Here is a 72,089-nt window from a genome sequence, read left to right as displayed (position 1 = left end):
CAGGAATGAGGCACTGAATGAACTGTACCAGCACATCAGCGAGCAGCAGACAGCCCATCCTGATGCTTTTCTCATCCTGGCTGGGGATTTCAATCATGCAGACTTAAAGTGCGTGTTTCCAAAAATACAACAACACATAGACTTTCCAACAAGGGGAAATAACACACTGGACTTTGTTTACACCACCCAGAGAGGAGCTTACAAAGCTTTTCCCCTCCCCTACCTCGGCGCCTCAGACCATATCACTGTCATGCTAATGCCTGCTTACAGACCGCTCGTTAAAGTCACCAAACCGGTTTGTAAGCGGATACAAAATGTGGCCAGAAGGGTCTTCAGAGGCTTTACAGGACTGTTTTAACACCACAGACTGGAACATGTTTAAGCAGGCTGCCACCTATAACAACACCACTGACCTCCAGGAGTACGCAGAGACTGTCACTGCCTACATCAACAAGTGTATTGAGGATGTAACAGTCACGAAAACCATAACTGTCCGGGCCAATCAAAACCATGGATGACAGGAGAGGTCTACAGGCTGCTGATAGCTCGAAATGTTGCCTTCAGAGATGGAGACGAGGCGAGCCTGAGGACAGCTAGGGCCAACCTTTCCCGTGGCATCAGAGAGGCTAAGAGACAGTACTCCAGGAAAATATCTCATCACTTCAAAGACAGCAGAGACTCACGGAGCCTGTGGCGGGCATTCAGACCATCACAGATTACAAGCCCCCACCACAGACCTGTGATAGCACTATCCCCTGCTGAACGAGCTGAACACTTTCTTTGCTCGCTTTGAAGTCCAAAACAGCACCACTGCACAGAAGACCCCCCCTGGTGACCAGGTGATGACTCTGTCCCCGGACAGCGTGAGGAGATCCCTCAGCAGGATCAATGCACGTAAAGCTCCGGGTCCTGACAACATTCCTGGTCATGTACTGAGAGACTGTGCAGTGGAACTCACTGATGTCTTCACAGACATCTTCAATATATCACTTATCCAGGCTGTCGTCCCCACATGTTTTAAAGCCACCACAATCATTCCGGTTCCAAAAAGTCATCTCCTCCTGCTTTAATGACTACCGTCCTGTTGCACTTACTCCCATCCTGATGAAGTGCTTGAACGACTAGTCATGCAACACATCAAGACTGTCCTGCCCCCTCCCTGGATCCCTTCCAGTTTGCGTGTCGGCCCAACCGCTCAACCGATGATGCCATCTCCACTGCACTCCACTCAGCACTCACACACCTGGAAAAAAAAAGACTCATATGTTCGAATGCTGTTCATAGATTTCAGTTCAGCATTCAACACTATAATCCCCAACAGCTCACTCAAAAACTGGTCCAGTTGGGGCTCAACACCTCTCTGTGCAACTGGCTGTTGGATTTCCTCACCGGAAGACCTCAAGCAGTACGGGTCGGCAGTAATACATCCAGCACCATCATTTTAAACACGGGGCCCCGCAGGGATGTGTGCTGAGCCCCTCCTCTTCACTCTGCTGACCCATGACTGCACTCCATCATACAGCTCCAACCTCTTCATCAAGTTTGCGGACGACACAACGGTGGTGGATCTCATTAGCAACAGGGATGAGACCGACTACAGAAGTGAGGTGAGTCGCCTGGCCACGTGGTGTGTTGACAACAATCTCTCTCTGAATGTGGAGAAGGCGAAGGAGATTGTTGTGGACTTCAGGAGAATGCACACCCAACATGCTCCTCTGACCATTGACGGAGCGTCTGTGGAGAGAGTGAGCAGCACCAAGTTCTTGGGTGTGCACATCACAGAGGATCTCTCCTGGACGTACAACACCACAGCACTGGCCAAGAAATCACAGCAGCGTCTCTTCTTTCTCCGCAAAACTAAGAAGAGCAGGAGCACCAGCCCCATCATGTACACTTTCTACAGAGGCACCATCGAGAGCATCCTGTCAAGCTGCATCACTGTGTGGTTTGGAGCCTGCAATGCGTCCTGTCATAGAACCCTCCAACGCATAGTGAGAGCTGCAGAGAGGATCATTGGTGTCTCTCCCCTCCCTCCAGGACATTTACAGCACCCGTCTCACTAAAAAGCCCTTTGCATAGCGGCTGATCCCACGCACCCAATGCAAAGCTTCTTCAAGCTGCTGCCGTCAGGGAGGAGACTGCGGAGTCTCCAGGCCAGGACCAGCAGACTGAAGGACAGCTTCATCCATCAGGCTGTCAGGAAGCTTAACTCCCTCCCGATTCTGCCCCCTCTCCCCTCCACGGTCTCACTGAACTCTGTCACACACACACACACACACACACACGCTCTCTGACTCACTCACTGGCCTGCACCAGTTATTAGTCACTTTGTGGAGCATTGGACTGCCATTACCTCATAAGACTTTGTTGTTACACTATTTCCTACCGTACATTACTAAATCTCCATTTGCACTATTTGCCTATTTGCACTACTTTGCCTGGTTTACACTCAATGTCATTTACCCTTACTTGAATATTGTATATTGTATAGCTTTTTTTGTTATACGTAAAATTGTATTGTATTTATTTAAATTTTTACTTTTTAATTACTTTACTTGCATTTTTTAATCACTCTCTTATATTTAAATGTTCATTTGTTATTTCATCTAGGGTTTGAGAGTAACGGAATTTCTATTCTCTGTATGTCCTGTACATGTGGCAGAATTGACAAATAAAGCTGACTTTGACTTTTTTGACTTTGACTTTAGGTTCGCAGCTGTTGAAAGGATAAAGTTGTGGTATATCAGTGGTTAGAAATACCATTATTACTTTAGGATTAGTTTAACACAAAGTCAGGGCTGACCCGGGACCATTGCTGTGAGTCACAGTGCGCAGCATAAAGGTCCTTTCACATCGGACGCAGGATGTGCTGCTAATGCTAACTGCTAACTAAAAGCAAAGGATCCAGAATTTGTTGCGCTGGCTGCTGAGCTCTGTGGGTTTTTGCAGCAGCTCTACCTGTACTAGATGCACCTGCTCCTTGTCGTTTCTATCTCTGACTTTATGTCCTCTACAAGAGTTTCTGGTTTTTTGCTAGTTCTTCAAATGTTCAATAAAACATGCATGCTAATTCATAATGAAGACTGTCATTTCCAAAACACTGCCCCCGCTGGTCCATGGCGCTGTATGAAACACGTAGACCTGTGACACAAAAATCACCAAACTCGGGCGACCACAGACTGTTTTCCTTCGTGGTGATGAAGGAAAACGCTGGGTTGGCATGTAAAGGGCATTTATTCCTTCAAAGACCTGCAGTTCAAAAAGCGCCCTCCGACAGCCAAACCCATCTGTTCTCTGATTGGATTGTTCCATTTGTGATTGACATGACATTGACCAATCAGATGACAGGAAGAAAAATAGGGTCAAAATTCGTACTTGTGACTTGCAGGGGTTTTTTTTGGCTAAGTCCACACACAAATCTTTTTTACGCACATACAAATCTTTTTTACGCACACACAAATCTTTTTTTACACACACAAATCTTTTTTACACACACACACACACACACACACACACACACACACACAAATTCTTTTTACACATACAAATCCTGATTTACAAGTACAAAACTGATTTACAAGTACAAAATATTTATGACCACATTTTGAGCCCATAAAGTAGCCCTGCAACCTTTTATTCTGTGACACACAGTTTCACAAACACCCATTGTAAACCCCCCCATGGTGCATCATTAGACAAAGGCATTCAGTGTGTGTTTATGCATGTGCGAGCACATGTGTGTATATGTGTGTGTGTGAGTGGGTGCACGTGAGTGAGTTTGTTTGGATGTGGGTGCGTTTGTGTGACTTCCTGCTGATCACAAAAGGCTCATCTCCCCTCACCCTTGTATATAGCTCGATTCCTGTAACGGTTAATTATACACAAACACAGGTGAGGTCATAAATGCCAAGAAGTAAACATCATTACAAGGCCCAGTCCAAAAGACCAGCCAATTGAAAATGGGAATTCCTGAGCCTGGCAATGCCTGGAAGCAGCAGGTATGCTACCTGTGGCAGCTGAGGTCACGTGATCTAAATGTTTGAACCACGTGTTGGAGCAGCGTTTCCAAACATCTGCACTTCAGAAGCTCCAAAGTGTGGAAACGTCACTGTGGAGCGTCTCATCCCTATTTAACCCTTGTATGGTGTTCGGGTCTGTGAGACCCGTTTTCAGTTTTTTTCAAAAGAAAAATGAAACAATTAATTATTTTTTCAACCTGAAATTCATTGGCTTTGGCTTATTTTCTGTGAAGAACATAAATCTGAACAAATTTTCAATGACCTCATACTGTACCTCCCCCCACACATTTACATTACATACAAGGTGTTCGGGTCCACTGGACCCAGGTCTAATAAAAGTGTTGAAAGTGTAGGTCCTGTGTTCCCATACTCTGTCTTCCTCCTTTCTGGTGCTGCTGATAGTGTTTTCTTCCCCTCCTGGTCAGGCACAAAGTTGCAACATTGTTGAAAATTGAACTATCAACACCGTCTGCTCTTATATTGCCGCACATTTTACCCTGTTTCTTGAGGGATCCAAATTTTATTTTCTCATACCCTGTCCCACATGCAAATTAGGGGGATAATAATATAAATAAGACTTTACCAGTATGGTTCTTTATCACAACTGATCAAGATGGCAAAAGATTGTCTGCTTCAAGGGCGTTCCAATTGATTTTGGAAGAGAGAGGAGCTTCGGATGATAATGTCGACAAAGAGGTTTCAGAATATTTCACATTTCTGAAAATTCAGAGTCTGACAGTGACTTTGAAGAAGAGGATGAGGTTGAGCACCATTTAGTAACAAAACGAAGACGAGTACCCCATCTGCAGCCAGCTCCAGGACCAGAACAAGCCCACCAGACAGCAAGTGAAGAAATATGGATGTCAATAACTGGTGAAATTGAATGGTCTTCTTGCCCAAGAAAATGAGCCACCCTGCAGAGCTGCTAATGTGATAAGCCAGGGCCAACACGGCTGACAGTTACTCATGTGCAGGACATCAAGTCTTCATTTGAGCTTTTCATCCCAGATTCCATCCAGAAAATTATTCTGGATTGCAGTAATCTAGAAGGAAGGTGTGTTTTTGGAGAGAGGTGGAAGGAGATGGACCAAATTGATCTAAGAACCCCAAAGGCCTACTTTGGGGTTCTTATCCTTGCTGGAGTTTTCAGGTCCAAAGGGGAATCCACAGAATCCCTGTGGGATACAGAAACCGGCAAGAACCTTTCCGTGCATCAATGTCTCTGGAAAACTTCCACAAAATTTCCAGGATTATTCGTTTTGATAACCGAGACAGACCAGCTCGACGGCAGAGAGACAAGCTAGCTGCCATCAGGACAGTGTGGGCTAAGTGGGTGCACCGCCTCCCCCTGTTTTACAACCCTGGGCCTAATGTCACCATTGATGAGCAGCTGATGCCATTTAGTTGTGAAACATATTGCTTCACGTGTAAATGTGTTGTGTCTTTCCACTCACTCCACTTGATTATAACTGATTTAATGTTTTTTTTATAACATTTTATAAAAAAAACGAGAAGCACATTAATTCATAAATGTGATCTAACAAAGGTAAAGGGAAAAAATTAACCATGTTTGCTGTTCATATGGCTTGTAATTGGGATGAAGTAAACATCTGTTGAGTAATTTAACATAAAATTGTTTGATAGTGTTAATTTGGAAAGCCAAAACTCTAGCGGGTCCACCAGACCCATGAACACTGGCTGAGTAACAAAAATACGAACACCACACAAGGGTTAAGAGATTTTCTTGGCACTGCAAAGCTAAGCTTGCAAACAGCACCATAGTCAATCCCAACCAATCAGAGCGCTCCTTATGTCACGTCACATGACTCGTGTGTTTTCCTCTTTGATTAGCACCCAAAGAACTAAAGAGAGGCTAAAAGGATGTTGAGCCAATCAAATCCCTCCTAGGAACAGAAAGTCTAGAGAGGAAATGGAGCAGAGAAGGAGAATCACCAGTTTAAATGTCTGAGTTTTAAACTGGTGACCCTCTAAAGAGGCTTTTATTGACTCTTTCGGTTTTCTTTACAGCTTTTTACACCATTTAAACTGTTTAATATCAGATTTAGAAATAACTTTTGGATAGTTATAAATTTGCACTAAAATATGACAAATAATTACTTTCTGACTTTACTTTGGACTAATCCAACAACTCAGCCTGGCTATGTTGGACTGGGTGTGGAAGCAGCTCCCAGTTTGAGTTCAGGAGACAGACACCCTCTCTACTTTGAAGATCAGCTTCAAACTTTCCTTTTTGAAAAAGCTTATAGTTAGAGCTGGATCAGGTGACCCTGAACTATCCCTTAGTTATGCTGCTATAGGCTCAGGCTGTTGGTGGACTTCCCATGATGCTCTGCTGTCTTCTCCACTCCCCTCTTTTCACTCCTGATGCTTTTATATGTCACTACTGCATGTCCTTAACTTTTGTCTTCTCTCTCCTTAGTTTGTGTTTTGTTCTTGTCTCTCTGAGCTCATCTCTTCTCTTTCCCCTCACCCTGCAACCAGTCATGGTAGATGCTCCTCCTGGAGCCTGTTTTCACTGGGAGGATCTTTGTGTCAAAGGGAGTTCTTCCTTCCCACCATCACCAAGTGCTGCTCACAGTTGATTGTCTGATGGTTGGGGTTGGAGGCTGTTACCTTACTCTTTTAAACAGCTTGAGATGTTTTGTGTGTCTGCAGTCTGTCAGGCTGTCTGATCAAAGAGGAAGGCTGTACTTCTCTGGCCTCAGCTCTGAGCTCCAACCCCTCCCATCTGAGAGAGCTGGACCTGCGCTACAATCATCCAGGAAACTCAGGAATGAAGCTGCTGTCGGCTGGACTGAAGGATCCAGACTGGAGACTGGACACTCTCAGGTATGGAGAGAATGTCTGATAGAGGAGGAAGAGCTGGAAACATTTCCTGTGTCCTTCACTCCCTGTTTGTTTCCTGCAGATGAGACCTGAACAATCACACATGCAGGAATATTTTCAGGGACAGACACACTAGTCTAACTGGATAGTACATGGATATTTATGTAGGGGTCTCCAAGGAGTCTGTTTGCAGGAACATTTAGGTCACAGGTGTACCTGAGATAGATGCCACTGTGTACCTAATAAAGTGTCAGCCATGTGTATGTTTCCCATGCTGTATGTCCACAGTGATAGTGACAGAAGGATGAAACAAGGCTGTGAATCATTTCAGTCTGTGTGTGTGACAAAGAGGCAGATAGGAGCAGCTAACATTTGGAAATAGAACTCTATATTCACAGCTGAATTTACAATAAATTTGTTCTCAAGTGCACATTTAGCAGCTAATGCTAATACTGTTTTCCCTTGCTTTCTACAACTTGAGCAGCTATTTCTAAGTAGGCCACTTTGCTCTGCTAAGGATTTGTGTGACCATGATAGAAACTCTGATAAGCTAATGCTGCTAAGCTAATGCTGTTTATGGGCCCTGTTAGAATCAATATTTCATTCTCATTCTGTTGTTTGAGAACAATATTAACGTCTCACATCATTATAACACAAGAGAAAAGGGTATTAGCATTAGCTACTGTTAAGGTTCAAAAATTGGAGAAAAGGAGTACGGAGGGCTCACAAGCAAATAACAACTCTGGTCCAGAGGATGTGATCAAAGCGAAGATTTATTGATTTACACGCGCGGAGTTCAAAGCTGGGCAACGTCAGCAATCGAACTGAACTTACAACAATTAGACAAAGGTTTTATAGGGGCAGGACAACAAAGCCCCCTCTTTTGCAAAGCAGAGACAAAGTACAGCTTACGTCAACCCAAACCACAAAATGTTCCGTTAACTTTTACATAGTTTAAAATACATCACGTCTCATCTCCATCCCGGTGTCGCACCATGCACGCTTTCTTATCTCCCAGAACATCAGGTGCACTTCCTGTAACCATCTGACAATATGCCGGCACTGTCATGCGCCACGGCGCGTATGCACAAAAGGATCCAAATGCAGGCTCAGCGTAACAGAAAAGGCACTTTATTACAATAACGAAAGGCGACCCGGGAAACCTAGAGAGCAAACGAGGAACTGAAATAACCCGGGGAGGAAACGACACGAGGAAGCCGGAATCGGGACCGTGGGAGGCTGCAAGAAAAAGGGGAGAAGGTTACTGGGAAGCCGGGAAGCAGGAAAACACATAGAACTTAGCGGGGAGTCGCGGGCTTACGATAGAGCGGGACCGTGGGAGCTCGGGGGGGAGTAGAGTGGCAGGCCGTGTGCAGGAAGTCCTGTGGAGCTAGTGGAAGAGCCAGGTGATGCACTGAGAGTTCCAGTCGAGCAGGAGGACAGGCAGGTGTCAGACGCTGAACGCCGAATCGAAACCTGGACATAAGTAGGCAGATTAGACACAGTTCCCACCAGATATGTTACACGCTTTCATGGGAGCCTAGTTACCACTTGTGATGTGATTACGGACTGGCACGGAGCGTCCGTCAGCGCTGGGCGAAGAAGCTTCTCCTGTAATCACAGCGATGGAGAGCAGGTGTGCCAAGAATGGCCTAGCCCGGAGGGTGTGGCTATCCGCACACTCCACAGACACAGGACCACGGCCCGTGACAGGCACAACTTGCACTTGCAGCAAAAATACATCTTAACTTCTTACCTACTCAAGTGAATCTACTATGGTGTGTACGTGTGTGTGAGTGTCTGCTGTGCATGCTGTGTATGTGTCCTGACCTCTCCTGCACCCCGGCTCACCTCACACCTCTCGCCCTAGCCAGACATAAGGCCTGCACTCGTACACAGCTGAACTCTGTGTGACTTCTAGACTAAATGTCACACTCAAATGATGCTACTCAAACCATGAAGGAAACTTACTTAAAATGAACATAAATGAACCTTAAAACTTACTTAAAAGGATATAAGTGATAAATGATAAAACTTAAATCTTAGCTCTAAAGGATATAAGTAATAAAAGATAAAAATAACTCCAGGCGTATGTCATGTAAGCAGGTGTGTTGCAATTCCTTTCAGAGCTCCTGTCCACCTCACCGTGTATTGGCTGATCACAACGCCTGCCAAGAGTTTCTGACCCTCACCTGACCAGGAGCCACAGCTCTTTAATAAGCTCAAATGCAATCATGTATAAAAGATTAAAATCATTTTCATAACAAAGGTTTTTTTCTTCTCAGATCTGCCAATATTTTTGCTCGTCTCCATTACAGTTTAATCATTGAAAATTACAGTGATCAGCATACTATGTGGAAGTTACAGATTACATAATGGCAAAAGCATTTCGTCAGACCCCTCATTCCCCCTTTTGACCTCTGGCTGACCAGAGGTCACCATACTTTCAGGTGCATCACTCCTCGTCCCACACAGCGACTCCCATGTCCCTCAAGGGCATCATGGGCATGTGGGCTTCCGCTCCCGAGTCCACCGCCTTCGTGATCACCTTTTCTAACAGAGCTCGGGCACAAGGAATGAGACAACAGCCACAGGTCACCAAAATACCCACCAGCACAGCCAATGAAAGCATAATTGAAAGTACAAACCCTTTCCACTGTCCGAAGACCGAAGTCATCCAGCCCTCCAGCGGATTATCAATTCCCGAGTGTTCGTGCATGGTCTTAGAGAGCGTTTTCAGTCCCTGTAAAGCTCGGGTCACTGACCCATCTGGCGCCGTGTTATTTGGAATAAAAGTACAGCACTGATCACCGAACATAGCGCATACACCCCCTCGTTCTGCTAACACCATGTCTAGGGCCATTCTATTCTGCACCCCCATCAACGAGGTCGGACCCAGTTGCTCCACTAACCCTTCCATCCCATCTCGGGTAAGGTTAGAGAGTCTCAGCAGATTATAGTGAACATAATTAATTCTATCCACATTCTTGTTTGGGGTCACAGGAAAGAGAGCAGCGATTATTGGAATATTTTCAAACCCGGCTGCTATTTGATCCGCCAGCTTATACTCATTTGGAACTCCCCGGGGCACTCCTATTGAGTCTATCCAGGTCGGCGAGTCCATCCTAGGATCATAAGCATGTGTTCCCTCAGTCCCTTTCTTTCCCACAACGTGTCTCTTGCGCCTAGCTGTCAGTGTGCGTGTGTTGTGCTGTGGGATTGCCTTTACCCGGTTTCCAATTAGCATAAGTGGCGCCCCTAGCCTTACCATTGCGCACGTCCCCACGCTTCCCAGAGGAACACGAGCCAAAAGAGTTTTGTGTCCACAGTAATAATAAAGCCCACTTCTAGCCCAGGTCCCAACTAACGTGTTTGCATCACTTACATTGTTTGTAGTCCTCCCCGTTTTGGTAACCGAACACCAACTTGGGTCAATTTCTCCCACCTTATATTTCATGTGATTTGTGGAGAACTTGAAACACGTATAATTATCTTTTTTCGGCATGAATGGCCCTGCCTTCGTCTGTTAATCGGTCGGGGGAAATAAACTGGACAAAATCGTGCAGTTACCAGTGCTCACCGCTTCTCTAGTCAGTCGCAGCATACAGCCGTAGCCCCACTGATCCTCTGGATGTAGTGGTGCAGGTTCTGTAAATAAACGTGGTCTAGCAGACGCACAAGCCACACAATTCGACACTTCCTGTTCCTTGACATTTTGTGCCATCCAGTCCAGCCACAGATTACTGTCACTGAACCCGGTGGCGCGTTCTATCAAATTTAACCTCGTATAGTCTACCGTGAGGACTCGCCTGGCTTTTGGTTCCCGTTCCTCTGGTGCCGCGGTAGACGACTCGTTTCCTATTGGCTTGGGTTTTGGGTCGACAAGGTTTATTCTAATTACCCCTGTAGGATCTGTTCCTAACATATCTACCCCGATTACCAGGTAGAACACACCTCCCGGACTATCTGACCTAGGGAGAGCATTCCAGGGACCCAAGGAAAGGGTGATGGGGTTCTGAGAAGTGGAAAAATCCCTCTGAATTGCTATCCCTTTTAACCCCTCAGGCACTTGCGGCTGCCACCCTATTCCGGTCCATCCTACCACATTCCCCCAACCAGGAATGCACCACTGCCCTGCAGTATAAGACCCCAGCACAGCGTGACTTCCCTGGCTGGAGTGAGGGCTCCCTCCCCGTGTACATATGTCAGGGTGGCTACAAATCCACACATCATATCCCCTCCAGCTGCTGTTTGCCCCTTCGCAATCAATCACTTCACATAAGTCAAACGTATATGCACTTGTGGACCCTTTAACGTAGTCCAACTCTAGCCCCTTATATCTGCTGAGACACCCATCCTTTGTGACCGAGATCTCACGCTTTGTTCTCACCCTCGGCCCCGTTGCGGTGAACGATCCCTCTTGTGGTGCTGGAGTGGGCTGGCCTCCTGGTCCGGACAGTTCACTTGGGTTTTTCTGCAAAGTATAAACGAGCAAACATACGGCCATAATTAATATCATCACAGACATCAAACTCACAATAACAAGTAATATTTTAATTTGTGTCCTCTCTTCATGAGGTTCTGATTCATAGCGTGGCATTTTCAGCGTGTATTTAATGATTAAAAATAAAAGAATGCTAAGCGTTATTTTTCTTTGTCTCTTTGTTGCTTGCTTTTTCTCTTCTTTCAGCCCCCCTTTTCTGGCCACTCAGTCTGTGGTCCCTCCTTTCTGCAAGCGCGGCGATCTCCTCCTCAGCGGTTCTTCTTTCTTCGGCCTTCTGGGTAGACTACCAGTCGGCCCGTTGCACAGGGGAGAGGATTTATTCTGCCTCTTAGATTCGTTGCCCCCGTGTCCGGGCGGAGTCGGATCCTCGTCCACTAGGCTCGCTCGCTGCCGCACACTGCGTCCAATGGAACCAGGTGTCGCCTTTTCCTTTCAGCTGGACCGCTGTAGCCGTCCGGGCTGTCACCTCGTATGGACCGGTCCAACGGGGTTCCTTCCACTGCTTTTGATGACCTTTAGCCACACCGCCTTGGCGCCAGGGACCTCTCCTTTCTCCTGGGGTTCTCACACGTCACCTGTTTTGTGAAACTGGACACAAGGGCTTTCAACTCGTTAAAATATTCGGCATGAGACCTGTTCCTTTTCTGGGGCTGCTCACCGAGACCCCTGTCCAAGGCGCTGGAAACTGTCTCCGGTCAGCAGCTCGTGACGGGTAAAGCCTGTTGACTGATTCACAGAACATCGTATGGTCATCAAAGCAATGGGGAGTGCAGCTACCCAATTTAACCCTGTTTGTGCGCATATTTTAGCTATCTTATTTTTTAAATTCAGATTCATTCTTTCTACTTTTCCTTGAGACTGGGGATGATACACTGTCCCAAATTTGTGCTGCACTCCCAACATTCTCTCTACCTCTTGCAGATTCTGGTTTTTAAAGTGAGTACCATTATCTGATCTAATCCTTTGAGGAAACCCGTGTCGCGGAATGTAATGGTTGATCAAACACTTTATTACACTTTTCGCGTCTTCCTTCCGGGTTGGCCAAGCCTCTGGCCAGCCGGTCAAGGCATCAACACACACCAACAAATACCTCACACCACCTGGACCTGTCTCAATCATGTCAGTGAAATCAATAACAATCTCCTCCCCCGGTCTCTCAGGCATCAAAAACTTACCCGGCTCTGGTTTCACTGCTGGTTTGGGATTGTGTGCTCCACAGATTAAACATGTTCTGGCCTTTTCCTGTACCATATTCCTTAACTCCGGGTGCCACCACCGACACAAGTTTTTCTCCATTTGTTTTATACCCACGTGGCCCAGTCCGTGAGCTTCACTTACCTTTTGCTTTGCCATTTTGGTCGTTAGGACTGGACGCCCATCCGGGCTCCTCCACAGTCCTTCCTCCTGCCAGGCTCCTTTAGCCTGCCACACCCCCTTTTCCTCTGGGGCTGCTTCCTTCTGGGCCTGTCTGACCTCCTCCAAAGTGTTGGTAGTCACCTCCTCTTCTGCCGTCACCTGCACCATTTGTCTCTGTCCTTTGTAGCCTGCGGCCTTTTTTGCAGCTTCATCAGCTGTCCGGTTTCCTCTTGCCACCGGGTTGTCTCCCAGTGAATGTCCTTTGCATTTTACAATACTTACCTCATCTGGATCCTCTAGGGCCTTCTCCAGTTCCTCCATCTCCTTTTTGTGGCAGATAGGTGCATTGGTCGCGGTTCTGTACCCGGCTCTCTTCCACTGAGCCAGTTCCACATGTGCGGCTCCAAACGCATATGCTGAGTCCGTGTAAATGTTCACTTTCAGATTCTTGGCCAACCGCAGAGCTCGGATCAGGGCTATCACTTCAGCTCTCTGGGCTAACTGCTGTCCCTCAATCCTTCCTGCTTCTATTACCTGGTACTCCTGTCCTACTCTGCGAACTACAACATACCCTGCTTTAAGTCCCTCTTCATCTCTGTGGCAGCATCCATCTGTGAACCACTCCTCTGCTCCTGCTATGGGTTCTGCTTTTAGATCCTCTCTCACTTTTTCTTCAACCTGGGCTCTTTTCACACAGTCATGTGGTTCCCCTGACCCCATTAAATCTGCCATGTTAATCCCTTCATGTGTGAATGTCAGATTAGGTGCATCTAGAATTTTGCTCAACCTCTGTTGTTTCAGTGGGGTCATTGTGAACGCCTGTGAGTTCACATAAGCCACTACACTGTGTGTGGTGAGCACTTTCAGTGGGTGTTCCCTCACTATGTGTGCTGTTTTCTGGATGATTTTTGCGACCCCTGCTGCGTGCCGTGTGCATGTTGGATGTCTTGCCTCTATTGGGCCCAGTTTTATGCTGACATACATGAGCACCTCTCTACTCCCCCCTTTTTTCTGAAACAATACACCATTTACAATGTCATTTGTTTCAGAAACATCCAGATAGAATGGTTCATCGTACTTTGGTGTGGCCAAATCAGTGGCTCTCGACAAATCCTGCTTCAACGAAATGAACGCGGACTCTGTGTCCGGCGTCCAAGACAACTCATCCTTCAGGTTTCGAGCGCCGACGTCCTTAATCAGGTCCCTTAAAGGGGCGGTTTTACCTGCGTAGTTCGGAATGAACTGTCTGCTGTAACCTGTCAAACCTAGAAAAGAAAGCAATTCTTTCACAGTTCGCGGTTTGGGATGTGTGAGAATTTGGTCTCTGTGTGTGTTCATTAACCCCACGGATCTGTGTGCAATCACCCGGCCCAGAAAAGTTACCTCCGGTCGGACCAGCTGCAGTTTTTCCTTACTGACCTTAAAGCCGCATTCTTCCAGTCGGTTCAACACTGCGAGCGAGGCTGCCGTACACGCCGCCACGGACGGAGCTGCTATTAGGAGGTCATCAACATACTGGATTAGTGTGCAGCCCTCAGGCAGTTGACATGGCGACAGGGCTTCTTTCAGCACCTGGTTAAAAATGCCTGGTGACAGTGCAAAGCCCTGTGGCAACCGTGTGTATCTGAACTGTCTGCCTCTGTATGTGAATGAAAAAATGTCTCTGAGTGACTCGTGCAGTGGAAGACAAAAGAATGCATTAGCCAAATCAATGCACGTGAACCATTTCTGGTCCCATGTAATTGCAGTGAGAGCTGTGTATGGATTAGGCACAGGAACAGTTTCAGTGCGTAGTATGGCATTAATAGCTCTCAAGTCATGTGCCATTCTGTATTTCCCCGTGCCCTGCTTCTCAACTGGTAAAATAGGTGTGTTCCAGTATGAGTGTGATGGTTCTAACACCCCTACCTGCCACAGCCCTTCAATGGTTTCCGCAATACCTGCGTCAGCCTCCGGTTTGTGCCTGTACTGTGGTTAATTGATGGGTGCATTCGACTTCAGCTCGAAAAGAACAGGCGAACAGGAAGCTAACCCCACATCCGTTGGCCCTCTGGACCACAATGTGTCCGGCAGTTTGGGGAGTTCAGCCACCGCGTCTGGATGGTCTGTTTTCTCCCTGCCATGTGTTCTGGAAATTTCTTTATGCTCTAAAATCACAGCATCATTAGACCAACAAAGTATACGATAGATTTTACATTTAGGAGCATACCAAACATTTGGAATTTGTGTACCTTGCCACCAAGAGTTGTCCAGCGCCCGCTTGACCATTGGCCCTAGATCTCGTGCCTCATGACCAACATGGACCGCCAAGGTAATGTGAGGGGCTGAATCCTTTCCCACATTGTACCAGGGTAATTGTTCATCCGTTAATTTGACAGCCGCGGCGACACCTTCTGGTCCAATGTAAATATTGTGTGTTTTTACATTCCATGTTTCTCCCTCGAGATCACTCTCAAATTGTTCCCTATAGGTGTCGTCTTCTTCCTTATCATAAAAAAGGGTGACGTGGTAAGGATCTCTAGGCTCAGAGTAGACGGCCAAGCTCATTATCCAGGGTCTCCATTGCTGGTATGTTCTCAGAATGCCTTCCTCCACCAGCCTTCCCAAGTATATGTCTGCTGTGGCCTGCTCAGAGTCTGTGACCAGATATTGAGTCATTGAGGGCGATCCCAGGCACGGGAATTCTTTTCCTCCTGGGAGAGTGACCGTCAGGCCGTCCGCTGAACACATAATAGTTGCTCCCAGTTTCACAAGCAGATCCCTGCCCATGAGATTTACAGGCACCTGTGGTGACACCACATATTGGTGTTTCAAAGTCTGTTTTCCCAGCTGCGTCAAGGCTGGATCAGTCAGCGGCAGAGTCATTGGTATCCCGGAAAAACCCACAACATTAACTGTGCTACTTGAGAGTGTTGCACAGTCAGGTGTGTCTCTCAATGTAGAATAGGTTGCTCCAGTGTCCACCAGGAAGGGTAGTTCTGTACCCTCCACGGTCATCGACAGCATGGGTTCTGCCGTGCCCACACTGTTCGGTCTCTCCGGGCGGCGTCAGTATTGCTCCCCATCCCAGCCCCAGTCAGCAACTGGATACTGGGCAACAGGCGCTGCACTGGGATTCGGTGCTTGGTGCGCTCCCCTGTATGCAGCTCCTCCTCTGGTATTTCCACGTGCCTGGGTTGGGTAGCCCCGCCGTGGATAGTTACGGGGCCTCTCAGGGCATTCTCGAGCCCAGTGTCCCTCCGCTCCACAGAAAAAACAGCCACACCAACCATCATTATTAGCTGGAGACCCCAGAGGCCGAGCTCTTAGTCCGCCCCTGCCGGATCCACCACGCCCCCTGTGCGATCCACCGGTCCCCCAATTCCCAGCAGGTCTACGTTGCCCTGGTGCATTGGCGGGCCAGCGGTCATCAGGATAGAGATTCGGATCCAAATCCGGCCAGTCAGGCACCGGGTCAGCCCCGGGCCTTGCCACCATTATTTTTTTGCTTTGTTCTTTCAATTCCTTTTTCTTACTGTCCATCTTGTCACGAGCCTCCCCCAACTACAACCTAATAAGTTGAGCCTGTGCGTCCTCAAGCACTTTTTTCTGTGTATTCACCCGATCCTGTTCGAGCTGGAGCCAATGCGCCACGTGCCTCTCCCACTGCGCAGAGTCTGCTACTGCAAAGTCTGGATTCTTCTCTAAGTCTGCTGTAACCTGTTTTGGCAGCCCCGCTAGCACGGCCGAACGAAACCACGCCGTACTTTCGCCCTCTTTACCTGGATGTATGCCTGTTTCAGTCAACCACTGTTCCTTAGCTTTAGCTAAGAACTCCCCTGGTGTGTCCTTGGGGTCCCAAATTATCTTAGGTATCGCCCCAGTGTTGCGTGTTGGATACTTTTCGCAAATGGCATTAGACAGGGCACTTTGGACCTCACAGAAAGGTAGGTCATTAGCATACCTAGTGGTACGTGCTAGCCCCTCTACATCAGCTAATCCCCCCCCAAGGAGACAACGTCCAGCGACAGCGCGGAAATCACCGATAGCAAGCTCTTCTCCTTCGGTCAGTGTGGTCAGTTTCCTCAGCCAACTAGCCCCTCCTTCTGTAATGGGCGGAAGTTGTTTAACCAATGCTTCCAAATCTCTGATCTTATATGCTCTATACACTGGTTCACCACATGGACCAGACATCAGAGGCATATTCAGTTGTCCGTCCTGTACTCCTCTGTCAAAAATCACTTTTCTATTTTTCACCACCTGTGTCTTACCCTTTGACTGCCCAAACATTGATCTTCTCCAACCTGCAGTGACCTGCTTCTGTTTTCCACCTTCATCCTTTTTTACTTCGCGGTTTCTCAGTGTTATGCTTGGCCCTGGGTCTGACTCAACTTCTCCCTCTTCGGCTACTTCCTCTTCATCGCTCCCCGAGGCCTCGTCCTCTATTTTATCCTTTGACCCGTCCTTAAGTACTTTCCACTTCACCATTTCCAATGCTCTGAACACTTTCAACAATGCCTCAGGCTCCTCATACATACGACCATGCACTTCTCCTTCCCAGCGTTCCCAGTCGGGCGTTTTTTCTGCTCCACCCGATCTCCTCATCTGGGCCTGTCCTTCCTTCTGCGGACCTGTCGATCCCTTGTGCTTGGGCCGGGCTCCCAGCTCCGTCGTGGGTCGCTCCTCCTCTCGGGTGCGCGTCCCCTCCACCTGTCTGTCCTGTGTGGGCTGTTTTACCCTGCGTTCCTCAGTCGGCGTCTGCTCATTACTCATGAGCCCTTTTTGTGGCGAGGTTGGGCCTTCATCTGCAGCTGAGGCCTCCAGTCTCCCACCTTCACTAAAGGGCTGATGCACCCCTGCTCTTACTTCTTCCTCCTGACTCCCTATGTGCCCACTAGTGTAATCAACATTCACCACTCCCCCCAGGACTGTTCCTCTTTGTCCTTCGGGCCCACGAACCTGTCCTCCATCCAGGGTCATCACCGGCATGACATAGGGTGGGGGTGGGGCACTTGGCATTAAAGTGGCCCATGGGTATATTTTGGGTGTGGAGTGTCTCGCAGTTTCCTCTGTTTTTGTGGTCAAGTCCCTCATTTGATCCTCCAACTTCTTATTTTCCTCTTTTAGTTGTTTAACTGAGGCCATTATACTCACCATGTCCCCTGCTTTGGCCGTGTCATCCTCCTTCATCCAAGATTTTGCAGCATTCCACAAAAACAGCCACTTAGAGCACTTGTCATGCACTTCTCTGAGATCTTTCATTGCTGTTTTGGTCTTTCTATTCACTGAGTGACCCACAGACTCCTCTTCCAGTTGCTTCAGTTGTCCTTCACATCTTTCTCCTTCAGTTTGGAGCACCAAACTCAGAGCTATTTCATCACTCAGTTTCTTTTGTTGAGATGTGATGAGCTTACTTACCTCAAGCTCCATAACCTGACATTCTTTTTCGGCCGCTTTTAATGCCCCAGTATTAGCCAGCCGAATAGCTTTCTTCAGCTGCCCAACCTGAGCCTTCAAGGGCTTATACCCTTTTATTCCACCAGAGGTCGCCCTGTCACCCATTCTGTCACACACTCACTTACCTCCTCCAGTGACGTTTCTGACTCCTCCTCCGGGGTTACTCTGTTGTACTTCCCTTTCGGTTTCCACAACCCGTCTCACCACTCCGACAGCCACTTCCTCGTCTTCTCCTTCTTGGTGACACACAGAGTTTAACCCAACTTGACATATACCTTCCGTGACTTGGCCACCCGTTCATCACAACACGCTTCCTTTGTTTTCGCCAGGGTTCCACCATAACACACCCTCATGCAAGCATGTCAAAATCGGAACCCGTCTCCGCCGCTTCTACCAGGGAGAAAAGAAACGCCGCCGCGTTAGATGGTACCCACCCCGGGTCATCCTCATTCACCGCCAATTCCACTAATCCCGTAAACAATAGAAAACATTTATTTACATACTCATCCAAATCATCTAACTCAACTTCTGCGCATATGGACAAATCATACGGGGCGTCCTCCGTTTCTCCATGGCAAACACAGTTAACTTCAAACACACCTTCCACAATAGAAATCTCCACGTTACAGAACGCCTCCAACAACATTATAGTTATTTCCAGCTGATTGTCGCCTACCTAAACCTCCAATCCAGAGTAACTCTCATTAAATTTGTACATCCCCGTTGCTAGCAACCCATTTTTATTTTATTCTATTTTATACTACTGATAAACTGCTTCTAACAAGTCCACTTTATTGCGTGCTCATGGATTCAATCCTGTCACAGTTCAACACTTTCATTCAACTGTGTTACTTATTTCTTTTATATACTTATTACTCTGTCACGCTTATTAGTGGCTCATGGGCGCTTAAGGCTTATTGTCTGAACCTGACCAGAGGCGGAGCATCATTCGATCCTAAAAGGATGACCACTCCATTTCCTCCTCGTCAGGACAGCTCATTGATCTTTAACAGTTCTCTACTGATATGTCAGCATGCTACAGCCCGACATTATTATATGGCCATGTGCTTAACAAACTCAAATTATCCGATTAAATTTTATGTACTTTATCTTATCTTCACATTTTAATCCCAGAAGTTCGTCAATTTTTGTAATCAGTCCTATAACCACAGCATAGACTACAGTGAGTTATATCTAAATGCACCATGTCTTATCATGCACAGCAAAATTTAACCAGGTTTATCAGAGATACCTATTTTGTTTATTTAAGCCTCAAGTAAGAGACACAAGAAAACTCAAACATCAATAACCCCAGCTGTGTATGGCCTAAATTAAAACAGCTTCAACTTCAAAACATCCAGCTTTGCATCCCAACAACAATATTCCAAACCCAGCTCATCAATTACATCATCACAGCAATGAAACCAAACCCCATGAATATCCCCATAACAAACAAAACAACGTCATAATTACAGTCAATTACCCATATATGTAAATCATGCTTATGACCTCAAAAACACTTTAAACCAAAACAGAAATCCTTGTGCGTTTCCCAGCAGCCAGCTCATTTGCATATACTCGTAACTTCACCGTCCGTCACCCGGTCCACTGGTACTCTATGTCAAAGGGACTAAAGGCACGTTCGCAGAACAAGGAAAACACACCGGCAGCTTCACGTGGGTCCCTTTCCCGTCTCTCAATGTATTTTTCCAAGCACCGGAATATCAGGAAACTACGAAACAGAAAGCTAAATAATTCTGACCGTCTTATTCCTGCAGACACTGTAAAACCATACTGGTTCTCCAACGTTTCAGCCCAACAAATGCATCTCATATAAATAACACTCCCTGTACGTGAATATTCAATTTGACAAGATCCAGAAACAAACATCCCTCTTATCTAAGAAAAATCAAATCACAGTTCATATATTCTATCTCAAAACCCAGCAAAACAGTCATACACTCGTGTCAAAAATTAAAACTTTACTCACAAAATTGTAATCAACAAAACCAGCATCTTAAATACAGGCATTCAGCAATACGTAACAGTTTCTATAGAATCCCCAAAACTCTAGGGATTTCGCAACCGCGTTCTTTATTAAACAGCTGTTAAAACCCCTTTGTGTACTTACAGTAGCAGCCACTTCATTTACATAACACAGGTTATCTAAAAATAACTCACAGACCTACAGCATTCTCTGACTCAGTCAGACTCATCGCGCACTCACACACTTAAACTGTGACCCTTAAACTTAGTCACGGATCACACATTCACCGCGATTACTTCAAACTCTATTTATCTACTCATAATAAGCAAAACCAACCTCCTAGTTACAGGCATTTAGCAAAATTTTCAAACAATAGTTACAAAGCTCAATACACTCGAAACCGAAAGCAACAATCACTATGCGCGTCACCGCTCCTCATTTACATGAACACACCATCTAAAAATAGAAGTCAACAGCCAGTGCACTGTTGACGCAGAGACTGATCTCACACAAAGATCTCTTATTCTTATATTTACACAGACGTCTTATACTTACAACTGCACAGATTCTAGGCCTTATAGTTCCTACACAATTTTGATAAATTTACCATAACCGACTCGAACGGGCAAACCCCAGGTTTTTTGCGCTCAATTCACCGGAATCAGACTCGAACTGATCCGTCCAGATTTCTAGCCCTAAATTAATTTACCAGTAGCCAAATAAGCGCAGATTAGGGGACTTGAACCCCTAGCAATTTTGAAGATTCCCAAGTCCTTCCCGGTTTGTCGTACCGTACTATCCCTACTCAACGGTAGGTCAAGGGTCAGCGTCCTGCCCAGGCGCAAGCGTTACCAAGGAGAAAATGCACTTCTTAACAGACGCCGCTGTCGTTCTAGAAAAATTTAGAATAATTTGAAACAACAATCTAAGCCCAAAACAGGATTAAGATTGAGGCAGATCTACCTTTGTGGACATAGGGGACTTGAACCCACGGGATGACCATCACAAGATAGACCCAATGTCCAGCGGGACTTGAACCCACAAAAATGACCAATTTCCCTACTTCCTACGTGAGACTCGAACTCACTTTAACTCTTTCCCTTCTTTTCCTTTTCTTTGGGACTTGAACCCAGTACTTTTACTTATAACTTATCATTACTTCAACCAGCATGCTCATGAAATTACCATCAAAATCAAAACAGACATTCACCAGTAATTTCAGTGAGTAGACTTTTTAATTTTGTCATAATCAATTTGACACCTTTTGGAAATTCACTTCAACAGGTAGTGTCTTACCTTTTTAATTCGCCGGCGAATGTCCCCTCACTTCCACCACTGATTACCGTCTGTCCGCCCGACCACCTCGGACCCTGTCCAGCACCTCCACTGGTCTTCTCCCTCTCCAACCACCGGAACGAGCCCCCAAATGTTAAGGTTCAAAAATTGGACAAAAGGAGTACGGAGGGCTCACAAGCAAATAACAACTCTGGTCCAGAGGATGTGATCAAAGCGAAGATTTATTGATTTACACGTGCGGAGTTCAACGCTGGGCAACGTCAGCAATCGAACTGAACTTACAACAATTAGACAAAGGTTTTATAGGGGTAGGACAACAAAGCCCCCTCTTTTGCAAAGCAGAGACAAAGTACAGCTTACGTCAACCCAAACCACAAAATGTTCCGTTAACTTTTACATAGTTTAAAATACATCACGTCTCATCTCCATCCCGGTGTCGCACCATGCACGCTTTCTTATCTCCCAGAACATCAGGTGCACTTCCTGTAACCATCTGACAATATGCCGGCACAACTTGCACTTGCAGCAAAAATACATCTTAACTTCTTACCTACTCAAGTGAATCTACTATGGTGTGTACGTGTGTGTGAGTGTCTGCTGTGCATGCTGTGTATGTGTCCTGACCTCTCCTGCACCCCGGCTCACCTCACACCTCTCGCCCTAGCCAGACATAAGGCCTGCACTCGTACACAGCTGAACTCTGTGTGACTTCTAGACTAAATGTCACACTCAAATGATGCTACTCAAACCATGAAGGAAACTTACTTAAAATGAACATAAATGAACCTTAAAACTTACTTAAAAGGATATAAGTGATAAATGATAAAACTTAAATCTTAGCTCTAAAGGATATAAGTAATAAAAGATAAAAATAACTCCAGGCGTATGTCATGTAAGCAGGTGTGTTGCAATTCCTTTCAGAGCTCCTGTCCTCCTCACCGTGTATTGGCTGATCATAACCCCTGCCAAGAGTTTCTGACCCTCACCTGACCAGGAGCCACAGCTCTTTAATAAGCTCAAATGCAATCATGTATAAAAGATTAAAATCATTTTCATAACAAAGATTTTCTTCTTCTCAGATCTGCCAATATGTTTGCTCGTCTCCATTACAGTTTAATCATTGAAAATTACAGTGATCAGCATACTATGTGGAAGTTACAGATTACATAATGGCAAAAGCATTTCGTCAGACCCCTCACTACTAGGGCTTATTCACCTCAAATTACTTTTAGCTGCTAATGGCAGCCTACTTAGCATTAACTTCTCCCTAATATAATGCTAATTTACATCAAATTAGCATTAGCTGCTCATATTGTTATAAGGAAAGAGAAAACGGTATTAGCATTAGCTGCTAATAATTATTCACCCCAAATTAGTTAGCCCCTAATGGCAGCCTACTTAGCCCCTAATGGCAGCCTACTTAGCATTAACTCCTGACATCGTTATAATGCAGGGGAAAAGAGTTACCATTATTGGATAATGCTATTTCACCTCAAATTAGTATTATCTAATAACGGCAACCTGCTTTGCATTAGCTGGTCACATTGTTATAAGGCAATAAAATATGGTATTAGCATTAGCTGCCAATTCCTATTCAGCTAAAATTAGCATTAGCCACTAATGGCAGTCTACTTAACATTAACTCCTCACTAATACAATGCTGAGGCTAGCATTAGCTGCTAGCCTCAGCTTACCTAGCACTAGCTGCTCACATTATTAAAAGGGAAGGTTAAAGTTTTAGCATTATCGGGTAATGCTAACTCGCATCAAATTAGCATTAGCTAATAACAGCAGCCTTCTTAGCATTAGCTGCTCACATTGTTATAATGCAAGGGAAAAGAGTTAGCATTACGGGTGATACTAAGTCACGTCAAATTAGCATTAGCTAGTAATGGCAGCCTACTTAGCATAAGTCCTCACATCGTTATAATGCAAAGGAAAATAGTTAGCATTATTTAATAATGCTAATTCACATCAAATTAGCAATAGTTATTAACGGTAACACACATCACATTGTTAAAATTAAAAGAAAAATAGTATAAGCATTAGCTAATCATATTGTTAAAATGTAAGAAAAAACATTGTTAGCATTAGCAGATAAATTAGCATTAGCTAATAACGGCAACCTACTTAGCATTAGCTGGTCACATTGTTATAAAGCAAGAAAATATGGTATTAGCATTAGCTGCCAATTCCTATTCACCTAAAATTAGCATTAGCCACTAATGGCAGTCTACTTAGCATTAACTCCTCACTAATATAATGCTAATTTACGTCAAATTAGCATTAGCTGCTAGCATCAGCCTACCTTGCACTAGCTGCTCACATTGTTAAAAGGGAAGGGAAAACGATATTAGCATTAGCTGGTAATAATTATTCACCCCTAATTAGAATCAGCATACTTAGCATTAGCGCCTCACATCGGTTTAATGCAAATGATGCTAACTCGCATTAAATTAGCATTAGCTAATAACAGCAGTATATTTAGCAGTAGCTGCTCACATTGCTATACAGCAAAGGAAAACGATATGAGCATTAGGTTCTAATGCGTATTTGCCTTAAATTAGACGTAGGTGCTAATGGCGGCCTACTTAGCATTAGCAGCTCAGATTGTTGTAATGCTAGGGAAAAGAGTGTTAGCATTAGCCGTTCACATTGTTTTAAAGTTAAGGGAAATAGTGTTAGCATTAACTACTCACATTGTTAAAAAGTAAGTGTTAGCATTAGTGCATAATGCTAATTCACATCAAATTAGCATTAGTTAATAACGGCAGCCTATTTAGCATTAGCAGATAATGTTGATCTTGGCCCGCTGGAAAAGTTCAGAACTAAAGATTTAGGAGTGTTCTCTCGATAGCTCTTTCTCATTTGAGAAACAAATACATTCTGCTTTTAAAACCAGCTGTAAGGTTTATATTGTTGATTGTCATTCATGCTTAGAAATATTTACTCATATTAGGGCTGGGCGATATAGCCTAAAATCCATATCGCGATATAATTTGAAGCACGTGCGGTAACGATATATATCGCGATATATTCTTTTCTTCTGTATAACGTATTTTCCACACTATAAGGCACACTTAAAATCCTTTAATTTTCTCAAAAATCGAGTGTGCCTTATGTATGAATTCTGGTTGTGCTTACCGACCTCGAACCGATTTTGGCATGCAGAAATCTGTTAAAAAATGTTCTGATGTCAGAGCATCATGGCTGCCGCAGTGAGGAGCTTCGCGGAGTAATCTGGGTCCAAAACTCCGTCCGCTTCAGGTCCCAAAGTGAAACGAACACTTAGAGTTAAAAACGGTCTAAATTCTTTCATCTTTAATAAAATCATCAGCGTTGCTGCTTTACCAGGTGTAACAATTAAGTTTAACATCCAGGCATCCATGAAAACAGAATTTATTAAATTTAACGGAGTTAGAAGTCAACAGGAAGTTAGCTCGCTAGTTTCCACCTAAACATGACATACCATGTTCTGACTGAGAGATTTTTGAAACTAATTAAAACGTACAGCTCTGCTATCACTTCCAACATAAATGAAGACAGAAAACTAAACAGCAGTGGCGTTTGCAGGGTTACTGAAGTTGGACTGCCTGGTATATAATGTTGTGCTACGTGATTGCTAGCGACACAGCTATGTTAGCATAACATTAGCACAGTGAAGCTGGAGGATGAACACTAACTTTTTTCCACATGATAAAAGTTAACGTGAGGGATTCTGGTGGTCAGGGACAAATGCAAGCGCATAGCAGGATGCTATACACGGGCCAAACTTCAGTCAGGAGAACAACTGAGATTATTCATCCACAATACGAGGTTAGTTATTAATATACTGCAACAATATGGGAATAGAACAGCTGCGAGAAAATTCAACACGAATGAATCAATGTTACGGAAGTGGAGGAAGCGCAGTTTTTGGCTTTCCCCATATTCAAAAGTGCTTCATCTCTCTCTCGTTGTAGCCACTGCGATGCTTTCGACCAAAACAGGCGCAGCTTGATGACATCATCAACATGCGCTATCGCGATAGAGCGGTATAGTTAAAATCTCTGTCGTTGGCCAAATTTATATCGTTTCTATCGTATATCGTTTATATCGCCCACCCCTAACTCATATATGCTTAGAGTTTGATAATCGATTGCATAATGATAGAGGTTTGATCCTTAGTAGTCTGTAAAGACTCTGTGTGCCTTCCAGAGTGCTCTGGCATGCACACACAACTTGGGGTCATGAGAGAAGTCGTACCTTCTCTTACTCATTTATGGTATAGGACAGGGGTCGGCAACCTGCGGCTCCGGAGCCGCATGCGGCTCTTTAGTCCTTTTAGTGCGGCTCCGATTGGTTTGGGAAAATAAATTAGTTTTTTTAAGTAATTAGCTGAAGTGTATTTTATTTATGTTAGTTCTTTTTAACTTGTATTTCGAAATTGGAAGATTATTGTGATATTGAAATATAAATATAAAATTATATTCTATTATTTTTTGATCGCTCATAATAAGCGTCACACTCGCGGAAGCTGATATACGCGCCTAAACACCGTGCAATTATCGACTTTCGACCCCAGGTAGGCCAATTATGGATCTTCGGATCCACATTATGTCAGCAGCTATTCTCCACCGTGAACTATGTTAAAAACAAACACCGCTCACGCCTCATAGACGACAGCTTACAGTCCTGCGTAAAGATGAAAATGACTTCGTACAGCCCCGATTTGCAGACGCTGTGCGCAGAGGTTCAGGAGCAGAAGTCCCATTGTAAACATATCACGGCAGACCCGACAATGTTTGCATCAACATGCTTTTCAGCATCTCTTTATTGACACTTTTCACACACGGTTGCTGTACGTATTGTTGGGTTCAGAAATTGAAGGAGGAATACAAAATAATGACCACTGATCCGGCCGGGTGAAGTTAGACGAAGATTTAATGACACATGCGGAGAGATGAATCCTGTACGCAGACAGCATTGATCTCTGCCTAACAATACTCAAACAAAGGTTTTATAGGGTTGGGGTAACACAACGCCCCTTCCTGCATTAAGCAGACACAATACAGCGTACGTCAACCCAAAACCACAAACGTTCAGTTGACTTTTGACACAGTTTAAAAGAACATCGCGTCTTCGCCTCCATGCAGGTGTTTTCCCCCACAGCTCGTCTCACCGCTGTCGCTTATCGCTGGAATCAGCAGATCGGTTTCCTGAAACAGCTCGGTCGCGTTCACCGGCACTCTTGCAGTTATAGCAAAATTAAATCTGAACTCTTTACCACAAAATGAGCCTACTACTATGTGTATGTATGTGTGTGGTTATGTCATAACCGCAGCTGCACTTTGTCTCACCTCTCACCTTCTCCCCAGACAAAGGCCTGCACGTACACAACTGAAACTGATGTGTAATATATTGAATAAATGTCTTACTTAAATGGTACTACTTAAAACTTAATCAAAGAATGTAAACAAATAAGAGATCATAAAAATAACCTGATATACATGTCTTGTAAGCGTGTGTTGCAATTCCTTCCACAGCTCCAGTCAAACTCACAGTAGATTGGCTGATCATAATGCCAACCAAAAGTTTATGACCCTCACTTGACCAAGGAGCGACAGCTCTTTCATAAGCACAAAATGCAATTGTGTATAGATGCTTATAATCATTTTCATAACAAAAGTTCCAAAGGTTTCAAAGGTTGCCAATATGTTTGCTCATCCTAATATAGTCTAAAAGCAACCCCAAGCAAAACATGATTAAACTTTCACCTATAAATGATTCCCTCTAACTGAGTGTGTGTGTCTATGTGCTAACCACAATCGCACCCTATTTCACCTCGCCGACTAGCTCCTAAGAATAACTTGCACTCAGACTCTACTTTTGGTTTCACTTCCTGCAAAGCATGCTCTGCAAAACCATGTAACTTCCTGTCTTATTTTGGCACAGAGTTACTCAGCGTTAGGCCTTTCTTTTACAATGCAGTCTGCATATAAACATTTAAGATTATAAATTCAACTCAACAGTTTAAAGTGGTTATAATAAAAGCTTAATTGGGTGCCAATATGTTTAAACATCTAAATGCAATATCAATATTATTAATTAATGGAATGGTAATATGATTATAAAAAATAGCAGCAAAAATAGCAGCAAAATATCTTTCTACTCTCTACAGCATACAGCCGGCTGTAGCTTTGCAGCTCACAGCCCGACACACCAACAACAACACAACAGCACAGATAGCACAGACGTCTTTGTTCATACCTGTGTAAGACGTCATATGTTAATGAACTTATGCATATTCATGTAACCTCAATAAAGAGCAGTGTTACGAGGGAGCAGACGAGAGCGACTGAGGTCAAGTGAAGGAACGGCGCTGTCACAGTTCTCTCCCTCATGAATTGTCTGGTTCCAGTGGTGGCTCTGTGCTAGACGACCCATCACCAGCTTTTTCCAGCTTTTTCCACTGGTTACCAGTACGTCATAGAATCCACTTCCAGATCTTGTTGTCTTTAAATCTCTGAATGGATTGGCTCCATCTTGTCTCTCTTTAACAAAAATAATCCAAGTCGAGCCCTCAGGTCTGCAGATAAGTAGCTTCTGACCAGAACTAGACGTAAAAACAGAAGTGAGCTTTATCGATTGCTGCAGCCAAACTCTGGAACAGTCGCCCTTCACATCAGGTCGTCACCAACACTCGACATTTTTAAAACCCGGTTGGAAACACATTTGTACTCTGTAGCTTTCAATTCTGACGAGTCTTTATAGTAATTACTGTGTATGTTTCCTATTTTATCTCTACTCTGTGCAGCACTTTGGCTCAACCTGTTTTTAAATGTGCTGATAAATAAATGTAGATTTATTTGAATAAAACAGTGGAGCCGAGCTCTGAGCCATCCTCAGTGTGTAACAGTGTGTGTATGAGAGCCATGTAATGTCCATGTGTGCATGCTGACTGTGCTGCTCTGACCCCTCCTCCTTTCAGGGTGGAGCCTGCTGGAGTCCGATGGTTGACACCAGGTCTGAGGAAGTGTAAGTGTGTTTTTAATGGGATTCATGAAAACAAAGCAGCACACATTCAACCATCTTCATCATGTCAGGAGTCATCATCAAAGTGCCAATCAATGAACAGATGATGGATCAATAACTGCAGCTGGATTGTGTTTGTTCTCTCCATCAGATTCCTGTCAACTCACAATCGACACAAACACAGTGAACACAAAGCTCCAACTGTCTGACAACAACAGGAAGGTGACACATGTGGAGGAGGTTCAGTCATATCATGATCATCCAGACAGATTTGATCTTTGTCAGCTGCTGTGTAGAAATGGTCTGACTGGTCGCTGTTACTGGGAGGTCGAGTGGAGAGGAAACGTTTATATATCAGTGAGTTACAGAAACATCAGAAGGAAAGGACGCAGTGATGACTGTGTGTTTGGATACAATGATCAGTCCTGGAGTCTGAGCTGCTTCAATGGTGGTCCTCATTATGTCTGGCACAATAACAGAAAAACATCCATCTCCTCCTCCTCCTCCTCCTCCTCCTCCTCTGTCTCTAACAGAGCAGCAGTGTATGTGGACTGTCCTGCTGGCACTCTGTCCTTCTACAGAGTCTCCTCTGACACTCTGATCCACCTCCACACCTTCAACACCACATTTACTCAAACTCTTTATCCTGGGTTTATGTTCTGGCCTGCTGCCTCAGTGTCCCTGTGCTGAGTTGAGTGTGAAGAGTGTCTCCTGTTAGAGAAACACTCTGACTGTTGAACAGATAGTTCAGTCTGTACATGTCTGTCTCTTTCACTCACAAACACGTTTTCACATTCATGGATTCAATCAGTTGATGTTTGAAACTCTTCTAAATGATTCCTTGTAAACTTCTTCCTCTTCAGTCACAAACAAACAGGAAGTGATGTCACATGTGTTCCTGTCCACACAGCAGAATGAGTCTATTGCTGACAGTGATGTACAAACAGAGTGAGCATTTCTGAGGCCCAAAATAAACTGAGTAGTTCACTGAATGAACAATGGACTGTGAGCTCAGTTCCTTCATCATTAGTATGGATTATATATGTATATGTATTATATTAGTATCATATATATCAGGTGCTGCTGCTGCTGGTTTCAGTCATTGTGCAAATGTGCTGTTTGTAAGGTTGTAAAGCTGCAGTCAGCTGAGACTGAAGAAGTCACCTGATCAGTGAGCAAACGTTTCTGAAAATGTCCAGATGAACAGAATAAACCTTTTGGGATCAGCCAGCAATGCAGCATCATTGTTGTTCAGGTTCAGAGGTTTGCAGGAATGAACTGATGACCAGAAACAGCTGCAAAGTCCAATAAAATACCAGCTGGAGTTCAGCTGCATTTGAAGAAGTCAAAGAAAAGTAAGGATGGCAAAGGGCGATGTTTTCTTCCAAAGAACTGAAAACATGGTCGACGCCTCATTAGAAGAATAATCTGGACATTTGTGAGGAACTCTAACCAAGAAAGCAACACAAGAAAAAGCAACGTCACACAGATCCAACAGACAGTTTCCATGACTGGAAGTGTTCAGTGTAAAAATGCTACATTGCATTATTGCATCCTCTCACCACAGGAGGTGCTGTTGGCACCACTGATTGCTGATCAGCTGTTCTCTGATGATCTGATTGATCCTGTGAATAACGAGACTCACTGAACTTTGTGACACAGTGAAGATTACAGAGTTTAACATCTGACTGACGTCACACAGACAGAAGGATGAACCAGTGAGGCACAGAACACAGTTACTGGAGATACTGGATCAGCTCCATGTGAACCTCTGATGGAGAAGCTGCTGACCCAGAGAAACATCAGGACATGACAGGCAGCTGCACTGATCTAACAACATGTAGCAGAGCTGATCTATGTTAGAGGATCTATCACAGCAGCTGAAAGTCCAACACTGGATACCAGCTGAGCCTGTGCTGAGTGTTACAGGAAAAGAAACACTGACACTGGTAGACACAGTGATGCTGACTGGGGCACAGAGCTGAATGATGCAGCATCAGGACACTGTTTCAGTCTGACTGACAGAGAAACCTGTAGCTGTGAGGCAGAGGCCACACAAGCAGGTTTCTATGTTTCACAGTGACTGAGATCTTCAGTGGGGGTGGACATGCTCCTGTACAGACCTCTGAGGAGAACCAAGGTGCAGTCAAAGAGTCCAGTCTGTCCTCACAGATGTGAACATGTGGTTTCATCAGGTCTGCTGTCAGCTAGCAGGCTCACATCAGAATCACTGTTCCTGAAAAACACAGTCTGTGTGACATCATCAGTCAGCTGATCGTCCCAGATCTGAATGGTTTCTGTCTCTACTGAGGAAGTCAGAGAATATCACTGAGGTGTGGATCAGGTCTGAGTGACCTGTGGAGGGACAGCTTTAAACAGTCCACAGGTCTCACGTCCTGCTCAGTCTGGTAGCAGATACCTCGTATTGTTCCAGACGTGCTGACATCACCAGCAGCAGCAGCAGCACAGCTGTGTGATACGATGAATCTCAGTTATTGATCCAACACACAGTAAATACAAAGATCAGGATTTATGAGAGTAATCATTATGAGTCTGAACACATGATCACTGAATGTTAGTCTCCACAATAATAAGCTAACACAAGCAAACACAGCTTTCAGCTCTTATTTTGAAACTTATTTAGAGAGCTGTGATGTGAGCGTGCCTGGCTCTGAGGCACTTGGGTCAGCCTCTGTTGTTTAGAAGTGTTACAGACTGTGAATGACACAGACCTGTCAGTTTTCCATGTTTGTCTGTAACACAGCTCAGGGGCTCCATGCTGAACGCATTCATCCAGTGTTATTGATCCAGTACTAATACCAGCATTGGGATCAATACTACAATACACAATCACATGTGTCCACGTGATGGATTTGGCCAGCTTTATTCATTAGTGATCAATCAACTTATTTACTGCATCTGAGTCCAGCTTCATTTAAATGATCCAACCCATGAAAATGACATCAGTCCTACAGAAGCACTTAATGCTAACAGCAAGAGTAGTAATATACCTGTACTTTTTTTTGCCCCCCACCCCCAAACCCCTACCCCACCCACCCCCACCCACCCCCAAACCCCCACCCCACCCGCATCCCCCTCCCTATCCCCCTCCGCGTTCATGTGTGCACGAGAACGGACTTTCCAGTGCATGTGCGCGTGAACGGACTTGTGAGTTCAGAGGTCATATGTGTTTACATGTGTTTAATAGCGTTTTATTTAATGAAACCATTATGTGTTTTAATTAAACTCTTTTTTAAAGGATTGTATAGGTCTCAGAGTTCTGTTATTTAGACATAGATGATTTAATTTAACTAGTTTAGGGGTATTTTGCTTTTTTTCTTTAGTGCTCTGAAACACACAGAGGCTAATAGTTTTAAACAGAAAGTTTTTCCACCTTCTAAAAAACACATATTCCCACATAGCCACACTATCACTGTAACAACCCTCAATGTTCCTTTAATGCAGACAGAAACACACATAGATGATTTAACTGTTTAGGAGCATTCTGCTTTTTCTTTAGTGCTCTGAAACACACACAGGCTAATAGTTTCAAACAGAATACCACAAACAGCAGGTATTCCTTTAGAAATAAACTCTGATACTTCAGATTAGACCCCTACAGTCAGCAGAAGAGGCCATCCTTATCAAGAGCTTCTCAACTGTACACCCATAGTTTTCAATACAAACAGTCTCCTTTATCTTATGTCAGAGGTCCGGCGGAGCCAGGTCCAGCGGAGCCACCTTTTATCATGCCATTACACTTTATACTGACCATCCGATCCTCCAAACAGGATTCACCTGTTGCTTACACCCCCACACCTTTATCTCTGCATCTCAGAGGCCAGCTGAAACCATGCCCCCACCTATATAAAAATGCCCTAATCAAACACCCTGTATTTTTCCTCACTACTTTACATAGGCCCTTGAGAGCATAACACATCGTTCATCAGCAAGAGCATTTAACTTTTAATTTAACTAGTTTAGGAGCATTTCATATTCTTTAGCGCTTTGAAACACACAGAGGCTAATAGTTCAAACAGAGTGTCACAAACAACAGGTATTCCTTTAGAAATAAACTCTGATACTTCAGATTCTTAATTCTGCAACAGTTAGACAGAGGGGGTTACAGTTAGACCCTCTAAAGTCAGCAGAAGAGGTCATCCTTATCAAGAGCTTCTCAACTGTACTTAGTTTTCGATACAAACAGTCTCCTTTATCTTATGTCAGAGGTCCAGCGGAGCCACCTTACTAATGACCATCCGATCCTCCAAACAGTTTTCACCTTTTGTTTACACCTTTATCTCTGCATCTCAGAGGTCGCCTGAAACTAAAGTCAGCCCTGGGCGGTAACAACACCTCCTAGTGGTCTGGTCCAATACATATAAAACGGCCTCTTTCACCATTTGGAACATCAACAGCACAACCTAAGGAACACCTCTAACTAAGGAGTGCAGGATGACGTCGGTATCAACCATCACAAACAGCCGGAACATCATCCAAGCCACAGCAGCTCTAGGTACGTCTACAGGTATATGCACCCGATGCACTCATCGTAAAAAGCAATGCTGCGAAAACGCCGTAGATGGGTCTAAATTTAAGTTAGAATAGCAAGGCAGTAATAGGTATGTGTATACCGTTAAATATAACAGCGGAGCAGTTATACTTTATTGTAGATTGTGGTGAGGGAGTGTTTTGGGGAGTCACAACGCATGTCTACTAGAAACTGGAAACTCTTTTCGCAACTAAATAAACCAAATGGTAGGTTTAATGTGTGTGTGTGTGTGTGTGTGTGTGTGTGTGTGTGTGTGTATTTATGCAACAAAATATAACATCTTTTTATTGTTCTCATTTTCAGAGCGAGACATGCAAGCGTGGGACCTCACAGACTCTCCAGACTCCCCACCTCCACCAGCGTTGCTAATCCACACACCAACACCTCCTCCCCCCTCTCCACAGTTGCTGCAGGATCCTACAGGATCAGGTCTGTGTAAGGAAACCGTTATTGACATCAAGCTTGCAACCCATCACCTGGTTATGTTGGCGCTAAAGGCCTTTCTACAGGAAACATGCTACGGATGTCGAACAGCTCAACCCAGTCAGGTGCAACACAGCTGTTTGCTCGAACTGCCCGAGTATTACTTTGACACCTACTACGACGATGTGATGCTGAGGCTCAAGACATTCCGATTCATCCCCGCCATACGCCTGTTTGTACGCGCATACACAAACGATGGGACTAAAACACAATTCAGCAGGATTGCAGAACACACCATGACTGAACTGAGATCATCACAACATATAGTATGTGCAATTAACGACAATATTGCTAGGCTGATAGAAGCAAGTAGTTATGCCCGTTGTGTTAAACCAGCCATGCTTCGCATGATTGGTAACTACTGGGTTGGGAGATACCTGGTTTAATGTATGCTGTTCAGTATTCATTGTCTGTGTGAATGAAATAAAAGACATGTTAACACCAACATCCTAGTCACGGGCGGTCGACTTTGCTTATACAATAGAGAAAAGCAACAATACAGCGTGTTTCTCTGCTCCAAGAAATCCGAGGGCCTTTCACAAGGTAGTGTAAGGAGTAGGAGAATATTTTTATTGCTATTTTTATAATCAGTATTACCATTCCATTTATTATTAATATTGATATTACATTCAGATGTTTAAACAGTGTGTGTGTCTTTCGGTGTGTGAAAGACTAGGTTGCAGGCTGACAGGAAACCGCGGGTTTGCAGAGCATGCTTTGCAGAAGTGAAACTGAAAGCAGAGTCAGATTGTAAGGTGTTCTGAGCAGGCTGTTTTATTAGGCATTAAGATCTCTGAGTAAGCTTTGATTAAAGCTTTAAGGGGTTGTGTTAGATGGGAACATTTGTTTTATACATTTTACATATAAGTCAAGATCGGTACACACAGGATGGCCTTAGCCTGGTTGCCTAAGTTGAGGTTAGACATACAGACACATATAGTTAGAGAGGTCAAATAAGGTGCAGAGCGAGAGCGCACACACAGGATTAGACTCATTTTAGTGGGTAAGAGGTTGAGATGTGTTTTGCTTAAGTTTGCAAAGTTTGGGTGCGTACGTGTTAGTCTGTTCCAGGAAGTACACCAGATGTCCCGGAGATAAGCGACACCGAAGCTGGGGGAAACACCTGGGTTCGAGTTGAAGACGATGTTCTTTAAACTATGTCAAAAGTTAGCTGAACATTTGTGGTTTAGATTGACGTATGCTGTATTGTGTCTGAGAGAAGGGGGCTGTACTATTCTTACCCCTATAAAGCTTTGGTTTTGACTATTGAAAGACAGTTCAATCACTGAGTCTGCACAGGGTTGAACTCCACATGTGTATTCATTAAAATGTCGTCTAATAGCACCCGGCAGGATCAGTGGTCATTATTTTTGGTCTTCCTCCTCAATTTCTGGACCCTAACATTTGGGGGCATCGTCCGGTGAGAGAGAGGGATGGTTTTGGTGTAGACGGAGAGATCCGGGGTCCGTGGTGATTAGACGGACAGATACGAGTCAGTGGTTGAAAGTGAGAGACAAGCCGGCTTATCCAGAGGTAAGGAACATACCTGTTGAATTTTCCAAAGTGTGCCAGATTGGACATGACAAAATTAAAGTCTACTCACTGGAAATTACTGGTGAATGTCTGTTTTGATTTTGGTGAAGTTTTCATGAGGTTTACTGGTTGAAGTAATGATAATGGAAGTTTATAAGTGACAGTACTGAGTTAAAGAGAATAAAGGAAAAGGAAAACAGTTAAAGTGAGTTCGAGTCTCACGTAGAAAGTAGGGAATTTGGTCATTTTGTGGGTTCAAGTCCCATTGGTCATTTGGTCTATCTTGTGATGGTCATTTTTTGGGTTCAAGTCCCCTATGACCACAAGGGTAGATCTGCCTCAATCGTACTTCTGTTTTGGGCGTAGATTGTTGTTTCAAATTATTCTAAATTCTTCTAGAACGACAGCGGCGTCTGTTAAGAAGCGCATTTTCTCCGAGGTAACGCTCGCGCCTGGGCAGGACGCTGACCCTTGGCCTAGCCTGAAGACTAGGGATAGTATGGTCGACAGCCAGGAAGAACTGGGGAACCTTCAAAATTGCTAGGAGTTCGAGTCTCCTATTTGTGCTTTTTTGGTTATCGGTAAATTAAGTTAGGGCTAGAAATCTGGACAGATCAGTTCGAGTCTGATTCTGGTGAATTGATCGCAAAAAACCTGGGGTTTGTCCGTTCGAGTCGGTTATAGTAAATTTATCGAAATTCGGTAGGTTTTAAAAGGCCTAAAATCTGTGCAGTTGTAATTATAAGACGTCTGTGTAATATAAAATAAGAGATCGTTGTGTGAGAACAGTCTCTGTGTCAGCAGTACACTGCATGGTGACTTCTATTTTTAGACTGTGAGACTGTGTGTGTGTGAATGCAAATGAGCAGCGGTGGCGTGCAGAGAGAGTGGTTTCAGTTTAGAGTATTGAGCTTTATACCTATTGTTTGCAAATATTGCTAAATGCCTGTAAGTAAGATGCTGGTTTTCCTTATTACAATAGTATAAATAGTTTTGATTGATTATAGTGAACATATGATCTGTGACTGAGTTTGGAAATAGAAGAAAGAAACTGTTCATACTTAGACCAGCGTTTTGGTCAGAGGATCCAGAGTGAGTTAGAAGGTTTTAAATGATAAATAAAGGTGTGAAATATATTTCTTTTGTGATGTAAAGTAGGATGTTTTAAAGTTTGAGAGTGTTTGTAATTCAAGAAATGCATGAGTGATGTTATGAGAGGTTGAGTTTCTTTTTCTCTCAGTTCAAAAACACATAAGTATATACACTTGGTACACCCACTTAAGAAATTATTGTGTGACTGATGCTACAAAACTGACCTAAAGAATGGTGATGTGAGTGAAATGAAGGTGTATAGTTTTAGATCAAGGTTTAGTAGAATTATTGATTGTTTGTAGACTGTAAAATACAAAGAAAAAACAAAAGAGTTCGATTAGTCTGAAGAAACAGGAAATATGGCTCTGTGTGCCTGTGTGTGAGGGACAGGAAATGCATGCCCATAAAAGGTACTCACTGTGACAAGTGTGCACACAGAGTGAGAGAGAAGTTAAACTCTAGGCAGATGAAGCAAATGGAGGTTTTAAGATAAAAAAAAAGAAATGAATATGATATTAACTATATGCTTGAGTGTGCCAATACAGGTGGACTTCGTTCAACATGAAACTTTGAGTAACCGGTAAAAAAAAAAAGATAGATTAACATTGGGAAAATAAGCCAGTTTTTGGCTAAAAGTTGATAGCTTCACCTGTCACTCTGTCCGGAAACTGAGAAGAAGTTCAAAGGACAGTCAATCTCCTGATGAAGACCGACAGAACATCGTGGACTAGCGGCAAAAAGCCAGTGCAAGTGAAAGCATTAACACTGACGACGACTGATGAGTCCAGCAGTATGAAAGAAAGCACGTGATGCAACATGCACAGTTGCTGGTGAAGAACGGTGTGACATGACTGTTTGAACGCACTGAATGTCGTTTTTGCCATGCTGGGAATAAATCTAAAAGACAAGACTGTAAAGAAACAGCTGAGTTGAGCCTGTGTTTGCTGGAGATTTGAAGGCCAAACAGGAAACTGTGAAGGACACGGACCAGTGTCAGGTGAAGCCGGACAAGTGTGACTGCAAGAATATAGGGTATAATTGGATTGAGAATTGAAGCCGGAACTCATGATTGTTTAGTGGTGTCCACCATATCATGCTTAAAAGAGGTAAACACAAATTGAAAACACACATACACAAATTGTTACATGTGAGATTATTTTTGAAATGAATCAGAAGTGAGATAGTTTGAATCTAAAGCTCAGTGAAAAGATGCATAAATTAAATATGAATACATAAAAATGCAATGAAGAACACAATATAGGATGCAATGAAGATGCAGCTTACACTTAATTAACTTGATCACATGACATGCAACGAAGAAAGCAGCTTACACTCAATTAACATGAAATCCAACGAAGAAAATGCTTATATCCATATTCATGACATACACGTGACATAATTGGTATTTGTGACAGGAAAGAGAAAGAAGTGGGTCGTTTAAGCACTCGTGATGATAATGAAAATCTCTTAGTTTTGTTATTTTCAGGGGCAAGCAGACCTGGATCAATTTTTCCACTCCAGCGGTCGGAAGAAATTATAGGTTAACATCAATGGATATGTTAAGGCAAGTTTCTGGTTGAATTGTTCACAGAATGATGTGTCCAGGAACTTGAAAGCAAGCCCTAACTCCTGGCTGAAGACCAGGAGGGCTGTTATTTAAGGTGGGAAATCAAAAGGTTTGGGTTAGTAATTCAAGGGAATGAAAAAAAACTGACTGTTTAAAGTGGAAAAATTGTGAATGAGTCGGGAAATCCTGTAGGCAATATATGCAAAATAACACACACAAACAGAGAATGCATTAACCTTACAAAGACAAGCTCATGAAGATTAATGCATAGAGGTTGATTGAACCTGGCTAAGAACACAAGCATACGCAATGAAGATCAGCTTGCTAATTGTATGAGTGGTAGAATGGTGTGAATGTATAATAAAATAGACTTAAAGCTTGAAGTTGAGGAATACCTCAAAGAAGTTATATGACAGGGGAGTGAGTTATGGAAAAAACAAAGAAGAGTGATTAAACTAGTTTATAGAAGAGTGCCTTAGGAGTGCTCCGGTCAAAGCAAGTGATTAGGATAGAAAGAAAATGAAAATGATCCAATAATGTGATAAGGTTTAAACATGTATTTCTCTTGTCAAGTTAACTGGTTGAGATATGACTCAGTATGCAAATTAGCTGAAGTGAGTGATGACAGAGGAGCTTCCTGTGTGCGTGTGTGTCGGAGGCTTTCAGTTGAGGAAACAGAGCAGTGACTGGGGAGGATTATTTGGCAAAACATAATGGTAAAGTAACAGGATTATTGATTATGGTGGTCAGGTCTGTTCAGAGCTGCAGATTTGGATAGGAAATTTATAATTTAGTGAGGATATGTTGTTGTAATGGGTTTAAATCTTAGGCTGAATCAAAGTATGACAGAGTGAGAAAGGGAAACATTGTTCAAACGGTCTTTGCTCTTTTGACGAGGTTCAGGTTGCAGTGAACGGGTGAACTTTGAGATTGTTTTAGTTTTTGAGGCTGTTGTTTCTATTCCAAGAGAGGGTGTTTGATTAAACATGGACATGTCTGAGAGGGGCCCAAAATGTTTGCTGAAGATCCAGCCACGAATCCGACATTTGAAGATTGGAGTGAAGATGCACCGTATTCACCGGTGTCAGAGTGGAGCACACCCCCCTCACCACCACAACTGTGGACTATGGACACTGACAACGAGGAAGATTTTTTGTATTTCGGCGACTCTCCCGACATTGATGAGGTAGACTGGGCATGGCCACCCTTCCAAGGCCCTGAGAGATTACCGGAACCGCTATGGGATAATGATGAGGACTTACCCTATGTACCCACCTAATCGGTGATGAATTGTGAAGTTACAATTCTTTTCTGTAAAAAGCATTTTTATTTTTGTATATAAATAAATGTTGATATTGTGCTATGGGATTGTATGTTTCAATTTTACTTATGTGTCAAATCACTACAATAGACGGCTCAAGGCAAGGCCATCCAGAGTAAGGATCTTGTTAGCCACAGTGTTTCTAAGATTTTTACACCCCGTTACAATAACCTCAGTTTTATCTGAACTTAGAGCAGAAAATTAAAGCGCATTATGTGTCTAAGACATCCCGGCAGTTTAACCAATAAAAGTGGGTATCACCTGCATAGCAGTGAAAATGTATGCTATGTCTTCTAAAGCACGTATAATGTAAACAGAACTGGTCTTTGCACAGAAGCCTGTGGAGCTTCATAATTAACCTCAGTGTGTGAAGAGGACTCTCCATTTAATAATAGCTGTGATAAAATGTTATGGTCAACGGTGTTAAACGCTGCACTTGGGTCTAGCAGGAAAGATTTCAACTTTTCAATATGAATGAAGGCTGAAAACTGATTAGATTAATGTCTGATGATCTTTTCTCTGCTTCTTCAAGTTTGTAACACCGAACATATTAAAGGATGATATAAGGTTCACAGGAAGAGTTTAATTAGACACACATTTACTATTTTTCTTTATACTCTTTCTTTCTTGACATGTTTAATATGATTACTATCAGAGGAGAAAATGAACCTTGTGTAGTTTAAAAACTTTTTATTTAATCAAACTGTAATGTTGTTGAACTCTGACGGACGTGTCTTTTAATCTTGTCAACAAATCCTTAATCATCTAAATGTGCCATTTATCATCTTGTAAAATGTTCCCTCTGCTTCTGTTGTACATCTCCCCTGACACTCTCTGCTTCACCTGTCCTGTGCAGCTGGTCCAACCCCTACCTACTTAAACTGGGGTGTTTAAATCTCTTTACCTCTGTTGTGAACTTCGCACAAAGTTTGTAGTAACAAAATCAAACTGATGAAGATCTTGTTTGAAAAACACACACTCACAAGACAAAATAAAAACAGACTGCTCAAAGCACAAGCAGAGCCCTCACAGCTGGTAGTACAAAACACAGTGACAACGTGCGTATTAGATACCCTCAGTCCCAAAAGCATGAATATGAAAAAAAAAAAAAATGGGATCACCAAGAATATCCTAAAAAATGGCATTGAGGGGGGTGTTACAGTGAGAAAAACAAAAAGCAGCCAAATTTTCATCTGAAAATGTTGAATTTTAGTAAAATCAGTGCTTTGTAGTTTGATATTGTCGTTACAGACAAAGCGGATGTTTAAAGCCTTTGGACGCTCATTTGATGAAATGCACTCATTCTCCTTATCAGCTGGAAACATTAAAGCCGTAAAATGACTTTTTCGAACGGATAAAAACTATTGAACAACAGCAATGTTGAGCCTGTTCCAAAATTTGAATGTACATGTGTTGAAGGTGCGGGTCTTGTTGAATTATTAAACATACTTTCTTTAATTTTTCGAGCCACAAAAACAACAACTTTTAATTTTCTTCTGCTTGAGTATCGGCCTAGGGTATCTCTACTTATCATTGCTGAGTCAGTTGTCTGTTTGTGCTACTTTTTTCAAGGAGCAGTGGATTATTGGTAAGGGTGACTTTGTGTTTTTAGTTACTTTAGTTACTTAGCCTGAAGACAATCTCAGGACAAAAACCAACCCCCCAAGCTGCAGGAGACTTGGGGTGGGTGAATGACCTAAATAAATATTTTAATAGGTTTGATCAACCACCCACCCCTCCCACAGCATCGTCCCCCCTGCTGCAATCTCCTTCATCTCCAGGGTCTGCCTGTCCTTCATCTCAGGACTTCACACCTCTCAGCTTCACACCTCCCAGCTCCCAGTCATTAGACCCAACCCCAGCTTCTGTGGACTCCAACATACACACCTCCCCAAAACCCACTCTTTCTATCTCAGCACTTCAAGTGAGGAACGAGCTTCGCAAGATCAAGGTGCGGAAGGCTGCAGGTCCAGATGGCGTCAGCTCCAGACTCCTGAGATGCTGCGCAGATGAACTGTGTGACATCCTAGTTTATCTGTTCAACCTGAGCCTGTCACTGGGGAAAGTACCACAGCTGTGGAAGACCTCCTGTGTGGTACCGGTACCAAAGACCTCCCATCCCAAGGACCTCAGCAGCTACAGGCCGGTAGCCCTGACATCGCATCTGATGAAGACCCTGGAGAGGTTGGTTCTAAACCATCTGCGCTCCCTGGTGAGGTCTTCATTGGATCCGCTGCAGTTTGCTTACCAGCCTGGCATCGGGGTGGAGGACGCCATCATCTACCTCCTGCACCGAGCTCTGACTCACCTGGAGAAGCCTGGAAGCACTGTGAGGATCATGTTCTTTGATTTCTCCAGTGCTTTCAACACCATCCAGCCACGACTTCTGAGAGACAAGCTGGAGCTATCAGGAGTGGACCACCACATGTCCCAGTGGATACTGGACTACCTCACAGAACGTCCACAGTATGTGAGGTCACAGGGCTGTGTCTCTGACACGCTGGTCTGCAGTACGGGGGCCCCACAGGGAACTGTGCTGGCACCGTTCCTCTTCACCCTCTACACTGCAGACTTCTCCATCAACTCCCACGCTGCCACCTACAGAAGTTCTCTGACGACTCTGCCATAGTCGGCCTCATCACAGGTGAGGACGACTCAGAGTACAGACAGTGGACTCTGGACTTTGTGGACTGGTGTCAGCAGAACCACCTGCTGATCAACGCCGGGAAAACCAAGGAGTTGGTGGTGGACTTCCGAGACGCAGACCCACCACACTGACACCGTGAACATCCAGGGAGTGGACATTGAGATAGTGGACTCTTATAGGTACCTGGGTGTTCACCTGAATAATAAACTGGACTGGAGCCACAACACTGATGCTCTTTACAGGAAGGGTCAGAGCAGACTCTACCTGCTGAGGCGGCTGAGGTCATTTGGAGTCCAGGGCGCTTTTAAAGACCTTCTATGACTCTGTGGTGGCATCTGTCATTTTTACAGTGTGGTATGTTGGAGCAGCGGTTTATCGGCAGCTGAGAGGAAGAGGTTGGACAAACTCATCAGGAAGGCCAGCTCTGTTCTGGGATGCACCCTGGACCCAGTGCAGGTGGTGGGAGACAGAAGGACTCTGGCCAAAATAACATCTCTGATGGACAGAGTCTCCCACCCCATGCATGTAAACGTTGCTGAACTGCAGAGCTGCTTCAGTGACAGACTGCTGCATCCTCGATGCATGAAGGAGCGTTTCCGCAGGTCCTTCCTCCCTGCAGCTGTCAGACTGTACAATCAGAACTGCTCCCAACAAACACAGATGTTTACATCAGCGCTGTAACAACTTTTACTGTTATAACTGCACATTACTTTTCTCAGCTTATATATACACTAACTTATTGAAAGTTACATGTTTACTTTTTAATGCACGGGTACAATAAACAATCTGCACTTTTCTAAATATTCTAAATATTCTTAACTATTTAAACATCTTTCAGTATCCTGCTATGTTTGCACACTATGTGTACGCTAATTTAAACAACTGTACTGTACTCTGCTCTGGTAACTATTGTCCATGATGTAAAGATGTAAATATGTAAAAATTGTGCTTCGGTTCTGTGTGTCCTGTTCTGTTTGTATATGCGTGTTTTTTTGCTGCTGATACAACCAAATTTCCCCTTGTGGGACAATTAAAGGATTATTCTATTCTATTCTATTCTATTCTTAAGTGGAAGTACTGTGGAAAGTTTTACCTTACATACATAGATCTGACAGTACAGCTTCTGAGGTAACTGTTTACAGGATGTTATATTCTATCCACAAGTTCTTTGAAATTTTACATTGATAAACATTATCCTTAACATATTTGACCCTCATAAAGCACCATGGCCATCACACTGTCATTTAGAATTGTTTAAATAACTCGTGTCTTGACTCATTCAATCAAACAGAAAATAAAAACAGTCACATGGTTCACTTTTATATCACAATATGTTAGAAATATAAGCCGTTCATAACAACCTAAAAGATTGGGAGTTTAAAATGCAAACCAATGGATGCCGAAGTAGAAGACTATAATGTCACAGAGCACACGGTGTCTATTATTGTGTAGACATTTATAAATAAGAGCTTAATAAAGATGCTTAATTTCTTAAGAAATATGCATGTGGAGCGGTCTTTATCAAAAGTAGAAGTTACATCTGTGGCTAAACCACTGTACCCAAAAACTTTAAAAATCTACTGTGTGTGAGGCTGTGTAAGTAAAGCTTGCCCTTCACACCCGCGTGTAACAAACCATCTGTTGGCGGTTGTGGATTTGACACCTCAGCATTGTGAAAGTGGGGAAACATGCTTCTGACTGTGCATAAGATTTCTGCTTACAACTTAGAATCTCAGTTATAAATGAAATTCAGATGGTTTTTTTTTGTTGTTTTTTTTTAAGTGTGGCTAATGTATTATTTGACTTCTAAGGCACACACACACACACACACACACACACACACACACACACATACGCACACACACACAAGAACAAGAACAACAACAACACGGAGAAGAAGAAGAGGGGTAGTTTTACTATGCATCATAAAAATGCAATCATTCATCTTCCAACTGTATCTTTCTGTTCTGGCTTTAGAATCATTGGTTGTTTACTGATCCGTACTTTGGGAGTCATACTGTTGTGATACTAGGTAGAATAGGGTAAGGTTTGATAGACTAAACCATTACACACAATACTTCAAAAACCTAAAGAGTGTGTGAGACTGCTAGCTGTGTCGTTCAGCAATAAACGTATCTACAAATGTGTTAGTAAAGAGTGACATGTACATCTGTCCCATTAAGCAACGGTTTAACAAATTTCACTGCAAACTATAAAAGGAATCTGGATTTAAATAGAACATAGTAGTGATAGATTAAGTGAAGGAAACACTAGTATTAGGTGTCTATGGAACAAATCTCCTTCAACGTTCAAAATGACCAAAGTGAGGACTACAAGAGTTTCTCTCAGTTGGTTGTGTTTAGGGAAAAAGCAGTTAAATACACTGAGACTGCTCCACATTGTTAGTGAGTTAACTCTGGATATCTGTAGGTTTGTCAAACTTGGAGTGAACAAAAGCAGAGAAACAGTAAAAGATGCAGACATTGAAAGTCTGGTTTTTTTCATGAACACAATGAAACATTTTACAGTCCACAGAGCAAAGTAGCATACATGATAAATAGATACACATAACACGGACAGTGAGAAGTAAAACTCGTCGTCTTACCACATGTTATATTCTGTAAACTTAAAATAAACCACAGAAATTAATGTTTAATGTTTTAAAGTCATCTATTAAAAATCATGAGTCAACATTACTGAAGTGACACTTTAACGATGCTTCATATCACAGTGTTTATGGTGATAAAACATGTTCTCTCATTAGTAGATGTCTGCGCTGTCACTTGTCATGAAAATGTCCAGAGCCAGGGTTCAAGCTTCCTCTTCAATTACCATTGATCATTAATAGGACGCACAAAAGATTTGTTACATTATCCCCATAAACAACATGCTTTTATAGAAATCATTGTGACACAAATATTTAGATTCTTGTTTCACAATGTGCATGAACTCAAAATCTTTAGAGTTTCATATTTATAAAGTATCACAAAGAATACATTTATACCATTGTGTGAGCTACACTTCTTGTAAAAAATAAACTGATTGGTAATGCGTTTGAGAAAAGCTCCTGCTGTGACCTTCCTTCTGTGAGGACAACAACACACACACACACACACACACACACACGCAGAGAGAGAGAGAGAGAGAGGGGGAGATCATTAATACAAAGGACTGGAGCTGGTTTTGGATTTTCACTTGTTGTTGGCTTTAATATGAACAGTCACATAAAATTTATTCCAATTTTTTGCCTTTGCTTCAATTAAGATGTTTCTTTAAATCTACCATACCTTTTATTGTTCAAAGAGTTTACTGACATAGTAAGGAAGTAGCTAGGGAACTCAGTAAGTATGAGCAACAATAGCTTAGGGACAGCTTCTACAATAAAGAGGATTTCATCATCTACACTTCGTCAAAAAGTACCGTATTAAAAACAATTCAGCAGACCCTCAGATTGCGGATACAAACTGTTTTCAGCGGTAGAGGTACGCTTCGTGTACTTATCAACATACAGTTTAGAGGCTTGCATTAGAGTGCTTTGGTGCTTGGGCCTCTTTTATTTAGCAAGGGTATACCACTGTGAATTTAGCTATCATATGTTTGACATGCAACTAAAAATTTGAAAATATATATTTTTTTTAAATCAGTAACTTTGCAAATTTAGAGGAAATGTTTTTCGGACAACATATGTGTCACATTTTAAACAGGGTTTGAATAATCAGCGCTGACATACAGACATTTATGCCCTGGGTATAACAGACATGCTTACCTTGTGAAAGGCCCTTGGATTTCTTGGAGCAGAGAAACACGCTGTATTGTTGCTTTTCTCTATTGTATAAGCAAAGTCGACCGCCCGTGACTAGGATGTTGGTGTTAACATGTCTTTTATTTCATTCACACAGACAATGAATACTGAACAGCATACATTAAACCAGGTGTCTCCCAACCCAGTAGTTACCAATCATGCGAATCATGGCTGGTTTAACACAACGGGCATAACTACTTGCTTCTATCAGCCTAGCAATATTGTCGTTAATTGCACATACTATATGTTGTGATGATCTCAGTTCAGTCATGGTGTGTTCTGCAATCCTGCTGAATTGTGTTTTAGTCCCATCGTTTGTGTATGCGCGTACAAACAGGCGTATGGCGGGGATGAATCGGAATGTCTTGAGCCTCAGCATCACATCGTCGTAGTAGGTGTCAAAGTAATACTCGGGCAGTTCGAGCAAACAGCTGTGTTGCACCTGACTGGGTTGAGCTGTTCGACATCCGTAGCATGTTTCCTGTAGAAAGGCCTTTAGCGCCAACATAACCAGGTGATGGGTTGCAAGCTTGATGTCAATAACGGTTTCCTTACACAGACCTGATCCTGTAGGATCCTGCAGCAACTGTGGAGAGGGGGGAGGAGGTGTTGGTGTGTGGATTAGCAACGCTGGTGGAGGTGGGGAGTCTGGAGAGTCTGTGAGGTCCCACGCTTGCATGTCTCGCTCTGAAAATGAGAACAATAAAAAGATGTTATATTTTGTTGCATAGATACACACACACACACACACACACACACACACACACACATTAAACCTACCATTTGGTTTATTTAGTTGCGAAAGAGTTTCCAGTTTCTAGTAGACATGCGTTGTGACTCCCCCAAAACACTCCCTCACCACAATCTACACAAAGTATAACTGCTCCGCTGTTATATTTAACAGTATACACATACCTATTACTGCCTTGCTATTCTAACTTAAATTTAGACCCATCTACGGCGTTTTCGCAGCATTGCTTTTTTACGATGAGTGCATCGGTGCATATACCTGTAGACGTACCTAGAGCTGCTGTGGCTTGGATGATGTTCCGGCTGTTTGTGATGGTTGATACCGACGTCATCCTGCACTCCTTAGTTAGAGGTGTTCCTTAGGTTGTGCTGTTGATGTTCCAAATGGTGAAAGAGGCCGTTTTATATGTATTGGACCAGACCACTAGGAGGTGTTGTTACCGCCCCAGGGGCTGACTTTAGTTTCAGGCGACCTCTGAGATGCAGAGATAAAGGTGTAAACAAAAGGTGAAAACTGTTTGGAGGATCGGATGGTCATTAGTAAGGTGGCTCCGCTGGACCTCTGACATAAGATAAAGGAGACTGTTTGTATCGAAAACTAAGTACAGTTGAGAAGCTCTTGATAAGGATGACCTCTTCTGCTGACTTTAGAGGGTCTAACTGTAACCCCCCCTCTGTCTAACTGTTGCAGAATTAAGAATCTGAAGTATCAGAGTTTATTTCTAAAGGAATACCTGTTGTTTGTGACACTCTGTTTGAACTATTAGCCTCTGTGTGTTTCAAAGCGCTAAAGAATATGAAATGCTCCTAAACTAGTTAAATTAAAAGTTAAATGCTCTTGCTGATGAACGATGTGTTATGCTCTCAAGGGCCTATGTAAAGTAGTGAGGAAAAATACAGGGTGTTTGATTAGGGCATTTTTATATAGGTGGGGGCTTGGTTTCAGCTGGCCTCTGAGATGCAGAGATAAAGGTGTGGGGGTGTAAGCAACAGGGGGGGGGGCAAAAAAAGTACAGGTATATTACTACTAGCAAGTCATTTATTAAGGTGGAATAACACAGAGAGACACACAACCACTCACAGTTAACCTGACCCCACTAACTGCATGTGTTTGGACTGTGGGAGGAAGCCGGAGTACCGGAGAGGACGCACACAAACACGGGAGGACATGAAGCTCAGCACTGAAACAAAGATGGTGGATTTGACCTCAGGACCAGGTGCGTAATTTCCAGGGGGGTTACGGGGGTCATAACCCCCCAATAATCAGATCCAGCCAATATAATTTCATCATTCCAGTTTATAAAATTATGAATTATCTTGCATAAATAGCTTGTCGAGTTTCTGTAATCATTTCAATTATTATCAGCAAAATAGTTTCATGTTTAATCATCTAGTAATTTAACCCCCCCCCTCCTTCGACACATACTTGGTCTTACCCAACCGGCTTTCTCTACGTAACCTTCGCTATTTGCTGTATGTTTGTTAGCGCAGTTGCTGGTGCTAACTAAATGCTTGCTAACTGAACTGTGGAGATATCAGACGTGAAAAGAGGCGGACATGTGACGCTATTTAATAGACCCTGTGCACGAGAAAATGCTAACTTCCTGCTTTAAGACCGGATGTGGGGTTTTACATTTCCGGTAGCTTTATTTTGCGGTCAATCGCTACTGCAGAGATGGATGCCAAAATCATGTCCAACATACGGAAACGGAAAGATCGCTTTAAATTACAAAGAGCAGAAGGTGGGACCGGTCACCATTGCTGTGTCCCTCTGTGTACTTCTGGGGGGAGATTTAACAAGATGTTAAGTTTCCACTCCTTTCCAAAAGATTCTGAATTGCGCACACAATGGCTGATAAAAATCAGAAGGGATGGCTTCACAGTTACAACCAGCTCTAGAATTTATAGTCGGCATTTTGAGACAGGAGAGATCTTTGTGTCTTCCTCTGGGAAGCGTTGTCTTCAGCCGAAAGCTGTTCCCTCCTTATTCCACTGGAATAATTTTTCAAAAAAGACGGAGCGACTCGGAGTTTGGGAGCGCCGCCCTCGACCTGTTCATACCGTAGCTATGGCAACCGTAGATTAGAACACAGAGGATGAAAACAATGTCTCTGATATGCCCATTGCTGGTTGTGCTGAGTCTGCTCCAGCCTCCATCCCCCTGATTGAAGACCACGACTATGCAATTCATTAAGCTATTTTCTAACTCTGTTACACAAGTCCTTTGATTGTGGTAGCCCGCATTAAATATGAAACTATATTACGGGAGATTGAGGAGCTTAGAAGGCAGCTTGAGTCTTATCATTTGACGCAGGGATTTGGACTGCAGCGATTTGCCACATTACCTGATGACATTCAGTACTATACAAGGTAAGAAATCCTGAAGTTTTCAACTAGTGACCCATGGCCTTAATAACATTACCACACAAATGTGCATGTTAACACGAGGCTGAAGTTGGTTTTCGTTTCTAGCCTCATCATTTTAACAATATTAATGTAACTTACCTCTGATCTGTATTACATTGACCAATAGAAAGTTGTAATGTCATCTGAAATTTAGCAATAGCTGCAGAAAAAAACTATATTAACATCCACCATTTAAATGCAGATTTCCGTCATATGAGCATTTGATGGCCTTTTGGAATCTAATCCAAGAGGCATCAAGCAGGATGGTGAGGGTCACCAGTGGTCAGAAGAGCCTTTCCACCAGCACATCCACCGAGAGTCCTGTAAACAGACCAACTGTAAGTTCTACAAAATTACTACCTGCTTGATCTGTGTGTGTTGCACATTTTTGTGACTGCAGCTATTTTTTTTCTCTTCCAGAAATTGTTGCCAATTGACAAGCTCATCTTGTTCCTGAATTATCTGCCAACCGGCTGTACACAAAGGCAGCTTTGTCACAAGTTTAACATCCACAGAGCTACAGTGAGTAGAACACTTGTGTCATGGTCAGTGTTGGTCAAGTTACTTGAAAAAAGTAATCAGTTACTAATTACTGATTACTTCCCCCCAAAAGTAATCCCGTTACTTTACTGATTACTTATTTTCAAAAGTAATCAATTACTTAGTTACTTAGTTACTTAGTTACTTTTTAAAAACACGATTTACAACCTGAATAGGTGATAAAGCGATAGATCTTTCAGCCCAATTCTACTTTTTCTGCATAATTCATCATACCAAATGTAATCAAATGGAAAAGTCTCTTTTTAAAACTTGTTTTATTAGTTTTAATCTTTTAACTTTATGCATCAAGCAAAATTTAATTATATGCAACATTCTCTGACTGGAAGAAATTTGTTTAACATTTAAACCTATTTTCTGCACATTCCAGCACATAAAATAAAATATTTTTTTGTGTTTACACTCACTCTTTCAAATAGATGCAAGTAAAACACAGCAGAAAATAAATAAAATCAAAGACTAGCGGTCCTGTTGCTCTATTTTCACCTGTAAAGCAGGACTTGGGTAGGCGGAGGTTTACCCTGGTGCAGGTGTGCTGCAGCGGTCAGTGGAAGAATCCGCGAGTTTCTCTGTGAATTTCACATTACGTCGTAGTACACTCGGTGCTTGCTTGGAAGTTTAGGGTTTTTCGCTGTAAAAGAAGTTTTCTTCCACGCACAACGGACACTAATGTTTTGTCACTTTTATGGAATCAAACTCAAAATAAGGTCAGTACGTCCACGCTTTAAACGCTGCATGCTACACTCTGTCCCGCACTCGATATATTATGATCTGCAGACAGCTGTTGTCACAACGTCGCACTCGCTTACGTCACTGTCATGAGACGTTCTCGCAAAAAATCACGGTTTTAGTAACGCAGTAACGCAGCGTTCCTACGTGAAAGTAACGGTAATCTAATTACCGTTTTTGCAATAGTAATCCCTTACATTACTCGTTACTTGAAAAAAGTAATCAGATTACAGTAACGCGTTACAAGTAACGCGTTACTGCCCATCTCTGGTCATGGTCCAACATTTTGTACACTTTGCTTGGATCTGTCTCCATCTGGATGGCACCTGGCAGAGTGAGAGCAAACTGCCCCACGGATTTTAGTGGGACTTATAAAAATACCCAGGTCATTCTGGACTGTACTGAAATGAGGTGCCAAATACCCTCCTCCCTTCTGCTCCAGAGTGAGGTATTTTAAACTTACAAGTCGCACTGCACTTTCAAAGCGCATATTGGCATGTTCCCCCATGGAACATTGACATTTGTCTCAGCACTTTTTGAAGGCTCCATCAGTGACAAGGAGATTTTCCATCACTCTGGCATCACCTCCCTCCTAACGCCTGAGATGGATATAATGGTGGGCAAAGGGTTTCTGGTAGATGAGCTAGTGCCTGGGAAAGTCCATCGCCCAGCCTTTTTGTCCAAGCAAGCTCAAATGTCAGAGTTGGATGTCCTTAGAACCCAGTCCATTGCACGTCTGAGGGTCCACATCGGGAGGGTTACAGAAAACAAACTTTTTGACACTGTCATCCCTCTCTCCATTTCTGGGAGTATAAACCAAATTTTTACTGTTCTCCTCAAATTATCAATACGGACCACTGGTCCAAAAATGGGTGGTTGATTAAAAGTTTGAAATGTGTGTAGTGTAGTGTATTTAGTTGGAGAAGTAGCCAGTGTTGGGAGAATACTTTACAATTGTATTTAGCTACTGAATACTGAATTCTTGCCTTTAAATGTATTTTGTAGCATATTCCATTACTTTGTCTAGTCAAAATACTGTATTCTGAATACTTTGAATATCTTTAGAATTGTCACGGGTTGCCGGGGCAAGCCATGTGTGAATATTAATGGACCCAAGATGCAGACTGCTTAAGTGTGAGTGAGCTTTATTAACAAAAGGTGAAACAAATAGGGGCGAGGTGGAAGAAAACCAAAACTTAAGAGTAAACTAAACTGGGAAAAGCTAAGCAAAAACAAACCTGAAACCTTGAATCCTTGAGACGTGAAACGGAGATGCAGGGAGAACAACGTGGGGAGAATGCACAGGAAAATGGAGGGGAACAACACAGACGAACCAGCAACTACTAAGACAGAAGACACGACTTAAATACACTCAGAGAAACACAGGCTGTGTCCCAATTCAGGGTCTGCACGCTTGAAGTACGCATTTTAAGTGCGATTACGTCACCGCCACGCGACGACAGCTGTCCCAATTCAAAGTGTACTCCAAATGCGTACTCCGAATGCGCCGTCGATTCCCCCAAATATCAAGCGTGGTCCGGTGCACGCTTCGTGGTCCCATATATCCCACAGTGCATAGCAGGACGCAGCCAGGTCAGTGCGTAATGATGTCATCAGCTGCGGAGGAGGTTGAAACGGCGGCGGAGGACAGCAACACCCACAAATGTAAGATATGTGTGAAGGAGCGATACAAATGCCAAGATGTGAAAGTTTATGGACGGTCAATAGTAAATGTCAAGGTGAATCATGTGACACCTGTTGGACCCACGTGACCGTAAATGCACAGACCCGCAAAGCTGTGAAACCACTACAAGTGCAATCAACTGTACTAATATGACCCTTCCTGTGCCGCAAACAGAAATGTCAACATATACCAGACAGGAATGTAGCTGTGTCCGCAGCACATCATATATACATACATTTGTTATATTTACCACACCTGCCATGTCAAATATTTCAAAGGGGATATTTCAAAGCGCCCTGAGGCGACTTTTGTCGTGATTCTGCGCTATCTAAACAAAACTGAATTGAATTGAATCAAAAATATGACAGAGAACCCCCGACCCCAACCTAGGGCCTGATAAAGTAAATGTCTTGCCCCAGTCAGTGCTGCCCCTGTCCCGCAATGAACCGTTTTGCCTGACTGTGCAGTGTGTATGTTCCACACAGCTGTACATGCTGAACAGACGGCAAATGGAGAAATGCTAAAACAGAAGTGCAGGATTGTGGGGAATGTAATCCAATGGCATGCTGCATTACAGGGACCAAGGAGCAGACTGTTGTTGCCAGACCTCATTCGACTCCGCCGTGACAATGAGCACCTGTTCACGGGTGCAAAACACTCAGCCACAGTGGGTTGGAGGTACAGCAACAGTATGAGGTTTACAAGTATTGAGGCACAAGGGACAGTGAACTGTCTGCCCTGTGGTCCCAATCCAGTACATCCTGCTGTGGATGCCATAAACGGAATGACCTGATATACATGTGCTCTCATATTTCGTCTGTCAGAGAAATCGTGGAGAAGATGGAGCTGGCGGGGAAAATCTCCCCTGTGCAGGCCAAACGCAAATGGGAGAACCTGAAGAGGAAATACAAAGTATGTACAGTGGTAGTGACAGATGTAACTCCACATGGAACACTGAAAAGTCACCTATGTAAACCTGCACTGTTGCTGTTGTTGCCAACTGCCACCTGTGATGTATCCTCCCCTCAGGAGTGCAAGTATCCAGCGACGGGCGAGGGTGCAAGTGGGAAGCCCACTGCCGCAACATGGCCCTGGTTTGGTGCCATGGATGAGGTGCTAGGACAGAGGCCCTCCACCAGGCCACCTGTCCTAATCTCCGACATCCAGGAGGACACACCAGGGCCCAGTGCAGCAGTGGGGAACCCACTCCCACACCAGGAGGGGCAGGCGGATGAGGAGCCGCCTGAGGCACGGGTGGCGAAAAGGAGGAGGGACGGGGAGGATGAGCTCATTGCCCTAATAAAAGAGGACATGGCTCAGCAACGCCAAATGGAGGAACGGAGAGCCGAGAGGATGGACAGGCTGATAGGTGTCCTCGAAAAGCTAGTGGAGCAGAAAAAGGACTGAGTCGTGTCCACAGACAGCCACTGTACATAGTTGCACTTTATTCATGCTGGCACCCCAACCTTTGTTTTGTACAAACATGATTATTTCAGTGATCAGGTTTTCGTAAATACAACTCAATGTACATAGTTGCACTTTATTTATGTTATTGTTCCAACCTTTGTTCTGCACAAACAAGATGATTTCAGTTATGTAAATAAAGATAGTGGGAACATCCCAACTGTGAGTGCATGTCTGTCACTAACTACATATCACAATTTCGGGGGGCCTGACCTATTGCACATGCCACATTGTGAAAATAAAAACAGTGCAATGTAAAACACAACATGATTGTGGGAAATGCACTGCCCACTGTGGTCCAGGATAAACCTGAGTGTCCCAGCATGCACATACATCATCAACCAGGCCTGACATTTGCCTGAGCAGGGAGTCTTGGGCAGTGCTGCTTGGTCCGCTGGACCAGGACCACAGAGATGAGGGAGGTGCCACAGGTAAGACCCCCGGTTCGCATAGCCGGGTACTGAGTGGAGCATCCCACATAGGCGTCCCCAGATGTTGCCCAGGCATGCTCATTCCACTGTCCACCGCAACATCCTCCACTTGGGTCTGCAGGGCTGGTGAAACCGACAGCTGCCATGTCACTAGATTGTAAACATGGCGGTGGGAAAATGACATGGTAACAACAAGCATGTTAAGACAGATCTGTCACGTGAAATCCCAGCACTGTGCAGATGCACCACTAAGGGATACTTGCCTGCTGACAATAATCGTGGTCTGGGGGTACCTCCTCCAGGGCAGACACCTCAGCAGATAGCTGGTCGCGCCAGTGTGCACCACTGACTGCCTCCACACCAGTCTCCCCCTCATCTTGGGCATCATCCTCGGGCTCCTCATCTGGGGCCACAATGTCACCAGCACCGATGCAGATGTTGTGCAGCACGGCACATGCTGTTATGACCTGCGACAGATGTTTAATCATGTAAGTACAGTGTACATGCCAGAGTATACACTATAGTTGCCATTATGATTGGACAAACAACAATGATGCTCGTATTAGCGTGACATACATGTGGCACGAAGGTGTGGTGCACCTCCAGCGCTTGCAGGAAGATGACACGGAACCTCGTCTTCATCATTCCAAAGGCACGCTCTATGACAGAGCGTGCCCTGGAGTGATGTGCGTTACAGCGCTGGGCTCCCGCACCGTGGACTGGCCTCTTGTAGGGGGTGATGAGGGGGAGTGGATGTTGGAGACATGGGTACCCTCCATCTGCAAGGATAAAATGCCCTGGGGGAGGGTAACGGGCCTGTCGGTACAGTGGGCTGTGGCGGAGGACCCTGGAGTCATGCACTGACCCCGGCCAGCCCACATGTGTATCGACAAAGCGGCCCTGATGGTCACATACCACCTGCAGGATTATGGACGGGAACAACTTCCTGTTCCTGTAGCACTGACCGTCAGGGCCACTGGGGGGCTTGATGCGGACATGGCAGAAGTCAATCTCACCAGCAGCCTTCACAAAGGCCCTGTGGCCTGCCAGCTGTGCAAACCCATTGGACATGGCATCTAGGTCTTCTGGGGTCCGTGGGAGGTGGATGACCTGGTGGCGCGTGGCCACCACCACCTCTGTGACCCTGTGCACGATGCGTTGGACAGTGGAACGGGGTATTGCGAACACCCTGGACACGACCCTGTAGGCTGCTCCACTCGCCAGCCAGAAGAGGAACACACGGGCCTCGATCGGGGCACCCCACCCATGTCTCCGTTCCTGGTTCAGTAGATTCAGCAGCGCTGTCACGGACTTCCTGCTGAGGCGGAAATCAGGCCTGGTGTCCTCATTATTGAAGAATCTGTCCAGGACTGGGACACTCAGGTTAATTCTGCAGTACAGGGGTCTGGTCTGGTGAAAGTAAATACAGGACATGACAGACATTCTTTTATTCTAGTTATTATTCTGATTGTTGCTGTTCTTATTTTCGCAGGCAGTGGACACTGTGCTTGTGGTGACCCAACTACCAACCTCTGTATATTTTATCTATTTTATTTTATTGTTTACTCTATTTAATTTGTAACATGTATACACACACACACACACACACGTAGGAAAACATATGTAGTATACACATCCAGTAATGCATACACTCTTATATTGTACATATATTTATTACTCTCAGATTTAGCCATTCTTATATTTTGCTTGTTTTATGTTATTGTATTTTTGCACGCCTCTGTTGCTTGTGAAGCTCGCACACAAGAATTTCACTCGCATGTACTGTACCAGTGTACCTGCACATGTGTCCTGGCTGCGGGCGCACACACTCCTATTTGGGACTCACATCTACAGTGACATATATCAGGGTGTTACGCTAGTACACAGGTACACACGTCATATATCTCAGGGGGGAGGAATGTCACCATGTATTTATCACTGTACCTGCACGTGGGTGTCCCGTAGTCGCAACAGGATCATTCGTCTGTGATGGGTGGGTTGTTGGGGCTCTTCCATTAGCAGGGAGATTGCACACGCAAGGACGTGGTCTGTGTCCATGTTGCCGATCGGGAGGGGTGGTACAGGCAGGCACAGCTGGTGACGCGGATTCAAAGGGTAGACCGTCCCATTTCACGAACCTCTCACTTCCGCACTTCCCGTACTCATAGTACGCACCGTACGTAGTACGCGTAGTGCGCGTACTTCAAGCGTGCAGACCCTGAATTGGGACACAGCCACAGGGAGATTACACACAGTTGGGGGACACAGCTGGGAGTGATTAACGTGACGAGATCAGGGAGGCAAACTGAAAACACTCACATGAGATGCAGACCTTCATAATAAAACAGGAAACACATACACGTAATGACACGACACACAAACTTAACACAGACAGGGGGACACAGAACATAGGAACATGAAACGTGAAAAAGGAGAGTATAGAAACCCAGAATAAACAAAACCACAGAATAATAATAAACTAAAACATAAACACGGAGTCACAGACTCCGGACCATGACAAGAATATTGCTATTATTTTAAATTCATGTATTTAGTTACTCCCCAACAATGTAAGTAGCAAATTTTGTTACTTAAGTAAAATTGATAAACAGCTAACACACCCCCTTTCCTGGATAAAGTTCAATAATAAATCACTTGATGTATTACTGTTACTCTGCAAATAAAACTGCCTTACTTTATCCGCATTGTCTGTTGCTCTGTTCTGTGTGGTTCTTATTGACTGCAATAGATTTTCTAAAGATACTAAATACTGTTTCCCTGGAATTCTGAAATAAAAGCTGTATAGGAATTTCTTTTATTCATGTATTAATCACATTATTTTATTGTATGATGCCTTGGTGCTACTGGATTTAAACATGTTTCACACTCATACAGTAAGACAAATGGTGGGGGTCTAGTAAGGAAGTTGGGGGAAGCAGACAACTCCACAGGAAGAGTCTTTTGTCTCTTCGAGGACTCTGGGAGGTAGCAAGGGAGTGTGAACCTTAAGGTGTGAAACAGCAGTTGTTTCAGGCTGAGAAACACCAAACACTCTTCATGTTATCATTCATATTTCATCAACACAACTATGTTATTTCTTTTGTGTCCACTGGGTTAGAAAGTGACCTGCAGAATCATCTCTTCCCCAGTTCGAGACCACTTCACTCACAGACTAACACCTCTCTGTAGCTCACACACACCGTGACGTCAGACACAATGACCTGCTTTCTGCCAAAACAAAAAACATGATTCTGATGTTACAAAGGTCTCACACACGAATCAGGATGCAGAAAAGCTGTTGCCCATCTGAGGTGCGAGGAAGAAACTGAACTCATGGATAGCTGCATGCTTGAGTTATCATAGCTCTGTTTCAGTCCCTCTGATGTGTTCTCAACCAGCCCCTGTTCTGAAAATGTGTAGCCTGCTCATCAGTATCGTGCGAGATCAATCAATTGGAGACCAGAACAACAAACGACGGAGGCTCCAGTAGAGTGCAATCAAACGATGAGTTTATTAACACAGGAGAAGAAACATCAGCATATGTCTCCTCTGACAAAAATACACTGGATGCTGGTTTTATAGCAATGAGGATCACGCCTCCACATACACGTCAAACAGGTCAAAAATACATTGTGCACAGTCATTGTTTACAGACAAGGGTACATCTTGTACATCTCTAATAACTATAAACAGACATATAACTTCTCTTTTCTATAACAGTTGCCTTTTAAGGTAATAAACTTCAAGCTTCAGGGTCTCTAAGGGCTAATTATTGACCCTCGTCATCAATCACTAAGTAGACTGAATTGGAGCAGGTCTCAAAGAGAAGCAGAAGACACTTGGGCCTTGCTCAGGCCTGCTGCTAGATTTATGTGTATTGTAAGCATACATGAAATTAACCTGCTATGTTCTCATCTTCCCTCAACATGTATCACCTGGACATCGCACCAGTGAAGCTTAAAACCCTCTTGGATGGAACATCAACTCCAAACGAGCACAGATATGCAATGTGTATAAAATGATCATAACTAAACCTGTGAATAGAAAGGTCAATGTGATGACAAACATATTCAATGCAATATTAACCCTGTGAGAAATATTATGCAATAAAAGAATCTCTGAATCCTAACATTCCCTCTTTTGACATTCCAACAAGGAATGTCACCACACTTCGTGTTGTATCACTCCCTACCCCACTCTATGGGTTCTAAGTTCATCTGGTAGATGGACTCCACCCAGCCAGGGTTCGCAACCCTCGCCATTATCTTTACCAACAATCCTCTGACACAAGGAATGATACAACAACCAGCGATGATCAGTATTCCCAAAAGTACAGCCAAGGAAAACATCACTGACATAGCCACACCTTTCCATTGTCCAAACACGGATGTCATCCAGGACGCCAGCAGGTTTCCGATACCTGAGTGCTCATGCATGGTTTTAGACAAAGTTTTCAGGCCCTCCAGAGCTCGGGTTACTGAGCCATCTGGCGCAGTGTTATTGGGAATAAAGGTGCAGCACATCTCTCCGAACATGGCACACACGCCTCCCTTCTCTGCCAACAACATATCAAGGGCCCTTCGATTCTGCACTCCCATCAGCAAACTCGGACCCAATTGTTCCGCAAACCCCACCATGGCGTCCCTGGTTAGGTTAGAGAGTCTCAGCAGATTGTAATGAACATAGTTAATGCGATCCACATTCTTATTAGGCGTCACCCAAATGAATATGCTTTCAAATCCTGAAGCTACTTGGTCTGCCAGCTTATACTCGTTTGGAACTCCCCTGGGCACTCCTATGGAGTCTATCCAGGTCGGAGAGTCTAACCTAGGGTCATATGCATGTGTACCCTGGGTCCCTCTTTTTGCCAAAATGTGTCTCTTACGTCTGGCTGCTAAAGTAAGCCTGACTGGAGCATATCATGGGGTGATTGCAGACCCACACATCATATGCTCTCCAGCTGCTACTAGCTCCTGCACACTTAATGACGTCACACAAATCAAACGTGAATGAGCTGGTAGACCCTTTAACATAATTCAACTCTATGCCATTATTCATGCTGAGACACCCATCACCTTTACCTGACACCTCGCGCTTTTGTCTTTTTACCGATCCCGTTTTGGCAACTACAGTCTCAGGAAGTGCTGTGCTGGACTGGCCTCCGTGTTCAGACAAGTGGTCCGGAGTGCCCTGCAAAATATAGACAATAAACAACACAGCCATAGTTAATATCACTGTATACAATAGACATGTAGTTGTAAGGAACATTCTAATCAGTTTTTCTCATTACGTGTCTCTGATTCGTGTGTTTGCATCATGTTATATAAACTTTGTATCCTGAAATGAAACTCCCCTTCCTTTTTTTGAGTTCTCAACTGGTCACCGCTCCTTTCTGCTGGCGTGGCGACCTTCTGCCCTGCTCTTCTTCTTTCTTCGGCCTCCCAGGTGGACTACTGGTTGGCCCGTTGCACAGGTGAGAGGATTTATTCTGCCTCTGTTTGTTGACACCTGTGTTAGTTGAAGACGAGTCTTCCTCAACCAAGCTCTCATGTGCTGGTGCACACTGTGACCAGTGAAACCAAGTGTCGCCTTTCCCTTTCAGTTGAACTGCTGTAGTCGTCCTGGCAATCACCTCATAAGGACCCGTCCAGCGTGGCTCCTTCCACTTGCGTTCGATAACCTTCAGCCACACCACCTTCGCAGTTTCCCTTTAAGTTTGGTGTACAGCTTCTTACGAACACCAGCAGTTTATCTTCTAAACAGGATTCAGTTGATTTTAATCCTTTAACTTAAACATGAAAATAACAATTTCTGCCTCAGTTTTACCATATCTAACTGATCGAAAACCCCAAAAGTCATAAGATGATCCTAAAACCCATTCCAAATTAACCTTAAATTCCCCCTTTTGTGACACATCTCATGTGTCACAAACTCAAAATGCTTCACCCGAGCTTAGGAAATTAAAGAAAAAGGTTAGTCATATCATTTCTCAAAACACCTCAGCAATCCTCCGGCCCTGCAAACCTGTGTTTAAGGAATGAAATCAAATTAATCATCATGTCAAATCTTTTCTTGGCTCCATCCACAGCCTGCATCCTTGGAACTTCCTAGAAAACAAAACCTGTATGTTAACCTCAACTTCACATTTCATACTGAGTTTTCCTCACTTATGATCCAATCTGTGTCATAAAAAAGAAAACTTAAAACAGAACAGTTATCAGTCATGTGTTTAACCTTAGTCCAGTCCTTATCTCAGTGTCCAGTCGGTCCTCGTCCATCCAGTCACTGTCCATTTACACACATCCATTCACATGCATTCACACCAGGTATTGCTGACAGTGGAGACTCCCGCGCGAATCATTAGATTCTCCACTCTTAGCAACATGAGCTCATTCATTTGTTTTATTTTTTTTTAGGAAAATAGTTCTTTATGCTTTTGACTGGATTGGCTCGCGGCAATCCTTTTAGACAGAGACTTTCAATCTGATCAGATCCCCACAGGTAACCTCCTCAGCCAGTTGTAATCTGGAAAGCCCACCTGATATTTGCTCTCCCGAGAATATTCACTGTTGCAGGCCTGCTTAGAACAAAAATGAGAAGAAAGAGAGCTGATTATTAGCTCATGAAAGCACAAAACAAAATCTCCTGACAGGTTTTCTCTAAGTGCACTGTTACAAAAATAATGGGCCCCTCTCAGACATGTCCATGCTTAATCAAACTCCCTCTATTAAAATAAAAAAAACAACAGCCTCAAAAATCTAAAACTATCTTAAATTTCACCCGTTCAATGCACCCTGGACCTCGTCAAAAGCTGCACCGTTCTGCACACAACAATGTCCCCCTTTAGCACTTTGCCATACTTAGCTTCAGCATAAGATTTAAACCCATTACAACAACGTATCATCACTAAATTATAAATTTCCTGTCCAAATCTGCACCTCTGAACAGACCTGACCACCGTAAGCAATTATCCTGTTACTTTACCATTATATATTTCGCCAAATAATCCTCCCCACTCACTGCTCTGTTTCCTCAACTGAAAGCCTCAGTCACACAGACACACAGGAAACTTCTTCGTCCCCATTCATTCCAGCTAATTTACATACTGAGCCATATCTCAACTTCAAGCTTTAAGTGTATTTTATTAAACATTCACACCATTCCATCACTCATAAAAGTAGCAAGCTGATTTTCATTGCATATGTTTGTGTTCTTAGCCAGGTTTAATAAATGTCTATGCATTAATCTTCATGAGCTCTTTTGTATTCTAAGGTTAATGCATTTTCTATTTGTGTGTCTGATTGTGTATATGTTTCTTTTTGTGGTTTTTCAGACTCCTTTACAATTTTCCACTTAAACAGTCAGTTTTCTCTTTCCCAAATTTGCTAACCCAAATTTTGATTTCCCACCTTAAATAACAGCATTCCTTGTCTTCAGCCAGAAGTTAGAGCTTGCTTTTCAGGTTCAGGGACACATGGCGCTGTGAACAATTCAACCAGAAAGACAGGGAGTGTTTTCTCTCTTTGGCTCATCACTGGTCATTGTTAATGACATTTCCCCCTCCGCCTCAGCCCAGCGGCTTTACCCTTGCAGTCCCGTCTTCTTCACTTCATCTCACCAGTGAGTCTGAGCTCACAGGGACTTAGGCCGAGTAATCGTGACTGTGCCTGCCTTAGGTTGTCCCAGGGTTTCGAGGTGGGATCTTACCCGTCATGGGCTATCCAGCCTTCCATACTCGCCTGATACAGGGGCCAACTGGGCAGGGGTGCTATGAGGGGAGGGGACACACTGGCTCTGGAAATTTTCTTTGTTTCATCCAAAATTTGTCGAGATGAAAATGGCTTGCCCACTCTCCAACAGAGAGTCTACACTTTTACCGTACTGCTCAAAATCTCATTGTGGATCCCTGTTTTTGAAATAAATCAGATGTAAAATGCTCATTTTTTGCTTTTTGTTGCTGTTTTTGTTTTGTTTTGTTTTTTAAAATAGCATGCTTCTTATCATCTGCAGTGTGACAATTTTTTTTTTTATTTTTTTTTTTTACAGGCTAATCAACCTCTTGTTTTCTGTATTTACAATCTACAAACCCTCTTTAGTTCTACTAAATCTTGATCTAAAAACAATACACCCTTATTCCACGCACACACTTTTCTCTCAGACTTCCTCTGTTCACTCACTCTCCTATGTGTTATTATTACTTATTTATTATTTTGTACAAATCACACAGAATCATTCAAATCGAGTACTCACAACATTCACACACTTAGAATCATTCAAAATACGCTTTCCTAAGAGTATTTTATCAAACATACTTTTGAGACTCAGAAAGAGGAAGTACACAACACTCAGTAACTGCGTCTGTCCTCTTAAAAGAGAAGAGAAATAAACACATATGGGACAATTCTCCCCATCTTAGACAAAATGTGACCTTCAATGTCCTTTTCTAAGTCATGTTCTTCTCTACACACAACTCTTGGCCTCCAGGGCATAAAACTTTGAACATAATTTTTTACTTTTACCAGAACCAGACCTAATCCAAATCCTGTCTCATTCACTGCTGAAGTTCTAGCTCAATGAACACGTGTCGCAGTTTAAAATTAAAAGAGGAAGTAACTCACACCCAAGAACCGTGTGTGTGTGTTAATGTCTGTGTCCCTTCAAACGAAGAAAAGGTGAACATATATGGTGAGTTTTCCTCAATTTACACAAAATATGACATTAAATATCCTTTTTCTAATTCCTGTTCTTCTTTAAACACCATGAATGACCTCCAGGTCATAACCTTTGGACTTATAACTCTGATATAAGTCCACACAGCGCACCAAGCACAGAGGAAATTCAACCTCAGTGCTTCAGAATTCTCCTCAAAATTCAGAAACTGTTTCTGTCATTTATCTGCCCAAGAACTTCATCAAATGGACCTCGCCGGGTCCAGTAATCTTCAGCACATGTATCTCACTGCCACCAGTGAGGATTTAAAAACAGTTTCTTGTCTCAGTTTACCCAGTATTCACTTGTCAAATGGACCGCAGCCGATCCAGCAATATCAACACATATGTGTATCCTCATGTACACAACTTAATCTTCACTTGTATCACGGCACATCTAGTACTATTTTCAGAAGTACTTCACCATGGTAAACATTGATTTTCCTTTAAAATCAATTTACCGTTTAAACTCAAGACCACAGCTGACTCGATTCCCTGAAATCCTGAGTCAGTTAAACACCTTGCTCAACTCAAGGTGTCCTTTTCTCGGAGTTCCTCGTCCGAACTCATTCTTTTTACCCCGGCATCTCCACCGGAATGTTACGGGATCTTCCACTCTTACTTGGTGAAACAAGGTAACTTCGTAAGGTCTCTCCACTGTCTCACAGTAGCAAACAACCTGCGCCTTCAGAAGATCCCCTTCCCACGTGAATTCAATTTTCATAGACCCAAAAGTAAGCATATTATTTCCCTAGTCAAAAGTGAAACCGTGCCTCGCACAGTAATTCTTAATCCAACCTTAAAGTGAAACCAAAACCCTTCGTGTTTTGAAACTAAAAAGAGGAAGGAACAGCGCCCAATTTTAACTGCGCATGTTGTTACTGAGCAACACACACACAGAGACACAGACCCAGGGCAATTCTTCCTGGATCATTTATCAACATCCAAACCAACACAGTCAGCAGTGATTATTTTCTGGACCTCAGCGGATCCACCAAAATTCATGTAAGCATATAAACCATTCACCGAGTTATTTCTTTTCCTCAGACCACGCCGGATCTGGTAATATCAACAACGCTGCACACACAGAGTTATACAGCTGATTTTTCCTGTCAGACCACGCCGGATCTGTTAATATCAGCACAATAAACACTGATTCTCCTTCAAAATCAGTTTACCAAGAGCCACAAAACCATTTCTGACTCAATTTTCTGAACTTTCCGCCGTCTTGTTCCTCTGAACTTTTCACCAAATGGCTGCTATATGTCTCCGCCCTCGCAAGTTCCTTGGCGTGACTTCCTATTTCTTAATCAGAAGCTCTGGGGCCAGAGAACAGACACTTCCTCCTTCTGTCAGAAGTACTGTAGTCGGCCACCGACGCTTCCTCTTTTGGACCTGCTTGATATAAGACACTGACCAACACGGGGCCAGACAGCGCAGCTTTTATTTCACAAACTTCTTAAAACAGCCACAATTTTCAACACTTCAAAATGAACGCACCAAACCAGCTGAAATTCTTGCTCTAAAAACCAAGCACGTTTAATCACACCACTCTCTGTGCAGAGTTTTTTCCGTGCAGCTTACAGACAAGGCCTCAGTAAAAAACAGGAAGTGCAGGCCGACCAAGATGCTGCGCAGTTCTGTATTTCAGTTGTTTAGACACGCACAATGTCAAAAAAAACAATTATCTTCTTTTTCTGGTTAAAGTCAAAATCACACCGTTCAGCAAGGCATGCTCTTTTAATCAGTGAGAGACAAGCAACGTTATTTCTTACTCTTAAAGAGGCCTAAAGTACGTATTTCTTTTATTGTAAAGAAGGAAGTAAAAAGAGGAAGTTGGCCGCACCCAGTAGCTTCTTAGCTGAATCAATCTCTGATACTTATAACTTTTTAATAAAAACCCAATAATTTTAATGGCACAGACTAGCCAATGCTGGCAAGAATCACATCCAACAGACTCAAATCTCTCCTTCAGAAACAGATCCTCTCTCAGCAATTTCAGTCAGCTCTCTAAACTGCCTTAAACAATAACCAAGGAACTCAGGGAGGTGCTCCTCAATCATATATGCCGGGAGTATGAGCATATAATAATTATTCTGTGTTTCACCCTGAACTAGACCTATCACATGAATTCCTTCGTGGGGATCAACTCTAATCTTACAGACGAACAATATACCATACTTCGTCATCAACAGGAGAACTAGGCCTCCTCCGATCATCTAATCTGCTCCTAAAAAGCCAAGGAATAACCACGTGACTTACCCCGTGAATTCTCTCGGTGTCTGCCGAGAGAAAAACAATATGACACAGTATCATTTACTGTACAAAATTCTCACTCCTCTAAATAACCGTGCTGTGCCAAAAACTTGAGCCAAACCTTCATACAGTTCTACACCAGCAGCCAGAAAACTGGGAAACTCTAGCTCAGTTTAAGGCTCTGCTCTTGAAAAATTAAACTCTCTATCCAGTGTTTCACAACAAACCAACACCTCCACTAGCATCTCTCCTGACTCGCCATGAATTACTGGCGTCAGCAGAATAGTGAACATAAAGCCAGTTAACTGACTCGGATCACTTATAACAAGAGAGCCCCACTCAGTCACTGCGCCGGATCTCTTTTTCTTTTTTCTTTTTCTTTTTAACCAGAAACACACTCAAAAAATTCTACAAATTCTCTGCACTCAGGAGGAGGCTCACAGCTTTATTTATTACTCTGTTTCTGGTTTGATTAAAATAACTCGTGTTAGAATCCGCGCGTACTTTATCCTGTCCAGTGATACTGTATTTCAAACTCATCAAATGCACACTCGCAGAAGCCGAAAAATACACGATCCGCCTCACGCGGATCTCTTCCTGGTCTGTGACTGTAATCGACTAAGCACCGAAATATAAGGACACAACGGAACAAAAGATTATATAAGTCTGTCTCCCGTATTTCTGTAGACACTATAAAACCATAAGGTGTTTCTTCCGTTTCACTACAACATATACATTCTACATGGAGACGATCTCCTGTACATAAAATTTCAATAAGGCACGATCGCGAGATGAGCATACCTTTTATCCAAGATGAAACTTTAATTACTACATTTCGTTTAATCAACGGGCCTGTTAGATTGAACTTAAAAGGAGAAGTAACCACACCCAAGTTTTTAACTGCGCACTTTCTTAACCAGAAAGAAGAGAAAAGAAAAAGAGACTTCAAAGCCTCTCTTCACACAGCCTGCAGCCGGCGGCACCTAAATCCTTTTTCTGACAGTTTCTTACGTCACAGTCTCGGCTGTAACACACCAACCTGGATATGCACACCGCGGCACATCTTTAAGAGACGTGAACAGGTCCGCAGACTCTGAAGGAATATCAACAAAAACACAGCTTTTCACGGTCCGCAGCGGGTCCACAAATACACAGGTAATGCTTTTTAATCGTCTCTCATAACCACAGTATTATTATTAGCATTACTTCAACACAGTAAACCTGGATTTTCCTTCAGACTTAATTTACTGTTACCCTCAAGCTCACGGCTGGCTTGAGTCTCTTAAATTATATGTCAACTCCTCAGACCTCTGCGTCCGGTATTACTCTTTTTCTCTCAAATAAGTGTCTCTCAAAATGATCCTTGTGATCATAGCTATTGCTGAGGCCACAAATCTCAGTGGGACGCCACCCAAGTCGGTCGTTCGAGACCACCTAGAAAACGTCTTTCCTAGGGAGGGAGCTCTTCAGCTCCGTGACTGACACTTCTTGAACCATAAACTGAATATCTCTTATATTGTCTTATCAAAATGACGTCTCTCTTACTTTTTAGCTCAGTACTGTTTCTTATGAGTCGACCTTGAATGCAACACTACTTCAAAGTTTCATTTTCGTTTCAAACCAAGCTTTTCATTTCAAACAAAACTCAAACAGAGATCGACAGGTAACTCCTTGACCACCTATTTTAGAATTATAATCCAATACTGCACAATTTCAGTTTAAGAGGCTTGTGCTTACCTTTTGTTTTGTGCGCCGGCAGTGGTCAAAGAATTACCGCGACGTCTGTCGTCTGATCACCGATCTGGCCTCGACCTCCGTCGACAACAACACCTGTAATTCTTCTCCCTGATCTTCCAATGCCCGCATCCTCCACCAAATTATCGTGCGAGATCAATCAATTGGAGACCAGAACAACAAACGACGGAGGCTCCAGAAGAGTGCAATCAAACGATGAGTTTATTAACACAGGAGAAGAAACATCAGCATATGTCTCCTCTGACAAAAATACACTGGATGCTGGTTTTATAGCAATGAGGATCACGCCTCCACGTACACGTCAAACAGGTCAAAAATACATTGTGCACAGTCATTGTTTACAGACAAGGGTACATCTTGTACATCTTTAATAACTATAAACAGACATATAACTTCTCTGTTCTATAACAGTTGCCTTTTAAGGTAATAAACTTCAAGCTTCAGGGTCTCTAAGGGCTAATTATTGACCCTCGTCATCAATCACTAAGTAGATTGAATTGGAGCAGGTCTCAAAGAGAAGCAGAAGACACTTGGGCCTTGCTCAGGCCTGCTGCTAGATTTATGTGTATTGTAAGCATACATGCAATTAACCTGCTATGTTCTCATCTTCCCTCAACATGTATCACCTGGACATCGCGCCAGTGAAGCTTAAAACCCTCTTGGATGGAACATCAACTCCAAACGAGCACAGATATGCAATGTGTATAAAATGACCATAACTAAACCTGTGAATAGAAAGGTCAATGTGATGACAAACATATTCAATGCAATATTAACCCTGTGAGAAATAGTACTGATAAAATAATGCTGAAAAACATGTTATTAATGCATTTATCATAAGGCAGATTATATGGCAGCAATAAAAGAATCTCTGAATCCTAACATCAGCTTAAAAGTGACTGCATACAAAACAACATTCAGACTCACTCAAACAGACCACGTCTGGCCCGCAAAAATTCACACACGAGTTCACAACAAAATAGGCACCAACAAGAGCTCTGACCTCCTTACATTTGGTGGAGAAAGCAACACTCAACGGCCTCAGTGGCGGGGAAAAACCTTCCTTTCGGAGAAGAAACCTGTTTAACCCTCCATAAAAAAAACTTAAAAAGAAATTTAAAAAAAAACACTGGTGGAAAAAACAACATGTGGATCCTGGAATAATGGGAGCTTCCATCTTTAAAGGACTGAAGAGGAAGAAGTTTACAAGGAATCATTTAGAAGAGTTTCAAACATCAACTGATTGAATCCATGAATCTGAAAACGTGTTTGTGAGTGAACGAGACAGACATGTACAGACTGAACTATCTGTTCAACAGTCAGAGTGTTTCTCTAACAGGAGACACTCTTTACACTCAGCACAGGGACACTGAGGAACCACTTTCTAACACAAACCCAGGATAAAGAGTTTGAGTGAATGTGGTGTTGAAGGTGTGGAGGTGGATCAGAGTGTCAGAGGAGACTCTGTAGAAGGACAGAGTGTCAGCAGGACAGTCCACATACACTGCTGCTCTGTTAGAGACAGAGGAGGAGGAGGAGGAGGAGGAGATGGATGTTTCTCTGTTATTGTAATAAACACAAATAGGGCCACCAGAGCAAAACAGATTCCAGGACTGATCATTACATCCAAACCTACATTCATGACTGCGTCCTTTCCTTCTGATTCTTCTGTAACTCACTGATATATAAACCCCTCCACTCCACTCGACCTCCCAGTAACAGCGACCAGTCAGACCATTTCTACACAGCAGCTGAGGATAAACATCAAATCTGTCTGGATGATCAGGATATGACTGAACCTCCTCCACACGTGTCACCATCTTGTTGTTGTCAGACAGTTTGAGGTATTTGTTCACTGTGTGTGTGTTGATTTTGAGTTGACAGGAATCTGATGGAGAGAACAAACACAATCCAGCTGCAGTTATTGATCCATCATCTGTTCATTGATTGACACTTTGATGATGACTCCTGACATCAGAGATGTGAATGAGTGATGTTACAGTTTGAAGATGGTTGAATGTGTGCTGCTTTGTTTTCATGAATCACATTAAAAACACACTTACACTTCCTCAGACCTGGTCTCAACCATCGGACTCCAGCAGGCTCCACCCTGAAAGGAGGAGGGGGGTCAGACCAGCACAGAGACATTTCTGCCTCTGTCACTCAAACAGTGGACCATATATTTGTTTTTGAATATTTCATGTTGAAACTATTAAGTTTATTTCCTCAGCAAACACTCTGATCTTCATGCTAGTGCACTGAATGGTTCTGCTATCAGCTGATATCACTGAGAGTCACCTGTCAGTCTCCTTCTATCCTCTGAAAGTCTGAAAATTCATTTGTCATTAAGATTACTTCCAGTCTGAGTTATTGTCACATTACTGACAACTCAATGAAGACAAACTGGGAGGTAGAAAATCATTCATTTACAATAATTATTCTATTCCATCAAAATAGAACAATAAATGTTGAATTGTTAAATAAACATTTAATTGTGACATCTCTTGCTGTGGTAATTCAAATTTAAATATGTAAAGAAGATAAGAAACACCATCATTAGTGTCAAAAACAATCAAAAAATGATTTAAATATAAAAAAAAACAACAACAAAAAATAACAATGTTGTATCCAAATCTGCACCAAAGAGTAAAACAGTGAAATGCACATTTTTTAACATTATGTCTCTCTCTTCTAAGTCATGTGAGTACAATCAACACTCTCAAGTTATCTAATTGGGGTGGGTGTCTTAGCTTATCCACCCTAGCTGGAAAACTCAAAAACCAGTCCTATTTGTTATCATCTGTCGTCCACCTGGGAAAATTCAGAGTTTCTGTCTGAATTTTCAGACTCTATCAGATTTAGTGCTCCTCTCAGATAAAATAATTTTTGTGGGTGAACTACCATCCATGTAAAAACTAAAAATGATACAACCAACATGGCATTTCATCTGTTATTCAAATCAATTGGCATCAAACGTAAAAGAACCCATCAACTGTGTTAATCAGGTTGTGGCTCTTGTTCAAAAACTCCTTAAAGCCAATAACTCGTAAACTGGAGAGATAATGACATGTCAGAAATTTAGAAGAACATTTAGAAGATCATCATAATCATAAAATAGTTTTTACGCTATTAAAAAGAAAGCCTCTTTTAAAGCTTGATCTTACTATTCATCACTAATTGAAGAAAATTAGAACAACCCTAGGTTTCTCTTCAGCACTCTTCAGGCTGACAAAAACAAAAAAATAAAATCAGAGCTCTATTGAGCTAAGTATGCCTTTAACATTTACTAGTACTACTACTACTACTTCCGGCGCCGCTCCGAGCTGGCAGCCAGTATCAGCAGCTCCGACCTGACCGAGTCCTTTTTTCTCTTAATATATGTTTCTCTGTTGTTTTTGTGTTTATTGTTTTTGTTTTTCTATTGTGGACTGCTGTCCCCCACAATGGAGCTCAGAATTCTATGGACAATGGTATTCTTTATTACATTTTTTACGGCGTCTTTGTCCGGAGAGCGCGTGGAGGTCCGACCTCCCATTGTTTACAGCAGGGATCAGCTGTTAGCCCTCAGAGCCTCCGCTGCCCTGCCTACCGCCGAGCAAGCTAACATCCCCCGCGAGGTGAGGAGGAAGAGACGTGGTACTCGGGCCGGGATCGGGCGTCGCAGTAAAGTTAGGAGGTACCGGCCAGCGATTCCATCTATTATTATGGGGAATGTGAGATCTCTCCCCAATAAAGCAGACGAACTGGCAGCCCTTACCCGACATCAGAGGAGCTACAGGGAGTGCAGCCTGATGTGCTTCACCGAGTCGTGGCTAACTGCGCTTACTCCGGACTCACATGTAAACATGGATGGTTTTCATCTGATCCGGGCTGACAGAACAGCGGAGAGTGGTAAGAAGAGAGGAGGGGGTCTGGCTGTGTTTGTGAACGATAGATGGTGTAACTCTGGGCATTTATCTATCAAAGAGACGCTATGCTGTAAGGACATTGAGCTGCTAGCGGTTAGCATGAGACCGTACTATCTACCGCGAGAGTTTACACACGTGATTATGATAGCTGTGTATGTCCCGCCCTCTGCTAACGCTGCAGCAGCCTGTGAGGTCCTGCACACTGTAACCAGCAGACTCCAAACACAGCACCCTCAGGCCCTTTTCCTGATCTCTGGGGACTTTAATCACATCTCCCTGTCCTCCACTCTCCCACCTTCACCCAGTATGTTACCTGCCACACCAGAGACAATAAAACATTGGACTTATTGTATGCCAACACCAAGGAGGCATACAGCTCATCACCTCTCCCTCCCCTGGGGGGCTCAGATCACAATCTGGTTCATCTCCAGCCTGTGTATAAACCTCTGGTACACAGAGAACCAGTAGTGAAACGCACAGTAAGGAAATGGTCGGCAGAGACTGAAGAGGCCCTGAGGGACTGTTTCCGTTCTACTGTGTGGGACAACCTCTGCAGCCCCCTGGAGGATGACCTCAACAGCATCACAGACTGCATTACGGATTACATGAACTTCTGTGTGGACAGCACCGTACCCATCAAAAAGGTACGGTGTTTTTCTAACAACAAGCCATGGATAAATCCTGAAATTAAGGCTCTCCTCAAGGAGAAGAAGAGAGTCTTTAGATCTGGAGACAAACAGGAGCTGAGAGCTGTTCAGAAGAAGCTGAAATGGAAGATAAGGCAAGGAAAGGAAAACTACAGGAGGAAGATGGAAGAGCAGCTGCAACAGGACAACATCAGAGGGGTTTGGAACAGCCTGAAGACAATCTCAGGACAAAAACCAACCCCCCAGGCTGCAGGAGACTTGGGGTGGGTGAATGACCTAAATAAATATTTTAACAGGTTTGATCAACCACCCACCCCTCCCACAGCATTGTCCCCCCTGCTGCAATCTCCTTCATCTTCAGGGACTGCCTGTCCTTCATCTCAGGACTTCACACCTCTCAGCTTCACACCTCCCAGCTCCCAGTCATTACACCCACCCCCAGCTTCTGTGGACTCCAACATACACACCCCTCCCCCAAAATCCACTCTTTCTATCTCAGCACTTCAAGTGAGGAATGAGCTTCGCAAGATCAAGGTGCGGAAGGCTGCAGGTCCAGATGGCGTCAGCTCCAGACTCCTGAGATGCTGCGCAGATGAACTGTGTGGCATCCTAGGTTATCTGTTCAACCTGAGCCTGTCACTGGGGAAAGTACCACAGCTGTGGAAGACCTCACGTGTGGTACCGGTACCAAAGACCTCCCATCCCAAGGACCTCAGCAGCTACAGGCCGGTAGCCCTGACATCGCATCTGATGAAGACCCTGGAGAGGTTGGTTCTAAACCATCTGCGCCCCCTGGTGAGGTCTTCATTGGATCCGCTGCAGTTTGCTTACCAGCCTGGCATCGGGGTGGAGGACGCCATCATCTACCTCCTGCACTGAGCTCTGACTCACTTGGAGAAGCCTGGAAGCACTGTGAGGATCATGTTCTTTGATTTCTCCAGTGCTTTCAACACCATCCAGCCACGACTTCTGAGAGACAAGCTGGAGCTATCAGGAGTGGACCACCACATGTCCCAGTGGATACTGGACTACCTCACAGAACGTCCACAGTATGTGAGGTCACAGGGCTGTGTCTCTGACACGCTGGTCTGCAGTACGGGGGCCCCACAGGGAACTGTGCTGGCACCGTTCCTCTTCACCCTCTACACTGCAGACTTCTCCATCAACTCCCCACGCTGCCACCTACAGAAGTTCTCTGACGACTCTGCCATAGTCGGCCTCATCACAGGTGAGGGCGACTCAGAGTACAGACAGTGGACTCTGGACTTTGTGGACTGGTGTCAGCAGAACCACCTGCTGATCAACGCCGGAAAACCAAGGAGTTGGTGGTGGACTTC

General features: G+C 43.6%; 4 protein-coding genes across 4 annotated transcripts; 2 read left to right on the top strand and 2 right to left on the bottom strand.

Moving 5' to 3' along the window:
• The first annotated feature begins 32,848 nt into the window (after positions 1-32,848).
• Positions 32,849-35,117, top strand: LOC120438063. The gene is made up of 2 exons (XM_039608513.1): positions 32,849-32,975; positions 33,315-35,117. Exons 1-2 carry the CDS (start codon positions 32,915-32,917, stop codon positions 33,878-33,880), a joined length of 627 nt encoding a protein of 208 aa, XP_039464447.1. The 5' UTR covers positions 32,849-32,914; the 3' UTR covers positions 33,881-35,117.
• Positions 35,118-45,577: 10,460 nt separating this feature from the next.
• Positions 45,578-47,096, bottom strand: LOC120435296. Its single transcript, XM_039604606.1, has 2 exons — positions 46,478-47,096; positions 45,578-46,143 (listed from the first exon to the last, which is right to left on the bottom strand). The coding sequence occupies exons 1-2, from the start codon at positions 46,536-46,538 to the stop codon at positions 45,578-45,580; spliced, it is 627 nt and encodes a 208-aa protein (XP_039460540.1). The 5' UTR covers positions 46,539-47,096.
• Positions 47,097-51,506: 4,410 nt separating this feature from the next.
• Positions 51,507-53,005, top strand: LOC120435293. Its single transcript, XM_039604597.1, has 4 exons — positions 51,507-51,638; positions 52,161-52,261; positions 52,408-52,495; positions 52,613-53,005. Exons 1-4 carry the CDS (start codon positions 51,507-51,509, stop codon positions 52,988-52,990), a joined length of 699 nt encoding a protein of 232 aa, XP_039460531.1. The 3' UTR covers positions 52,991-53,005.
• Positions 53,006-53,703: 698 nt separating this feature from the next.
• On the bottom strand, positions 53,704-55,065 carry LOC120439330 (putative nuclease HARBI1). Its single transcript, XM_039610207.1, has 2 exons — positions 54,055-55,065; positions 53,704-53,945 (listed from the first exon to the last, which is right to left on the bottom strand). The coding sequence occupies exons 1-2, from the start codon at positions 54,919-54,921 to the stop codon at positions 53,727-53,729; spliced, it is 1,086 nt and encodes a 361-aa protein (XP_039466141.1). The 5' UTR covers positions 54,922-55,065; the 3' UTR covers positions 53,704-53,726.
• Between the last annotated feature and the right edge of the window lie 17,024 nt (positions 55,066-72,089).

This window comes from Oreochromis aureus, linkage group 3, assembly GCF_013358895.1.
Source record: "Oreochromis aureus strain Israel breed Guangdong linkage group 3, ZZ_aureus, whole genome shotgun sequence".
NCBI lineage: Eukaryota > Metazoa > Chordata > Actinopteri > Cichliformes > Cichlidae > Oreochromis > Oreochromis aureus.
Note: the sequence above shows the minus strand (reverse complement) of the source record. Positions and strands in the feature narration are given on the sequence as shown.

Excerpts from the sequence above, each read along its gene's own strand:
- LOC120438063 (XM_039608513.1), top strand. The coding sequence starts at position 32,915 with ATGACGTCGGTATCAACCATCACAAACAGCCGGAACATCATCCAAGCC. Across the intron at positions 32,976-33,314 it reads CCAAGCCACAGCAGCTCTAG|AGCGAGACATGCAAGCGTGG; the intron begins GTACGTCTACAG and ends TCTCATTTTCAG.
- LOC120435296 (XM_039604606.1), bottom strand. The coding sequence starts at position 46,538 with ATGACGTCGGTATCAACCATCACAAACAGCCGGAACATCATCCAAGCC. Across the intron at positions 46,144-46,477 it reads CCAAGCCACAGCAGCTCTAG|AGCGAGACATGCAAGCGTGG; the intron begins GTACGTCTACAG and ends TCTCATTTTCAG.
- LOC120435293 (XM_039604597.1), top strand. The coding sequence starts at position 51,507 with ATGTCATCAGCTGCGGAGGAGGTTGAAACGGCGGCGGAGGACAGCAAC. Across the intron at positions 52,262-52,407 it reads TCAGCCACAGTGGGTTGGAG|AGAAATCGTGGAGAAGATGG; the intron begins GTACAGCAACAG and ends TTCGTCTGTCAG. Across the intron at positions 52,496-52,612 it reads ACCTGAAGAGGAAATACAAA|GAGTGCAAGTATCCAGCGAC; the intron begins GTATGTACAGTG and ends TCCTCCCCTCAG.
- LOC120439330 (XM_039610207.1), bottom strand. The coding sequence starts at position 54,921 with ATGTCTGTCATGTCCTGTATTTACTTTCACCAGACCAGACCCCTGTAC. Across the intron at positions 53,946-54,054 it reads ACCACACCTTCGTGCCACAT|GTCATAACAGCATGTGCCGT; the intron begins GTATGTCACGCT and ends CATCTGTCGCAG.